General features: G+C 33.0%; 3 protein-coding genes and 1 pseudogene across 8 annotated transcripts; 2 read left to right on the plus strand and 2 right to left on the minus strand.

Moving 5' to 3' along the window:
- The first annotated feature begins 4,334 nt into the window (after positions 1 to 4,334).
- ATCRT1 (RING/U-box superfamily protein) lies at positions 4,335 to 6,846 on the plus strand. Of its 5 annotated transcripts, XM_086446425.1 has the most exons (3): positions 4,380 to 4,473; positions 4,792 to 4,817; positions 5,554 to 6,846. In XM_086446425.1, the coding sequence occupies exon 3, from the start codon at positions 5,588 to 5,590 to the stop codon at positions 6,656 to 6,658; it is 1,071 nt and encodes a 356-aa protein (XP_086302551.1). In that variant the 5' UTR covers positions 4,380 to 4,473; positions 4,792 to 4,817; positions 5,554 to 5,587; the 3' UTR covers positions 6,659 to 6,846. The 5 variants fall into 5 exon arrangements, with proteins under 5 accessions (XP_086302550.1, XP_086302554.1, XP_086302551.1 ...); XM_086446424.1 differs by lacking the exon at positions 4,792 to 4,817 and having other exon boundaries at positions 4,335 to 4,473; XM_086446428.1 differs by lacking the exon at positions 4,792 to 4,817 and having other exon boundaries at positions 4,378 to 4,473; positions 5,560 to 6,846.
- Positions 6,847 to 7,993: 1,147 nt separating this feature from the next.
- On the minus strand, positions 7,994 to 12,117 carry LOC147400651 (pyruvate kinase, cytosolic isozyme). Its single transcript, XM_086446429.1, has 3 exons — positions 11,809 to 12,117; positions 9,718 to 10,179; positions 7,994 to 9,005 (listed from the first exon to the last, which is right to left on the minus strand). Exons 1-3 carry the CDS (start codon positions 12,037 to 12,039, stop codon positions 8,193 to 8,195), a joined length of 1,506 nt encoding a protein of 501 aa, XP_086302555.1. The 5' UTR covers positions 12,040 to 12,117; the 3' UTR covers positions 7,994 to 8,192.
- A 6,017-nt stretch (positions 12,118 to 18,134) lies between these two features.
- Positions 18,135 to 31,815, minus strand: PSL4 (calmodulin-binding protein). 2 transcript variants are annotated; one of them, XM_086446421.1, is made up of 16 exons: positions 31,584 to 31,811; positions 31,333 to 31,446; positions 30,542 to 30,637; positions 29,648 to 29,887; positions 28,730 to 28,908; positions 23,865 to 23,957; positions 23,599 to 23,691; positions 21,541 to 21,889; positions 21,344 to 21,448; positions 21,158 to 21,259; positions 20,951 to 21,008; positions 20,747 to 20,815; positions 19,514 to 19,601; positions 18,753 to 18,814; positions 18,626 to 18,677; positions 18,135 to 18,524 (listed from the first exon to the last, which is right to left on the minus strand). In XM_086446421.1, the coding sequence occupies exons 1-16, from the start codon at positions 31,681 to 31,683 to the stop codon at positions 18,462 to 18,464; spliced, it is 1,863 nt and encodes a 620-aa protein (XP_086302547.1). In that variant the 5' UTR covers positions 31,684 to 31,811; the 3' UTR covers positions 18,135 to 18,461. The 2 variants fall into 2 exon arrangements, with proteins under 2 accessions (XP_086302547.1, XP_086302549.1); XM_086446423.1 differs by lacking the exon at positions 23,599 to 23,691 and having other exon boundaries at positions 31,584 to 31,815.
- Positions 31,816 to 43,381: 11,566 nt separating this feature from the next.
- On the plus strand, positions 43,382 to 44,139 carry LOC147400653 (cytochrome P450 716A75 pseudogene; annotated as a pseudogene).
- Positions 44,140 to 58,229: the final 14,090 nt, after the last annotated feature.

Here is a 58,229-nt window from a genome sequence, read left to right on the forward strand (position 1 = left end):
ATTTGTTGCAATAGCTCACTAATCCATACTTTGAAAATTCTTGTAGGGGCAAGTGCCCCAATTGTAAATCGGCCCCTGGCTATATGGATGAGACACCAGTTTGGATCCTCTCTTATGGGAAAATGTGATTTTCAAGGGAATAATTGTGCTTGTTTTCCTGAAAATTTATTTTTTTCCTTTCAAAGTGGGGAAATGTGATTTTCAAGTGTATGATTTTTTTTTCTTGGAATTTATTTATTCCGCTCAAAGCAACTTTTTGAAACTTTGCACTTGTAGTAGACAAAATTTTTTTTGGCTATGGTGTGGATTGCCCTTGGTAATAATTGGTGTGCCCCTAACACTACCCAAAATTAAATGTCAGTCTTAACATTTTATAACTTGATAATTCGGCTTGAATGAGTAAAATCAAAATATATTAAAATTTTAAAACTGGTTCTTAATATTTTAAAATGACTAAAAAGATTTTTTTAATTCTCCACAAAAATATTATATGTGGGCAACAATTGGTTGGTTTTTTCATTGACTCAATCTATTTTCAAGTCTGTTTGGCTGAGTTAATTTAATGATCGACGACGTTGTTGATAACGTTGGTGAGATAGTTCCATTGTGTTTTTTGTTGTCACCTTGAAATCCGACCGAAACAGTTTTCAAAATTATGCTAAAAACCAACTCCCTTTATGATAATTTTCCTGTCTCCAATCGATTGGTAGAATTCATTTATTCATTAATTTCAATTTTCCATTATCAGTTTTTCAAGAAATCCCTTGAAAAATGGAAAATGGATGGGAAAATAATTTTCAAGTGCATTTTCCTCAAAATTCATCGTCTTGCCTAAAGCTGATTTGTCACCCAAGGAGGGAAAATATTCCTCCACAAGGACCCTGGCAGGACTTTTTCTAAATAGTCTCTCATAATAATCTCCTAGAAAGAAAAAAAGTGAGAGTAAACCTTAAAAACTCTCTCTCTCTCTCTCTCTTAATAATCTCCTAGAAAAGAAAAAAAAAAAAAAGAGAGAAAACCTTAAAAACTCTCTCTCTCTCTCTCTCTACGTAGCCAATTTAGTATCACAATCTTACAAGTCCCCCCATCCCATCCCATCCCATCCTGCTCAACTTGGGGCACCCAACATCCCATGTTTCCCCTAAACATACCTTTTCCCAAGCCACAAGGCATGCTAAGATTGGGCAAGTCAAGTGTGGCAGATATCTTATCTAACACAAATCCGATCCAACTAATACATCAAAAGCACTAACTTCGACTTCAAACTTCAAACACAAACAGCCCACAACATTTATATGATAGGGTATCCTCACACCCTTTTGAGATGGGATTAGTCTCTATGGACCCATGCTCCAACCTAAGACTTTAAATGGGTCGAATTTGGCTTTGATGAGTATATCCATGCTCAGATCCTGATTTCTTTATCTGAATCCAAATCTATATCCAAATCCAACTTGAATCCTCTAAGATATATCATATTCGAATCATTTTGATTTCACTTAATCCAGATCCGACTGAATTACTTGATTCAGGTTGGATTTGGTCAAATAATTTAGATATTTCTACATTTTTTTATATTCTTTTTATTAATTGTTATACTATTCTATTTTACCTTTATAATTATTTTATTTTATAAGATTTTATGTAACATTAAAGTAGTAGAAAAGGGTATTTTGAAAAAACTAAAAATATAAATTTCAAATTATATATAATTTGGATCATCAGATAGATGGATGGGTTCATATCTGACCCAAATTCTACTTGGATTGCAGTACATCAAACCATATTCGACACATTTTTTAATTGGATCTACTCCAAAGACCCAAACCCACTGAACTCAGATTTTGGAGTACTTGGATTTCGGATAAAATCCAACCCATTTTATGCCCTGCCCAACTCCCTCAAATGTTTTCCAACAATGAATAGAATAAGTTAGTAGACCACCCAATTTTGAACACACGATCTAAGTGTTAACGTTTAAATCCTTATCTATTTCAAGATATAACATCCCATTGTGGTCTAGATCGATCAATTTTAACGTGATATATATATAGGGTTGGACTTGGACTCAAGCATTTAATTATTTGGCACGATCCAACGGAACCATTAGGCAGACATGGTTTGGATTAGGATGTTTTTGATCCATTGAAAACCCTACCTAGACTTAGGTGCTAGTTTTAAAGAGGACCCAAAATTTGTTCATTCAAGGTGCCCACAGTGACTCATGATTTAAATTCCAAGCAATCAATGGCCATCACATAATAATGAGGTCAAAGAAAGTTAATATGACTGAAATACCAAGTTGTTGAATGATGTAATTTCAAGCAAAAAAATGGATGAATGAGTAGATTTTAATATTTTATAGTTGTTGAAATCCAATACACTTGAGCTTTCAAATTTTAAGAAAAGGGGCTTTTTAGTCATTTCACGAGGTCAAACAATTTTAACAGAGACTTTGATTCGAAGTTTCTGGAACTATTTTTATTCCCATTTGTAACTCTCAAATCAAATTTTTATTTGAAATAGAAGGGCTGAGTTGTTGGGCCAAACTCCTATTTTTATTTTAAAACGAAGTCCAACACATTCCAACCACAGAAATTACAAATTACAGAAGGAATAAACTATTATTAAAAATATATTTTACACAATGGAAGGGCCTGTTTGGATACATATTTTATGAAAAAAAAAATTGATTTTCTCAGACTCATCGATTATTTATGGCCCAGCCAAATGAAATCTATGGAAGATATGAGAAGATATTCCTAGAGATTTCTTTAAAATATATCTATAGAAAATTACGTTGATCCCTAAGAAATCTGTAAAGTTTTTTGTTCATAGAAAATTATTTATATAAATGGGTGGTGTTTGGACACCATAAAGAGAACCAAACATTCTGCCAAACATTTTTTTCAATGTAAGAGTTAGAGGTTTTGGAATTGGCTGATTTTTTGTAAGGATGATCCTATTCCAAAACTTCTAACCCCATCAAAAGTGATTTACAAAAAAAAGTGGATGGTCCACAATTCTTTAACTTGTAAATTAGGGTTAAAAGTTTCGAAATGAGCTGATATTTGGTGAGGATGATCTCTTTACCATAGATTGGGGTGGCATTAGCAAAAGTTGGTGTGGCAATAGTAGCTCTCTATAAGAAAGCCCTTGATTTTTCTTCCCAACATGAGCCATCTCTAACTTGTAGGTAAAAGGTTCTACCTTCATCTTAAAACCTTAAGATTCTATCTACTTCGACCTTCAAACCTTAAGAACAGGATAAATTTTTTTGGAAAAATAGAAGTCAAGGGAATTTTAGGTAGAAAAATTAAGGGCTTCCTACAAGTGACTAAGACAAATGTTGAGGAAGATGAGGTTCAATAGATTAAAATTAGCTTATCATAGAGGTTTAAGAGCTTGGAGATGATGGATTTTGTGGGTGTATAATTATGTTGATGATGTGACAATAGGATAGGCCCACGTGGTCACTAATGCATGAAGAAAGTGGGTCAGATGGATACGTGTAGTATATTAAAAGTTAGTATAATTCATTCTACAGATGAGTGATTCCAACTGAGACCCCCACATGTCAATTCCCTTGCGTTCAGAATAGGACCCAACCATAGTGACACATAGCAGTGTCAAACCACTTGGTTAAAAATGGTCGAAAGATCTTCATTGTTAAGGAAAGTTATAAAAATGGCAAGACGTAATTGCGAATCTTGAGAAAAGAATTCCTAGTTTGATTAGGTTTCTAATTACAATCATATTCCCAAATTAAGATTATAATTATAAAAAAAATAAAAAATAAGAAGGAAACATAATTATTCATGTAAGTAAAAGGATGAAAGACAGAAAAACCTAATTGCCTAAAGAATAGGGATCAATTATAATATTTTCAAAAGTTACCAAAAAAGATTGAAACTCTCTTCATCTATAAATACAAGAGAAATTATATTGTAGAAGACATTTTTTACAATTTTATTCTTTGATAACTTGATCGTCAGAGGGTCTTAATCTGGAAAATTTTTTAAATTTGAGATTTTTTACAAGAACTAGAGGGAGATCATCATCAAAATTCGATTTTGGGGTGAGGTAATCTTTTCTACCCATAGATTTTAAAAGAAAAATAAAATGATTTTTTTTCAAGAGGTTAAAGATGAGGGCATTTAAGTCATTTTTAATTAGTCTATAACAGTTGACCTTTGTCAAGGAAAATGTCAGCCATTTGAAAACATTGGTGGTATCTCAAATATTCACCAAAACATAGAGTGGCATCTCTAAATCACTGTCTTTTTTAAGCTATAAAGGCATCCAAACAGTTATTTATTATTTATTAAAATAAAATAATAATAAATATATATATTTATATTTTAAAAAAAAGGACATGAAAGAGTAGAAAACGCGTTGGTGGTGGTTCTTGTCTGCATCTTCCATTCTTCTTCCACAACCACAATTCTAAGGCTTCAAATCTCCATTTCTAAGGTAAAGATTCAAACTTTTTTTTACAGCATCAATCTTTCACTTAAATTCCACGATACCCATTTCTGATTTTTGCCATTTTTTTATTAAAATTCCGTGTCAACGTGTTCTTATATTAATTGCATTAAAAAATGGTAGTTTTGATCTTCCTTCTGGATTCTTCTATTCTTCTATGATTGATCAATCATGCATTTAAACCTCTCTTTTATGGTGCCTTCATTTCCTTAAAAAAAGCCCCAATTTTGTTCTCCAATCTCTGTTGGATTTCCTGCTTAATTTCATTTTTGATTGGTAATTTCGTTGTGGGGTTATAATTTTCAGGTCTCAGCTTGATTCTCTGTTTATGGGTAGGAATTCTAACTTGGGTTTTATTTTAATTAGTGAAAATTTTCATTTTTTTTTTTTCTTTTGTTGATGATCAATCTGTTGAACTTTATGAGATTTCTTCCTGTCGAGTTAAAGTTGTTACCAAATTGAAGAAATTTCCTTTTGCCCACCCCTCCCCCTCTTAGGTGATTTGTTTGTCGACTCTCAATTTGGAAATCAGAAAAATATCCCTTAATTTTTATTTTCTCTGTTGAACTTTACCTGAACTTGTTCTAGGTTTTTGTTGTTATGTTTTTTTTTGGTCTGATGGATTGTGTGATCTTAGGATTTTGATCTTGATTCCTTGATTGGGTGTTTATTGTTCTGGACTGGATTGGAACATGTGGTTTTAATGAGGGATTTATGGATGTTGGGTTTGTGATATTTGGAAGAATTCTTACCTATTTTCTGTTTTTCTGAGGTGGGATTGTTTGTTTGGTTGTCAAAGTTATAGAGAGAGATCCCTTATTTTTATTTTTCAATAGTGATCTCTGAACTTGTTCTAGTTTTTTGTTTTTTTAATGATTTTCTGTTTGATGGATTGTGTGATCTTAGGATTTTGATATTGATTCCTTTATTGGGTGTTCCTTGTTCTAGATTCGTTTGGAAAACATGGTGTTAACGAGGGATTTATGTATGTTGGGTTTGTGAAATTTGTAAGAATTCTATCCTATTTTTTGTTTTTCTGAGATACAATTGTTGGTTTGGTTGTTAAAGTTGCAGGAGAGAGAGAAGAACAAAGAGTGTAGAGATGGGTGAAGCTTTGGTTGCTAGGTACTGGTGTCATATGTGCTCACAAATGGTGAATCCAGTGATGGAGGCAGAAATCAAATGCCCATTTTGCGAAAGTGGGTTCGTCGAAGAAATGGATAGCAGGAGAGACCCATCCGAAACCGATCTAGGATCTGATCGAGCGCTCTCTCTTTGGGCGCCAATATTACTTGGTATGATGGGTGGTGGTGGTCCTCGGAGACGGCGAAGATTAAGAAGACGATCAGAATCTGAAGAAGACGAAGAAGAAGAAACAAGAGGAGGAGAATCGGAGCAAGAGAGGGACATTGACTCGATTCTCCGAAGGAGAAGAAGAAACTCCGCTGCCATCCTACACTTGCTTCAGAGTCTTCGTGGTGCTGGGGTCTTGTCCGAACACGAGAACACTGAAAGTGAGAGAGAAGGAGATCAAGATCGAGACCGAGTTATCCTGATCAATCCTTTCAACCAGGCCGTTATCGTTCAAGGATCCTCCTTTGAATCGAACCAAACCCAAAATCAGAATCAAAACATTACTGGGTCTTTGGGTGATTACCTCATTGGACCTGGTTTGGACTTATTGCTACAACATTTGGCCGAGAATGATCCAAACAGATACGGGACCCCACCAACAAAGAAAGAAGCGGTTGAAGCAATGCCAACGGTGACGATCAAGGAGAATTTGCAGTGTTCGGTATGTTTGGATGATTTTGAGATTGGTGGAGAAGCCAGAGAGATGCCATGTAAGCATAAATTTCATAATGGGTGCATTCTTCCATGGCTTGAGCTTCATAGTTCTTGTCCAGTTTGTAGGTTTCAAATGCCATCCAATGATGGATCGAAGGGTAACGAAGATGGGTCCGGAAATAGTGGTGATAGAGTGGAGAGTAATGAAGGTAGTGGTGGTGGAGAGAGAGGTGGAGAAGGGGAAGATGGGCATGGGAGAAGGAATTGGCTTCCAATTCCATGGCCTTTCAATGGGTTGTTTTCGTTATCGGGATCTCAGAGTGGTAATTCTTCCTCATCATCACCACCATCGTCAGGAAGTACTTATCGTACAGATGAGAATTGAAGATACAAATTTACCATCCATCCATCTTCCTTGGATTTTGTTGCATTTTGTTATCCTTTGTACAGGTTTTTATTTACTGAATTGGGATCCTGGAAGAACCATGTTGCCTTTTTGTTCATTTTCAAGAAATTATGTGCTTTGTTTGAACAATCACTAGAATCTGATCTCTCTCTTGATTTGTTTTGTTATTTCTTCTATGTGGATGGGTCTTGATTTGGGTCAACAGTTGTATATTTTTTTTCAAATTTTAATGAATCATCAAATAGCAGAGAAGGGGTGGACAGATTCCTCTTCTTTGAAATTTGGGTAGATGAAGAAATGCAGTTATTTGAAGTTTGAAAAATGTATTTGACATGTTACCTCTTCAAATTTTCAAGTTCAAACTAAAGAATTTGAGTACATTAAGACATCATTAAAAATTAAAAATATTCAAAGGTCAAATATATACATTGAGATGTTTTAGACAATACGAAAGTCTAAATGGAATCTTATGACTTGTAACGTAAGAGATGTTTACAGAGTAAGCTTTGGATAAGTTTTTTGATGTTTTATAACCTTTTAATTAGTTTGGAGTTGGACATCCCCACTTCATGTGTTTTTAACAAGTTATAAAGACTGGTGGATTCTTTTGTGCTGGAAAACCTCACCTCAGCAACATAATCAAGAAATGTGAGATAATTATGTTTCTCCATCCAATTTTATATCTAATAATGTACCTCAATATGATCTATATGCCATTTTTCTTTAAATTAAGACTAATTCAATCTTTTCATTGCACATGACCAAACCATCTCAATCATCTATTGATCTTCTGCACTAAATCTTCAATCATTTTGTTTCTTGATTGTCTAACATTCAACTTCATAATGTAAGCCGATGCTGTTGGCATCATATGAGAAAATTTTCTTTTCTTTTCTTTTCTTTTGACTGGAATGCATTGATTTTAGTCCTTCAAAAGTATACCTCGACAGCATCTTTTCAATCTCTACATTCTTGATATCAAAGTTACGATAAAAAATAATTGATTGCTTTAGGTCATTTCCTAGCCATCAATTTTTTTTTATATAATTCTCAGAGAATTAGGAGACATACTGCTACCATACATAAAAAAATTTCATCTCCTCTATTGTGGTTTCGTAAGCAGTCTTGGCCAAGCCATTTCGACATTTGACTCGTTAACCATGAAGAAAGTCATTAAGGCTCAGATAGCATGCAATAGTAAAGGAGACATTTGGCTCGTTATGGGCTCAAATAAACTATTTAACCATGAAGAAAGCCATTAAGGCTCACATAGCATACAATGGTAGAGGAAACAATTTGCAAGGGAATCAGATTCCCAAACAACAAAACATTTCAAAATTGAGGTTCTACCTCAGCAAAAATTTGTTGGCCTCCTATATAGAGTTTTTCAGAGAACGTAAACAAATCAAACTTGAATTCCAATCAAAACTTCAAAATCTGCAAATTCCTGTGAACAAAACTTAACACAGCAAAATTGTAGTTAGTACCCACAAAAATGTGTCCAACTTCATCATCACTTCACAGTCAGGATTTTGATTACAGAAGCAGACCCATCTCGGTGGAGCGCTACAACCGAATCTCCAGGCTTGCAAAGTCCTTTCATCTTGGCATGTTGAAGAGAAAACTCTAGTGCCTCTTCTGTTGCTTCTGTGTGAGATGCCTTTGCAGAACCAGCGCTCAAAACAGGAATTAGTCCTCGAAAAATAAGACTATGCCTCGCTGGAGCTTCATCGCTGCATGACCAATCAAAGGAATCTGTCTTTATCTCAGGAACCACAACAGACAAGATCGGTATAGCTGGCCTGTACTTAGCCACCAACTTGGCTGTGCTTCCACCTCTAGTCAAGACCAAAATGAGAGCAGCTTTAGCCGAGTTGGCTGTCCTCACCGCTGATGAAGCCAAGCTCTCTAACGGGCTCATGGGCACTGGTGCGGACTCCATGATCCCTTTAAAGACAGCTCCGTAATCAAGGGTGGACTCTGCTTCTTTGCAAATCTTGGCCATTGTTTGAACAGCGAGTTCAGGGTAAGCACCTGCGGCTGTTTCCCCACTGAGCATCACACAGTCCGAGCCATCAAGTACCGCGTTAGCTACATCGGTGGCTTCGGCTCGGGTGGGGCGTGGAGATTTGATCATCGATTCCAACATTTGGGTTGCGGTAACAACGGGTTTTCCTTGGATATTGCACTTGTAGATCATTACCTTCTGTGCTAGAAATATCTTCTCGATTGGGATTTCCATTCCCAAGTCACCTCGTGCCACCATAAATGCATCTGAGTTTGCAAGGATATCATCAAAATTAGCCACGCCTTCTTGATTTTCAACCTGCAAAGCACCATTCAAAAAAAAAAAAAATTAGAACTCTGAAGTGTGGTTGTGTAACGCCCCCACCCTTGACCAGGAAACAATATTAGAGCCGGGGACAGCTCTAATGTTAGGTGGGAGTGTTGTCACTCCCTTGCCAGTGCGCTACTGGTTAGACCCATAGGCGATCACTCAAGTGTGGCCGGGCTCATGGTTGCAGGGTGGAATAGCATGGTGGAGGGTGAAGTTGTCCCACATAATCCAGGGAACGTTCGAGATTCTGGCCTATAAGTACTCCAACTCCCTTATCTTGTAACAATGCATTTTAAAGCCGTGAGGGGAAACCCAAAATAGACAATATTATTACTTGTTCAAGGGTGGGGGTGTTACATTTTGCTTGTTCAACAAACCTACATTTTATAATTGTAAGAAGCATTATTATAGCTCCGATGAAGGGTGGGTGAAGAGAGTAAACTGTTAGCGGCCAGAAATCAATCTGATCTGATGACTACAACTGTCTAGTTTAATGGGATCTTTCGTGTTTCTGAACCTCCTTTGCTCTATCTTCTCAATACAAAAGAATATCATTGATTGTCATGTGATTAGGTCTATTCTTGCCTAGATCTCTTAGAGAATACTTGTTGAATTGGGAATTCAAGTCTAAGCCATGAGTGGAAATATCTCCTTGAATTTATAATGCCATTCCATGGGAGCAATGTGAGTATTTACTTACCTTTGACATGAGAAGGATCGTCTTTGCATGACTCCCCAAAAGCTTGCGGACCTCCAAGAGGTCCGAACCCTTTCGAACGAAGGATAGAGCAATCATGTCAATCTTATTGGGTATTCCCCATTGTAAGATATCTTCTTTGTCTTTCTCTGTTAGAGTTGGGAGGTCTACAATAACCCCTGGAAGATTTACATTCTTTCTCTCACCAAGAAGAGAAGAGTTCTCGCAACGGCAGCGAACCAAACCTAACTCCTTGTCACAACTCAGCACGGTTAGTGTGATTGTGCCATCAGCACAGAGTATAACACTTTCCGGCTTGACATCCTCGGCTAATTTTTTGTAGCTCATGCAGATCATCTTCTCATCACCCTTTATGGAATAATCAGTGGAGATGGTAATCTCTTGACCCTTCTCGAGAAGGATGGGCTTGCCATCTTTCAAAAACCCAGTTCGAATCTCTGGACCCTGCAATATTTCAGATAACATAAGATGAGATAGGAATTGATGGAAAAAAATCAAAACATCTCCTCTGTTTTTGGATTCAATCAATTTACAAACTCAAAAACGTTTGAATTACATGTGAACTCAGACTGAAATTCACGTCAATTTATTGGGATCATTAGTACCTTATTGCATAAAAGGATAAAATTCAGTATTTTAGAACCAAAACTAGTCTAGAACTACGTAAACTTATTAAACTTAAAAAACTCAATCAATCATTCTAGGTAATTGAAGCAGAAATTAGACCTATATAGACCTCTGTATTCTGGGTATGTGAGAAGGCAATTTACCTGTCGGGCCTAAGAACCATAATCAATCTTTATGAACATCTTAACAATGAAACATGTGATATCTGGTGTACAATTCTAAAGAATGAAAAAAAAAAATCGTTAAAAAAAGAGAGTAGTAAAACCAAAAGGACTTCATACAAATGCAAACTGCTAAAGTTGTGTCATTGTTTACACCTCCAAGCGAATAACCAATCCATGATTTTCTTTCATACTCATTTATTTAGATACTTTTCAAAAATAACATTGGGCACAAAATGGCAATTGACTCATATCCCCACTTTATATGATTATTGTCCATTTGAGTTTTCATCCAAAAAACTTCTAATAATCACAAAGTATCACCAAAAAAACAAACAAACAAACAATCAAAAAGAAAGAAGCAAGATTTGTTAAGACTGAAGTGGAACTTATGTTTCATAAAAATTTGGTTGAATCGAGGATCAATAATTTGCTTATTTTAGGAGTTTTTTTTTTTTCCTCCAAAATAAAGGTTGAATAGCATATATTAACATCTACTTGGATCACACAATTTTTGCACCAAAACATCAAAAGAAATGTCTTTCCCCTTGTGTAAAATGGAGATCCAAACAGACACCAAAAAGCATTCTCCCCTAGCAGAAGAATAACAACCATTAACAACGGTTTACATATAAAGGAAACAAAATCAAGAATCGAAGAAAAAAATTAAAATGGGAAGGTCATATTTGGAGATCGTTCAATCTTCCTTTTCTTTTTTCTTTTTTCACAAATTTGCAGAGAACCCATAACATTAGAAACCAAATCAAATCAGTACACAACAAATGAAACATAGAAGCAGAAATTAAGGACCTATTAATTTTGATAATCCAGATTGGATTTTGAAAGGAATAAAAAAAAAAAGGAACAATTTTGATTGCCAGTTCTGGTGAAAAAACATAAAGAAAGAAATAAATATGGTTTTTTACAAGAAGCCAAGAACATTAAGCAAAAAAATATGCTTTTTTCTGCAATATTTCAATCCTTAAGAACAAAACCAAAAAGAACCCATAAAAATAAAACCAATACATATCAAAGCAACAAGAAGAACTATGAAAAACACTGCAACGGTAACCTATATATCAAAAATGGATCAATGAAGCAAAATATTTCAAAGGGAACGTCTGGATCACCAAAAAAACATTTGTTTTCGGCACGACGGAAGATTTTTTTTCACTTTATATATAATCTTGGAAGATCAAACAGATCCAAATCATAGAAAGACAGAATCCACAACCCAGAATGAAGAAACTCAATAAAAGTGAAAAACAAGAAGAACCCTTTGTACCTTAGTATCTAACATGACAGCACAAAGGATCCCGGTGTTCTCCATGGCTGTATGGAGATTGTCTAGGGTTTCTTGGTGGTAAGAGTGGGATCCGTGCGAGAAGTTGAAGCGTGCAACGTTCATCCCTGCTATCAAAAGCTTCTCGATCATCTCCACAGACCTTGATGCGGGTCCTAATGTGCAGACGATCTTGGTTTTGGGTCTTTTCTCTGATCCTCCTTCGACCGCCATTAGAGAGAGAGAGAGAGAGAGAGACGACAGGGTTTCTTGTATTATTTGTTTGTTTGGTTCTTCGAAGTTAATATATATAACGGAGTTGCAGAGCGTCCCAAACGTCCCAAAGACTTGTACAACAAGCCGCTATAGGTATTAGATCTCTGCACTGGCAGAGGAGAGAACACGTCTCTTTTTCGTTTTCCATTTTTAGGGTTGGGGCTGAAAATGGATCGGAATTCAATCACTTCGGATCTAGATCAATGTTTTGGATTCTATTAAGGTTTTGACCCAATATCTTATTGGATCTGATCCGGATCAATCATGTTCCGATCCGATAATATGTTAGAAATTATATACATTATATTATATATTTGTTGAGATTATGAAGTTTATATAAAATCAAATTGGGATCGATCCAGACTCGATCTGATTGTTAATGAATCGGATGTGGATATTAATATTAAGTTCCAATAAAAACCTGGTCTGATAACAATTCGATCCAATGCTTATTGGATTAGTCCCAAATTCGATGCAATCCTTATTGGATTGGTACCAAATCAACCCCGATCTGATCTGAGCCCAATCCATTGATAGTCCTATTTAGGATAAATTACACTTTGACACCATGTGGTTTGTCATAATTTCATGTTGACCCCTAACATTTTGACCCCCACTTATTATTATTTTTATTTAGAAAATAAATTTTAAAACTAAAAAAAAAATGTGGTCATCTAAGTATCCACACATTCAAATGTGTAACCTGTTTTTCACAGGGATATTTTTATTTCCAAGAAAGAATAATATCTTAAAAAGGATAGAATGATCTTTATACAAAGTTAAAAAAATGTTATTTTTTAACTATTTGATTGATGTCAAGTACACTGAATGGGGGTAAATGAGACCATGAGATAACTATAGGCATGGTAAGTGCAATTGTCAAAATGTTAGGGGATCGACATAGAATTATGCCAAATCATAAGGGGTAAAATTGTAATTAACCTTTTTTTTTTTTTGTTAGTTTTAAAAAAATGTTGAATAGGCTTCCTTCAACCCTGCGGTAACGTGGCAATTGGCAGGAACCGTAGATTTTTTTTCGAGATACAAGACAAAAAAATGTATGATTCTCTATCCATTACCACATCTATATAATGTTGAGCGCAATGTCAAAGGAAGTCAAGTTAGAACGACTAAAAAGATGGGTAAACTCAGAGATATGCTCTAGATTTTGGTGAAGATTTGAGATAGGAAAAATCCTAAAGTGATTGCACAAGACATTGCGTTATATATTGAACTGGTGTGGAGGATTGCATAGAATCATAGATAATTTCCTTGAGATACGAATGAAAATGGGTGAAAATTTGATTTTCCTGAAAAAATATTTTTTCTTAAAAATAAGAATTTTAGATGTATGATTACAAATTTTCCTTGAAATTTAATTTCCTACCAACACGATTTACCACTTTAGGAATAAAAATGTTTGTCCAACCCAACCAATTGAAAATTGATTTCTCACCTAATAGTATTCTCTCACAATTACTTCTACTTAGGAGTGTCAATGGGTACCCATTTAATTGAAATCGAACCAAAACCCAAATAGAAAACCTTGGTTTTTATTCCTTATTTTATTAGAACCGATTAAAGTCAAGTCTAAAATGGAATTGAACTCATAGGAACCAAAATCAATATGTTCTAAAACATTATTACTTGTAAAGAAAATGAATTTTAATTTAAAAATAAAAATAAAAACATTAATTCATAGCTACAGTGGAACAAATTATAATTAAATTGACTTTGTACAAAATATGTTAATTTTTTCAAGGACAAAAAAAACTTTATAATAATTTGAAAAAAAAATTCATGTTTGATTCATGAGAATTAAAACTAACGAGACCCCATGTTTCTTAATAGTTCTGATTCTTCTTGTTTTAGAATCGAAATCAAAATCAACAAAAATTGTAATAAAAAAAAATATAATGATTATGATTGTAATTAGCTTAAGAAATGAATTGAAAATGACTCATTACACATGTAATCCTACCTTCAAAGTAAAATAAAAATAAAAAATCATAATTTTGAAACCCGACTTGACTGAGATGTCCATCTCAAATCAGTTCAATGACTCATGAGTCAATCAAAATAAGTAAAACAAAAATATAATATATATATATAATCGAATAATCGAACAGACTCAATACAAATTTTAAAAGATTAATGCTAGAGTGACCTTAGTGATAAACACACGAGAAGCATCTTGACGTGGTAGCGTACGCATGCCCATTGATGCATTTTCTTCGAGATACAAGTAAAATGCAATTACGAATATGCGCGTGCCACCACATTAAGATGTCTTCCACTGAAATTATTCTACCATAACTCATTTTAAAATTAAATTAAAAATTAAATTTTTTTAATATTTATTATTATATTTAGTTGTAATCAAAATGTTCATTTCTACTATGGAAGAGATTGAAAACGCATGAGAGAGAGATCTTTTTATTTAAAAAGTCAAGCTTTGGTCAAAAGTTAAAATCATGAGCAATAGTCAAATATTCACGAAACCAGGAGCGCCATGTCTAAACTAACGGTGAAAAAGCTGATCTTAGGTTGTCTCTGTTGGCGCTACTTGATTCGCTCTCTGAGAAATGATTCCCTACTTCCTATAGTATATTTAAAAACTAGCTTCATGAGATATTATTACCACATTAATGGTCAAAGTCCATGGTGATGACGACACTTGTGAGGACACACTCTGACGTGGATTTTAGGGGAAAAAAAAAAAGTTTTTCATTTAAGAATTTAGGCTTCTCCTCTCCTCAGTCCGAGCAGAAAATTTGTTTAATTAAACAAAGAATATATTCTTCAAATAAATAATAGAAGCTTCCTCAAATTTTGTTGTATTGTGGGGTGACAACGCTACCTATGATGCTCTCACCACCATCAACAACTTTTATAGTTCAACTTTAAGACAATGGGACCCATTAGATTTGACATCCACGTGGCATAACACGATTTCCTTGTTAGACCATGGTTTTAAAATTCGGTTTCCCGTCTTGTCTTGTTCATGCTAGATATTGAGTCATTTCGGATGAATTTTCTAATACGTTTGAGATATCTCATTCAAAAATAATAAAAAATATTGTGAAATTATTAATCTCGTCCAAAATATTGATTTGTATGTTCGTTTCATCTGTGCCTGATACTGAGACAACTTGGACAATACCTCTCGAATGAATTTTGAAATCATGTGTTAGATTGGTTGTGTGTGACATGGATCCTATTAATGAATAATGATTTTCTAACTCAAAAATTTTCACTCGATCTGTACTCGATTGACGGGGTATCCGAAACCGATTTATTTTTATATTATACATGATTTTAAAAATAAAATAAAAATTAATTAATTCTTCAATTTTTCATATAAACTAAATATTGGAATTTAAAATGTGTCATCTCTTCTTAAAATTTGTAAAAAAAGATGAATTTTAATTTTTGAAAATAAAAAATCATTAAAATCATACTTTTAGTGAAATAAATTATTATTAAATTGATACTTTGTGGACAATATGTTATTATTTTAGAAGGATTTTTTTTTATATAATGATTTTGAGCCAGAATTGACCCACTGACATTCGTATCACTCACGTTTCTCTGGTTATAATAGTAAATATAATTCGGTTATGTCCAATCCAGGTTTTCCCAAATTTTTAGGAGAAATATAATAGAAATTAAACATCTCGCAAAAGAAAATTATCTATTAGTTTAGTATTTTTTGTAAAAATGGATTACTCCTAGTATTCAAAAAAAAAAAAAAATTCATTAGTTTCTATATCGTCATACTCTATCAATTTTTTAAGTCTTTTAATTTTTTTAATTATATTAAGGATCTTATTCTAAAATAAATATTGTTAATATTTTAATTGTCTTAATACGATAAGATTATTTATAAAAATCATCAATGAAGATTATGAAGTATCTTGTCTCGACAAATTAGTTCTTTCTTATAATTTGAAGTGTGTGGAGCTTAATGTATCTAAGGACAAACACTTTGGTTGTATGAGAATCTCTCAATAACATTCATTTTCTTGTCATCCACAAGTGAAAAGGTCTAAAATCATTTTTATGCATAATAAATATGCTGAGAGACCCCTATGTTTGTCCACTACTCTTTGGATCCACTAAGTATTTGTACCTCAATTGTCATTAAATACACTTTGAAAATAAGCATTTGAGGGTATTTTTTATAATAAAAATATATTTTTAGGGAATTTTTTTTATAGGAAATTAAAGGTTAGAAGTGTATTTAATCTCAAAATCTCAAATGCTCATTTAAAAACTACAAAGAGACACTTTGTCTTTGTTTATAAATGCTATATATTATATAAGAGATACACTTTTGTTTCCCCATAAATGTCAAGCTGTCCAACACTCCAAGATGGCAAAATGTACCCACTCAACTTTAAAATAACTATCTACACACATCTAATAAATGTATTTTAACTTAAATTACTTATTTCATCCTCCTAAAGGTATCGAATAAGTCCTCTTCTCTTTTTCTTCTTCTTCTCTCTCTCTCTCTCTCTTGATCTCTCGATCTCTCACTCATTTATTCTTCTTCTTTGCATTTAGAAAGATTTCAATGAGAACTTTAAGTATTGATTTTACTTATTTTTCTTACCATAATATTTTCCATCAAGTTAAAACCATTCACATGAGAAAATTTTGTTTGGTATGCACCTACTGAATCTATTTTGTAAGATTCGGTAGGTTCCTACAAAATTAATTTTGTAATATTCAGTAGAAAAAATACTTACCGAATCTATTTAGTAATATTTACTAAGTTCCTACTTAATTTTATAAAGCAAGTTCGGTCTGAATCCACCAAACAAAATTTGTCAAAAAAATATTTGAGTTCTTTGATTCAAAATCATTGTTTTGAAATATTTAAGGAAAAAGTATGGGTGAGAAATAAACACAAAAAGCCACGAGACGGGTTCCTCCAAAATTTTAAAGTGTCCTAATTACTTCAAAGTCCGACCCTCAACTCAACCCACAGTTGAGACTCTCCATAGCTTGACCATTAGTCTATTAGGATTTGAAGAAAAACACACACTACCATCTCAAAGGTAATTTTGATATCCATTGTGTGTGTGTGTGTGTTTTGTTTTGGCTTACCATAAGACTAATCCCAAAGTCACACGCACCACTCCCTCGAAAAGTCCTACATGCAACTGATTGAGTCAAAGGTCAACCAAACCTTGAAGGGTGGCCCCTAGGAATTCATTTGTTTCTTGGGATTTTGAACACTTGAGGTACCCATCGTGAGGACTTGCCACTAAGCCAAACCCTTGGAGTTACATTTTGACACCCATAGCATTTTTCCTAATTCGGGAAATGATAATAATTATTTTTAAGAAGAATTTTCTACTTTCAAACTAAAATTAGATAGAGCAACAAAAATATGACTAATATTTAAGAGTCACAATCCGGTGTCCCCGACGCTTCGGTGACAAACGGGGTCTGTGGCACTTTTTGGTTGGAGATTAAATACATTGGGCTACGTGTTATATAGAAAACAGCTTCTCCAGATGTGTTTCAAAGTCCAATTAAAACGTTTCACGGGTTATATAGCTGAAAAGAACTATAATATATAAGAAAAGAACATCACAGTCCTCTTGTGATCATAGTTTAGATCTGATTTTTTTTATAAAAAAAAAGTAATTTTCATCAGATCCACGTCTTTAAAAATGATTTTTTTTTTTTTTTTTTTTTTTTGAGCCAGTTAACCTATTTCCCATTTTATTTTTAAATTTGGGCAAACCTCAGATTTGAATTGATTTATATAACATGGAAAAACCAATAATTTACCGAATTTAAGAGATTGGATTATCTGGACTGAAGATCATTATAAATCCAAAGTAAGCAATCACGACCAGGTAGTTCAGTCCGTGCCCTCGTCCGAGCCTTTTTGAAAACCTAACTAACATTCCCATCAGATTGCAAAATATTTATCTATAAAGTCTCAGAAAAGAAAGCAAAATTCCCAAATGGTTGGTCTTCAATCAAAGTGGGAAAGTAAAGCATCTCCATAATAAGCATGTTAACACCAAGAATTTAGAGCCAAAATAAAAATGTCTAGCAAACATTAATATTAGTAGAATCAATAAAATAAAACAGGATCAACTAATGTTCACCTAAATTTTGATCTCTCATCATAACAAGTTCCATCTATCTGCCCATCTGGAAAAATTACCGCTTTAACATTAAGAGCTCATTTTTTTAAGGATTCTACTTTATATCTCGCTTTAAGACGTAAAAAAACCAACTTGTATAAGCTGTTTTGAACATCTCTACACCTTCGAGAAAACATGGATTATTGTTCTCTCAAGAATGTTGATTGGTTCTACTTTTAAGCATCTGAGATTAAAAACCCAAAAGGTTCAAAGTTCATCGTGGCCATGGGGTTGCTCCAAGTTCATTAAATCTAGTTTGTGTTGTAGTTCCTGTCAATCACATTCACCAGTAAAGTTTTACGTGCTTATTACTAATGTCTATGTAAGATAAAACAAAGAGATTACTTATTTAGTTCAGAGGGAATAAGTACCTTTAGCTTTTCTTCTACGCATAGAGCCGGTGTTGACAATAGTGCTATATATCTGTCATGATAAATAGAAAGTGAGCCGAGAGTCAAGTCAGTAGAAAAGTGGATATAGGGTTGGAGAGATTCTTACTCGCAACGACTTGGTTCATCAACATCGGCCAACTCATTTTTCAATCCACACCTAAGCTTCACCTGCAAAAGAAGAAGATTTAAACATAGAATATCTTCCAGGGGAAAGTTCATATTTATAGGGCCATCAATCTAGGCTTTGATTTTTTGAGTTCAAATTCAGTCTTTCGGGTGCCTTTGTTGACACTCCTACGTATTTCTGCACATCCAATCCTGGGGTTACATGTGTAGGGCTGTCAATGGATCAGATCAGACTCGAAATCCAATCGGGATCTGATAACTTTGGGTCTGGATCGATGATTTAGATTCCGATAAGGATCCAATCCAATAAAATGTTAAAAATTATATGAACTATATAAAATGTTAAATATATGAAGTTTATTTAGATTTACATCCCATCGGGTTTGGTTTGATCCGTTACGAGCCTGATCAGATACTTATCGGATGAGTTCTAGATCCAATCTGATCCTTATCCGTACCAAATCAATCCGAACTGATCCATTGACAGCCCTATACATGTGTATGGGATGTTATTGGGGTAGGGTGGAACGGTGCTTGGAGGATCCAAATAATGTGATCTACTGCTAGCTCGGTTCACTTGTCGGTATGTTTTTCGGGCTAAGAGCAACCCAAGAAGTTGCCCAATTATTGGAGTGCAATAATGCATTGGTCCACCAATTGGATGGCTGATATGGGAGGTCCATGGATTTCAGCCACATCATATATTTTAAAAAAAACAAACAAACTCAGCTTCAATATTACCTTTAAACTTCTATCAGGGCCATTCCAACACTTATCACCATTCGAAAATATCATAACCCTGTACAAGTCCTCGAATTTCTCCCAGTGCCTGTTTCCAATAGGAGAAAAAAAAAAAAAAGGGAAAGAAAACTTGAGAATACTACTAATAATATTTAATACTAAAAGTATTAAATTCTGATTGAATTTGGTAGAAAAAGATTCATAATGAACATGCATGATGCTATGATCCATGGATCTATGATTGCAAACTGCGAAAACTACGAAGGAAATCTAAGGTAGATCATGAGGGCAGTCAGACGACCTAACCATCTGATCCTATGTTACCTGATTTGTAGGTTCGATCAGTTCGAATCGGGGTTTGTGGTTCGCCAGTCAAGAATGAACCCGGTTCGTTGGGGTAGACAGAGATGAGGGTATTGAAAGTTGAAGTGATGAGTAGGGTTAAAAAGACATTGAAAATGGAAGATGTTGGGAAGAAAAAATCAGGTTTTTTTATTTACAATGATGAAGTTTGTTTGGCTCGCTGCATTTCACGAACCAAGAGTGAACAATACCATGAACTAGTTCGGTTTGAACTGGTTTGTGGTTCGGTGCCTTAATAGCGAATTGGGTAACCCTGATCTGATCTATCAAATTCTTTTGGAAGCTACACGGATTGTTAGAATCGTTTGAGAGGGTCATTTTTGGCATTGATCTCTTTTGTGGGAGCCATCATTGGTAGGGACCCATAGCACCACATGTAAATCACATGTGCCTATGCCATTGATATATCAAACTTCCAGTCTATCGGACAAGTATCATAGGTTTCCTCAATAAAGAAAGCACAAGAATACCATAGTCACTAAATTTTCGAAGATTTTGTAAAATTCTCCGAATAAAGGACTAGCTGATTAATTCGGTGAATAGATGAATTAATCAATGGCTTATCAATTGATCGCAAAATATGGCAAAAAATTTACCCTTCAACCTCAAAATTTTATGTTCCTTAACATTCAAATCTCAAGAACAAGATAGGATTTTTTAGGGGGTAAAAGAACATGGATTTTGGTAAGAAATCCAAAAGCATCATTTTATATTTTTCGAATCTTTTTTACCAAATTGAAGTCAAACTAAATAATTACCGAATCGAAACTTTGTTACTAGGCTCGAATGGTAGAATACTAGATCAAGTTTTCGTTGCTCATGAAATTGTGATAAACTATAGGGAACAAAATGCAAATCACGGACACCTACCCCAATTGTGTTGTACTATGTCCTTCCACCTGGGAAGCTTCTTTAAATGGGCAGACTTTGTAGACATACCTGAAAGCAAGATGGTCCATTGCCCAAGGTAAATAAAATGAGAAAGTGGCAAGTATTATCGAAGTGCAAATCCAAAATACTAGGCCGAGTACAAGAAAAACAAAATTGATAAAAAAATTTGGAACATTTGCGTACTTGTTCTGCTTCGTCTCAAAGCAACGGCCATAAAAAGAATAAAATTCCTTATCCATCCCTAGAATTAAGAAGAAAAAAGAAATAGTTATAGCTCAGAAAGTGATCGGAAGCCAAACAAACTAATAGTCACAGAAGCAACACAAAAATGACTTCACGGTATTATAGGTGACAACCACCATCTTTACCTGAATGTTTAAACATACTTACCAACATCATGTTTTAGCTTTTCAGTCAGACTAGATATTCTTGACTGTATTTTAGACAACTTTGCACTGGATTCATCATATTCCTTTCGCACATGAGCAGCCTCTGCAGAACTCGGAATAAATGAACCATTTTAATGCACTAATGTTCCATGTTAAGTGGTCAAAAATTAAATATTTTACTACTTACCTGATTTATCTACGGGAGTTTGAAACAAGTTAACTGCTTGTAAAATGTTCCGAACAGTTTGTTGTATCTTCTCCAACCAAGACGGGCTAGTTGTTGTAGTTATGTCTAAACATGTAACAACATGAGTAGTATTAGCACTCACATACTTCACGAAAAAACAAAAAAAAAAGTTTCATGGAAAATACAAGGTCACAAACCTGAAAATTCAGTTTCATCTTCAGAGTCGGGCCTATATGGGGCATTAGAATCAATATGATCCTCTTCTCCATGCTCATCATCCATCTCTTCATCATCAATCTCGTCCTCATCATATTTATGGTCATCATCATATTTATGGTGCTCTTCATCCGTTTCTGAATTGTAACCATTGTAGTCTTCATCATGTGCACTCTCTTGTGTTTCTTGACTCTCTTCGTGTTCTTCCTCTTTTGCACTTTCATCTTCCTTGGTTTGCTGATCTGCATTTTCTCCTGTCCATCTTGAAGCAACAAGACGACCCAGCTCTTCTTTTGATAATTCTTCGGTACTGTCAGATCCATCTTTCTCCTGCGAGACACCAGCACATGAAATTGAGTAATAAAATAAGAGATTCTATTGCCACACCAACTTTTGCTAACCCATCCCCAATTCATATGTAAATCACCAAAGAATTAGCACACATCTTGGGTGGCATTTGTAAAAGTTGGTGTGGCAATAGAAGCTCTCTTAAACTAGTGTTACTTCCAGACAATTTTGCAAGATATTAGACATGCTGAACCTGGAAGATGCAAAGTGCAAATATATCCAACCAGTTGCATAAAAAACAAAGCCTTATCCCAAAGAACAACTCTTGTTCTTCCATTCCACTTTATCCAGAGCCAAGTTTTTTTACTGAAAGCAAGTTCATATGTGTGTTTTTTTTTTTTTTGTAAGTCATATGTGCTTTCACTCTATACCCACGTTCTTTTGGGTCATCCTCTTGCTCTTTTAGGACGTTCAACTTGAATATTTCTTCTAATTGGGGCAATAATAGGCATTTGTCGAACATGCCCAAACCAGCTCAGTCGACTTTTTCTTAGTTTATCACCTAGTGAAGCTACTCCTACATTTTCTCTTATGCTTTCATTTCTAATTTTATCTTTCCTAGTCTTTCCACTCATTCATCTCAACATCATCGTCTTTTCCGCGTCAATTTATTCATACAATGCTTCAATATCGCCCAACATTTAGCTCATAAATAGTTGGTCATACTATTGTCTTGTATAACTTTCTTTCAGTACTACGGTAATGCAATTTAGTGCAACTCAAACTCAGTGTTTAGATTCCTCAAGGCTAACCTTCGAGTGAAGCTTCCCAAGAATGCCCCGAGTCTTATTAAAATAACATTTAAGCTTGAGCGGCGTATACCTTATCCAATAAGGATTTAAATAGAATAGCTTATTACCCATCACGTTTTTCACCTTTTCTCGTAGTATATGATGAACTGCATGGTCCTGTCAACTTAACAGGTATGTTGTGATCTGACTAGAGCATAAAATGAGCCAGATTTTGTCCGAAATCCGAGTGACCTGGAATCTAAATTTTGCGGGTTTGAACCCTTAAAGAGTAAATCCAAATAAAAATGGGTCAAATATTCTTGATCTGAGTTGAATATGGATCCATCACTATATTGGCCTAGATCCAAATGATATATTTCTTTGAAAATTATATTTTTAAGTTTTTTAAAATTTCATTTTCAACTACTTCATTTTTTTTTATGGACTTGAATTCTTATAAATAAAAGGATTATAATGGTAAAATATAATAGTATAGTAATTAGCAAAGTCATAAAGCAATAAAATATTAAATGGTCCAGAATTACCCGACCACGAATCAAACAATTTGGGTTGGGGATCCAGGTTAAAACAAAATGATTCAGATATGGTTTTATCTAGTAGGAGTTGATTCGGATTCGGATTCGGATCCAGATCCAGATAAAAACTCTGGATTTGAACATGGATATACTAAGATCCAGCCCCGATCCGAACCATTTTAAGCCCTAGATCTGACACTTTTTATATATGTATACACCAACACAGACATGAATGTCCTTCTAAGTTAAATAGGATTACATGAATTAAATTGATTGACTAAAATGCTGAAGTTAGAAAGTTGAAATACACTCGACACAAAAAAAAATGACATGTAAAAGGGAATAAGGATATGTAGGATTTATAGCATTAATTAGATTAAAAATGTTATTGAATGGAACCCTTGGAACAATAATTCTGCAGTACCTGTTTCGGTTCTTGATTGGGAGATGTCTTACTTCCAGTATCAAGATCAATTTTAGTATCAACCATGGTATCACCCTTGTCATCTGCTGCATGCTATAGAAATATATAAATATAAGAATTGATTAAAAACAGATAATTGATGCCAATTATGATAGGGGAGGGCACAAAAAGCAACTTTCAATATAATAATGTTAGTGGAACGGAAAACCTAAGTAGACAACCTTGTCACTTTATGTGTTCTACTACTTTGTTTTATTGGTTTATACCTGTTCCACTCCATGACTGGGAGATGCTTCATTTTCAGCATTATCATCATTTCCAGCTTCAACTGTAGAGTCATCGTTGACTCCCTCCACATCCTATTACAAGACTACAAAATTGAGGCCTAGAAGATAGGAAACTATTTGAAATAATAAGAAATCGAGATCATTATCAAAGTCCCTAGGACAGAACAGCAGTTATGAAAGCAGGGATTACACACATAATACAGTATTCTAAATCTAAGTTACCTGATACGTTGGTTCATAGCCTCAGTTCAAATTCGGGTTCACGGTTCGTGGTTCACCACTTGAGAATGAACCCAGTTCATGAGGGTGGACAGAGATGAGGGCATTTGAAGGTTGAAGCGATGAGTAAGGTAAAAAAGAGATTGAAGATAGCAGATGTTGGGAATTAAGCTTTTTTTATTTACAGGCTGAAGATGAGGGTATTTTATCATTATTCATCAGTTTATTAATAAAGACCAAGGTCAAAGAGGCATGCTATCAATTTGAAACTTTAGTGAATGTAAAAAAATTAAGGCAAAATAATGTAATCCGTTTGGTTTGCTAATTTTCACAAACCCAGAGTGAATTGTACCACAAATCGGTACAGTACCTCAATAACGAATTAGGTAACCTCAAAAGATTCAGACTGAATTATTCCATTTTCGGATGAACATTTATATTAGACAAATTGAAAAGCATTTATCCTAATTATTAGTAAAGTACAGGGAGGTGGTTGAAAGACCATTTAATCAATTTACTCCACCTAAGAGAACTCATAGACTAAACATCAGCCAATTATGTCCTGCCTTAATCCAAGAAATTCATTTTTTATACCCTATTTGGATCGGTTGGTTCTATCGTATTTGGGATGAGGTTTTAATAATTGATTGAAATGAAATGAGTGTTTTGATTTCCCAAATGCATTGAAGATCTACAAATTACATAGGCATCTGATACAAGCGCTTCATCTTTTTTTCTGTTCACCAATAAACATTATTAAAAAAAAAATGATAGTTAAGAGGCCAGATCACGAACTGTCACCTCTTCCAAGAAACGGATGTGTCTACGTTGTCGTACCTTAAAAATTTTCGTTTAATTCTTTTTGTACCCTAAAAATTATTTAAATTAATAATAATCATCATCTTTACAGGTAATAATAAGCTTCATTGGTTAAATAACATCAGAAAATATATCCTTTATGAAATAGATCAAATTTGTTTCCAATAGTTTTCCCTAAAATTTTCATTGATATAAGTTGATCATATTAATAATATTTTCATTACATTATACATTAGGATACAACATGCTCATGAGGCTTACACTTTACATTTTAGGCCATTGAAGTTCCACACACCATGGTTCCATATTTGAAAACATTGTATCAAAATGAATAAGAAAATGTGCAGAGATACTAAAACACATTAAAAGTATAATGTAGGCATATAAATTCTGAAAAAAACAATTTATAAAATTAAAAGATGGGTTTCTCCTAATATCTTTGTTAGCAAGCCCATGCCAAGCATGCTTCACTACAGATAATAATAATATCTTAAAGAGGCCCTTAGAAAGCCATACAGGTAATACAATGGAAGTTTCGCATGGCATTGCACACAAAAGAAAAACTTTCCCTTTCGCTATTTCCAAATAGTCAAACCATTTCAAACGGTATTATTACCCAGGGAATCTTTTCCTCTACCAGAGAATACCACATTATGCCAATTATGGGAAATTGAATTCACTGATAATGAGAGAATCCAATAACAAAATATAGAAAAGAAGTAGGACCACACCTTTCTAGCAACCACAAAATGTATTGGAAGATGATAGGCACTTTCACCATTCACATGAAACAAAAGTTCACCATAATTCTCCTACCGAGCAAAAGGTTTTTAAGCTATGAGAATATTTTATAGGGGAAGGTTTAACACACCAAGAAAAACCAGTTTGGAAGGGATTTGTGATCCCCAAATAGAGGAGGCAGGAAAATGAATCTCTCTTAAGTGGTCTAGCAAGGCATAATAGGAGCTAACATAAAAGGATCCATCTCTGTTCTTTTCCTTCATTCGTTTATAGGATATAGAGCAATTGGATAAATACTCAGACTAACAATTGATTTCATTTCCCAGTAATTCAGGTTTCGTGAGATTTTAATTACGTAAGAGATCTCCCCACCAAGCCAAGTAATGAAACTTTGAACCAGCTGATTTTTGTGAAATAGACATTGGTCCAAAAACCAGCTCAGAAAAGAAGTCTCTTCATACCATCCCAAAAGCAAACCCAATTATATTTACTTGTCTTGAATCTAATACGTTTAACAAATTACAACAAGCCATCCTGAATCCCCTTCCACACTCTAAACCATATGGCTTCCTAATTCTCCCACTTCCCCAATCAAATGTGCCGCAACCAAACTTCTCAAAAATCACATTTTCCAAAAACCGTTCTGCTCCAAACTAACACTTCCCAATAGCATCCTTTTTATCACACTTAACTTTCTACTTTTCCACAAAGCTATCTTTCCCGCAATTTTCAGCACAATCGGATCCCTTATTGCTTTGGATTCATATTTTCCTAACACTGCTTGAAAACAACATAATAATCTTCTAAAACATATAAGCTGATCATGGAACACATCTATCATCCACAAATGGGAGGTGAGAAAACTTAGACCCTCCATCCCTTACCTGAAATCCTTGAAGATTTCTACTAGAACTATTCTCAACATCATCTTCCAAGCATTAACTACAACTATAATCAAGAATGGTGAAAAAGAGGTCTCCCAATCTAAACCCTCTCATACTCCTAAAATAGCCAGACAGAAACCCATTACTAGAATAGAAAAGAAGGCAGAAGATAAACATTTAATTATCCATCTTCTGAATAAGCATTCAAATCCAAGTCCGGTAAGCATATAGTCTAAGAAATCATAGTTCACATGATCATAAGCTTTCTCCCTATCGATTTGCAAACAGTAACCAGATTGTCTAACTGAATTCTAGAAGTAAGCATTCATTTGCCATGTTGGGCACGTATCAATATATAGACATACCCTAACACAGAAGCTGGTATCAACCTTAATTTTAATGACTATCCATAAAAATTACTAGTGAAAGATGGTGTAGCCCATCACACATAAAATAATTTATTAATTTGTTAAATACAATCATGGAAAAATAGTGTTACGAGCGGTATGAGCTCAAACATTCTTTGCAATATCTCTAAACTGGTCCAAGGTGTCTCTAGTAGGCTATACACACTATTCTTCTTCCTTTTTATAAATTAAAAAAAAAAAAACTTTGTGTGATGGACAAGATGGTTTTGGCCTTACCCCACCAATGACAATAAGGAAGACAAATACATCATCAACAATGATTTATCCCAACCACTTGAGTTAGGCTATGCGAATCTAATTCACTATTCCATTTTATCTAGAGTTGCATCTTCCACTAAAGCATGTGTTTTCAAAACAAACTATTCCAACTACCACAATGGACAACCTTTTCAATCTTAACCTCACCCATGTAGAGCCTTTAAGAAAGCACTTTTTAAACTCCAAATGTCCACCTCCACTTTTTCTTTATTTTTCTTTTGGCTAAAAGAAAAAAAAAAAGCTTACAAGTAAAAAAACTAGGGAATATAAGTAATTCAAAAAGTCCATACATACACCATACTCACCAGAGAATTTGTGATTTGGGTTGAAAACATAATATTTACCAACAAATTTGTGTACAAAAAAGTCCTTTTTAGCGGTTAGTATTATTTGGATTTGAATATTTAACATTTGGCTACTTCAATATGTCACTGAGGTGAAGTGGCAACATTAAAACCCCATGATTGGAAAAATAAAATTGTATAAAGTATTGGTGGTGTGGAATAAATACACACGTTAGTGTGATGACCTGATTGAAGCGTCACCTAGCCAGTGAGTATTCTAATGTGCACAAAGACCAAAAAGTTTCCTAGAGAAATTGTTAAAGCAATGAAGAAAAATATTGGCAGCTGAAGTCTGAGATTAGAAATAAATTGTAACATGAAGTGTCAGTGGCGGAATGACCCTAGAATACTCTAACGTGCAGAAAGACCTGGAGTTTCCCAGAGAAATTGCTAAAGAATGAAGGAAAATATTGGGGGATGAAGTACAGAGTGAAATCCACTTGGTGACATCATCCATTATCCTATGAGATGTATGCATCTTCTTTTGGGTTCTGGAAAATCTAAATCGAGTAATAAGCTCTCTCTTTTTTAAGTCAGTTATGGTTATTTTACTTCACTATTAAAGTAGGGGATCAGTTTTTGAGTTTTAAGTTTTTATTTTTATTTTTTGATTTCTTGTAAATCGAGAGGTACAATGAATAAATAGACTGGCCTGAGTTTTGGTGTCAAATATAAGCAATGGTTAAACACAAACCTATTGCCAAATGCAAGCATGACCATGCAATCTGTCACAAATATATCCAACATTTTTGACAAAGGAGAACATAAGAATAAATGCCTATCAATCATAAAAGTTCCGAAAAGTGCCAGCTAACTTAGTTGTTACAGTCTATGAGTGATGATACCATAGACCTACTGAGTTACTGATGTCATTAAAAACAGGCTTACCAATCAGCAAAAAAAAAAATTTAGTCATTTCACACGATGGGAGAGAAAAAGAGAAAACCAAGTGTTTGCAACCAAATATATTCTATGTGTTTCAGAAGGTAATTAGAGCCATCAACAATGTATTAAAACTCAAAATTGGGCATAAATCAAATCTATCAATAAAACAAATTTTCAAATGTAGAATATTAGATGTGGAATGGATTAATTATCACAAAGAGGCACGTGAAAGTAAAGAATCAAGACTTGAGAACTAACACTCTAACCTGTTCGAGTAATTGTTCATCCACCAACCCAATTGAATCATGATTTTCATCAGGTTGAGTTTCTGTGACATGTTTTTCTTTCTCGTCTGCTTTTTCCTCCGATTCCCTTATCTTCTTTTCTTCCTTTTCTTTCTCTAAACGTTCTTTCTCCTCTGCCTTCTCAATTTGTTCCTTGCGCTCTACATGGGAAGTCATGTGAAAGGCACAAAAATCTCACATTACTGATTGAGTAACCAAAATAATGACATTTATAAAAATTCATGATGGTAAACATCAACAAAGACTATCGCAGTTGTGAGGAAATTGAATAGACTCCTCCCTGAACAGTTCAGACAAGCGGATTGCACAAGTTGGACTCCTCAGACATGTTTGACTCAAAATTACAATTAGACAAGCAAATACACCATTTACTTCATGTTGAACATGAGTCAACAGGTCAATGTGCAAAAGTAGATTTAGTTTAGGAATGTTTTAGAAGGGAAATGAGAGGGGGAGGGAGGAAAGCACTTCCTCACTCAATTCATGTGGGGTTAAAACTCTAAAGGGGGAACTTTCATCCTTCATTGTATCCATTGATATTGACACGGGGTTACACATGAGTGTAGCTTAGATCAAATCAAGGACATGGGTACAGCATCTAATATGCGGAAATGATTAAAAAAAGCATTACTCCTTTCTCATGTATGTTCTAAAAATGCATATTAATGATCTTACAGCATACACTATTTACCAACATGGGCATTAATTTTATTTTTGAATAAAATTTCAATTTTTTCTGCTTATTTTTGTAAACTTCGTATGATTATGCGTTATAGTACACTATTGACAACACACATTTCTATATTTCACCAAATTTATGAAAATATATATATATATATACGAATACATATAGGAAGCATCATATGAACAAGATTATACCTTTGAGCTGTTGAACAAGCCCTTTGAGTATCTTTTCCTCACTTTTCAGTTTTGATAATTCCGCTTCGTCTTTAGCTACTGCTTGTTTTGCTTTTTCTACTTCTTGCTTCCTTATGGAGACTCCCTCCTGAAATGTTGCAATCTTTTTCTTCAATTTGTCTCTGGCCACCTTGCCAACCTCCCAGCATGTATTCGAACAGTTCACTTTACCATCGTACTCATCACTCCCATCACAGCAGTCTACTCATTGTAGGTAGAAGAGAAAAAAGAAGAAAGATTAATAAAACCAATGTAAATGGAAGAAAATGACTAGTTATGAAAGATCATTTGAATAAGAAATTATGAATCCAAATAGTAGTTGTGAGCTTAGTTACAACTCATAAGGATGGAACATGGTTTTAAGTATCATACTTCCTTGTATGATAATCTAATTTCTTCGGGTATCGTAAAACACAGAAGGATATGTGCAATATGCATCAGAAAATTAAGTTAATTAAATTGATTTCTTTAAAGTAAATGTGATATGAAGAGTAGAATTATTGCATTAAAACATCATAGTTTAACCTACCTAAGAAGCAAACATGGTTTAGTGTATCTTAGCACAACATAAATAGAAGTGTGATTTTCTGTTGGGTATATATGTTTTTTAAGGGTAATGTTGTTTCTTAAAGATCATGATTTTAGGTATTTATGCATCAAACACAATACAGAAAAATGTATAGAACTACGGATTCATACCTTTGCATCTCTAAGCAATCATGTTTTATATATCTATATATACATTATTTCTTTTACTTTCATAGCGCCCGTGTCACACAAAATAGCACTACTTCTAAATACAAGAAATGAAGAAACAAGAGGAAAGAATAGCACCCCGATGAATACGATTCTTACCGCAGATACCATCATTCACTCTTGAAGAGAATAATAAAAGAGGGGTATGCCCAGCATTCTGACAATAGAACTTTCCTTTCGGGCATGCCGATGTTCCTGCATGAAGCAAGAAAATAATTTATTGACACCAACATAATCTTTATGGATAGGAACACCAAACACAAACACTAACTTCAGCATATTTCCACGAAATAAAGAGAACCCTTCACCCTTGCAATACCCTTTTGCTTTTAATTCAGATGGGTAGCTAATTTTCTAACTATATGACCGAAACAGACCCTAATGCAGCCACACACAAAAAAAAAAGACTTTGCTTTTAATGGGTAACTAATTTTATTACTATAAGATCAAAACAAACCCTAATCCAGCAACAACAACCCCCCCCCCCCCCCCCCAAAAAAAAAAAAAAGCACTTTGCTTTTAATTCAAATGGGTAGCTAATCTTCTAACTATAAGATCAAAACAGACCCTAATACAGCCAGAGAAAGAAAAAAAAAACTTGGCTTTTAATTCAAATGGGTAGCTAATTTTCTAACTGCAAGATCAAAATAGAACCTAATCCAGTAAAAAAAAAAAAATGCTTTTAATTCAAAAGGGTAGCTAATTTTCAAACTATAAGTTCAAAACAAACCAGCAAAATTAAAATACAAACTTAACCTTTAATGGGTTTATGAAATTTCAGGGGGGGGGGGGGGGGGGGGGGGGGAATATATATATATATATAAATAAATACCAAACAAACAAGTGAAAGAAAAATACAAAAGGAGCTAATATCCTTAAAGAAGGCAAACCTGGTTCATCAGTTCCATCTGGGCAATCACAGAAGTTATCATTTAGCTGAGATTTGGTGAATTTCTTGGATCCATCTTTGCATTTAATAGTTTCTGACTTAAAATAATTGGCATCTGAAAAATCAAAGAATTCATGAAAATTCTAAATGGGTTAGTAAGGTTTGAATCAAATTTTGAAAAATATGAAAAAATATATATATGAAATATATTAAAAAAATGAGGAGATCAGAAAAAGTTTTTAACTTTTATACCTTGAGGAGGGATTCCAAGTAAGTCTTTAGAGAGAGAAGTTGATCCAGTAAGTGAAATCAGACAGAACAAACCCAATATAAGAAGATGGAATCTATACATCTTCTTCTTCTTTTTGTTAAATCCCAACAGTTAAATCCAACCGAATGTATTATTGGTTACAGCTGATCGCTCTCAGAGCGATCTTTGTTTCTTGAGAGTACCTTTGTCTGCGTGTGAGGGCTTGTGTGTAAGGAAAATAGAGAGAGAGACAAGCACGTGAGAATCCTACGTGTGAAATTACATTTCTCAATAGTGTAGTTTTCCTTTATGTTACCTAATTCGTGGGTTCGCTCGTTTCGAATTCCGGTTCGCAATCGACCATTGGAGAATGAACCCGGTTCGAGGATAGATATAGATGAGGGGCATTTAATTAAAGATTGAAGGGATGAGTATGGTGAAAAGTAGGGTTTAAAATGGGACGGATTTTATCGGAATGCACTGAATCCAAATTTAATGGGTTTGAGTATATTCGAAGTAAAATATGCTTTGGATATGGGTTGATGTCCCTTGATCTAAGTCGAATACGGATTTATTTCTCTATTCGTCAAGATTTGAATGATATATTACTTTGTAAATTATATTTTTATATTTTTAAATTATCTTTTAATGATCAATAATAATTGGTGTGTATTGGTCAAGATTTTTCTTTAAAATGAAATAGATCTCGAGTTCAAGTTACATTTTGATCACATTTTTATAATTTTATTTAAAATAACCTTAAATGATTTGACATTATATGATCCGACCAATCTAAATCAATTATTTTGATCGGATCCAGATATGAATTTGATAAAAGTAAATTGATTCAAATATGATTTTAATTATAAGGATCCGAGTCGGATCTAGATCTGGATATGAATCCAAATAAAAATTTAGATATAAATATAGACATACTCATATCCAGATTGTATCCAACCCATTTTAAGCCCTAGTGAAAAGAGATAGAAGATGACAGATTTTAGGTAGGAAAAAATTAAGGGTATGTTCATTTGAGCTTTAGGAGCCTTTTTTTTTTTTTTTAACTTTTAAGCAAAAATAAAAATAAATTAATGATGTTCATTTGGATTTTTTTGGCTCCCACGGATTTTAAATGAAGTCCAAAATAGTTTTTAATGGAAGTTGTCCAAGAGAGGTTTCTTCAAATGGCTTTTGCGTGAAGCCAAAAACATAAAATGGTTCAAGTGTAGTTATCAAAATATCATTCATCTTTAATCAAATTTCCAACCAAACTTAACTTTAAAAAAAAAAAGAGATTACCAAAATACCTTTCATTTTTTAGAAAGGGATTACTACTAAAATACCTTTTATCTTTATTACTAAGATAAAAAACAATTCATTATCACTACTTTATTACCAAAAAACCTTCATTTTTATGTGGGTGTTGAATTGTATATTACGTAAGCATTTTCTTTATCAGGAAAATTTCATATGTCTATTTTTAATAGGAGATGCTATTAAAATTTTGATATAATTATAAAATTTATAAATTTATTTAAATTGAAAATAATTATTTTTATAATTATTTAATATAAATATTATTATATATATAGTGTAATTATATATTTATTAAGGTATTTTGATAAATTTTTTATATATTCTAGGTGTATTATCAACATTAAGGGTATTCTATTCATTTATTAAAATTTAGCAAGAAAAAACTGTAGAACCAACATCAATTTCTAACTTATGTGCTTTTATAACGAACAAGATTCTGCTAGATATAACTTTTTAGGCTATGACTTTTGTTTATTCTAGAAGACAGTTCTTGAAATTAGAGTTGACTTTTGTAACTAAGAGACCCTAAGTTTTTTTTTTTAACAAGTTTGAAGATGAGGGTATTTGGTCATTTTTCATTAATCTATTAAAAAAGACCAATGTCAAAGGGCACACTATCAGTTTGTAATTATAGTGGGATATCTTAAATATTATGAAACTTTTGTCTGTGTGTGTGTGTGGGGGGGGGGGGGGGGGGGGGGTTTGATTGGAAAGAAATCTATGGACTTGGGATTATCCCCTCTAAAATGCAAGATTATTTGAAAGTCAGCCTTGTTGACTGATGATGAATTAATAGTGAAATTTTGATTTTTTTTAAAGGTAATTTTGATTTAATAATTTAAATTCTGAAATAGTATTTTAAATGACTAATGGTTAAAATTAAATAGGAAGTTAAATTTAGAGAGCTGTTATTGGCACCCCAACTTTTACCTATTATACCCCAATTAAAAATAAAGAAAATAAGTGAATGACTAAAAATATTGCTTGAACAACTTAATCTAGGGAGCTCTCTCAATTTTGTTTTTGCTAGATTTCTATTTTTTGGGTTTAGGATTTTATATCATGAGCCTAATCATAATTGTAAACAGCTATTGGTATTGCTTGAACGAGTGCTATAATGTTTTCTAATATTGAGATTATAATTTGAGTCATACCTTTGTAATGTTTGAAGTGTATTTTAATATTTAATTGGGGTGTGATAAATAATTTAAGAAATTGGGGGTGTGATAAGTAAAAGTTGGGGTGTCAATAGTAGTTATCTAAATTTAACTATTATTTCATCTAATTAGGATCTAGAACGGTATCTACGTGACAAGATTTGATTGGTGTTTAAACCACATCGAGCACCTAAACAAGCCGTTCTCGCGGACCTTTGTGTTTTAAATCCAACAAAAATGTGCCACATAGGCACCATATGTTGCCAAATGAACGAGACATCGTCATGGACCACGACGTTAAAGAACCGTTTATATTTGAGAAACCGTTTATATTTGAGATACTCTCGGATTATAAATCAAAAGTTTACTCCATTTTTTTGGTAAAATCTCTACTTGATTTTGATCTGCCCCTCTACATTTTAGTTAATTTTTTTATAAACACCTGTATTCTCAAAATGATGACATGCCCACTTGACTTAGGTCTCCTCGTAAAGTTTAACATAAATGTCCTCATCTTCGTCATTTTGTCAAAAAAGATTTTTACCCTTTGTTTTAACCATAAGATTCTATTCATCTTCTTAAACATCAAAATCTCAAGAACACGCACGATTATTAGAGTACAAGGATGAATTTTATGGTAAAAAAAATCAAAGATTTCTACAAGGCATAGAAGAAGTTAAAAGTAGTTTATCCTTGAAGTTAAGGCTTGAAGATGGATAAAATTGTTATTCTCATCTTCAACCTTAAGATGCCCTCTCCTTCAAAATAACCCTATTTGGAGATGGAAAGATTGGATTTTTGTATTAAAAAATCAAAAAAAAATTTTGACAATTTCTTATGACGGGGGTGAATTAATATGTTTATGTTAAAGATGATGGATTGAAGAACAAGTTGAACATGTTAAAAATAGTTTACGTTAGAGGTTAATAGCTAGATGATAAGGACATTTAGGTCATTTTATGTTGTCTCTCGAACAAAACCTAGGATGAAGGGGACATCTCATCAGTTTGAAAGCGGATGGGGTATCTCAAATATTTACTAAAATACCCCCTTATGCACACACACACACATAGCTTTTCTAGTGATTTTGAAACCATGATTCTCAAACCGATATCTAAAAATAGTTCACATGTGGGAGAAGGTATGGATCTTCAAAATGACACAGATGAGATGTTTACTCATGTTGAATGTTTGGTAGGATGAGAGTGTGTGGTGAGTCTCTAATGGCTTGGGATGAGTTGGGCTGGGCTTATTTGGGTCTAAATAATCAGGATGGGCCTAAAATTGAAATTTGAGTATAAAGTGGGCTTCCATCTGGGCACACTTATTCTTTTTTAAATGTTAGAAAAAAAAAATCTTAATTTTATAAAATAAATTTCATTAAAAAAAAGGCTCACTCAAGTGGCTAGAAACCCACCCATACCACCTATAAATTTCTATTTGGGCTGTTTTTGGTGTCTAGTTCCCACCCATTAAGAGGTGATTCAAACACTCATGGGAGTGGGATAATCAAAAGTAATGTTATTAGGACACCAACTTTTACTAATAACACACCAATCCATGTGTAAAAAGGATGTGTTGTAAGTAAAAGTTGATGCTGCAATAGAATTTATATTTAATCATAATGTGGTTAAGACCCATCAGAGAGTGGAACCTCTCTTGCACATTTATGGTCAAAGGTAAACAAAATCCATCAAAAATTAAAAAATTGCCTAAAAATAGGGTAAACAAAAGAATCAGGCCTAAAAACGTGAACTCCATCACAAACCATGGATCTTGAAGATCTCGACGTTTCCATTAAAAAATGGATCTCCTCAGATTATTCTAACTCCTTCACCCATCTGAGTCTGTAGGCCTAGGCCTTATGCTTGGACTTCAGAATTTTCGGGCCTGATTTGGGTTGGGTCCATTCAAGCTTTAGCTGTTCAAGATTTGGGTTATATGGTATCATGGTTTTAAAACTCGGTTCGCGTCTCGTCTTATCTTGTCCATTTTAGATACCGAATCATCTCGGACGAGTTTTCCTATACATTTGAGACATCTTGTCAAAAAATTTGACTTGTCCGTCCTTCTCAACCGGGCCTAATACCGAGATGACTCGGGCGATATATCTCGGTCTCGACGAGTTTTAAAACCATGTAATACAAATAAAATAGACAAAGAATCTATCTTTCAAGAAGCTCTGTTGGAGATAAGAGATCTTTGATGGCTACATTCAAAACTGCTTTAATATCCTTTTAGAATGTAGGGAGGACATTACCCATTGTTGGGAAAAGCTGAAATTTTGAAGGTCCATCATTAAAGCTGATGATAGGCTTTTTATGTCAATATTCTCAAAGACACATAAGGGACATGGTTTGATATACACCTACTAAGAAGCAAGTTTTATTGATTAACAAAAAGAATTTATAACGAAGGAAAAGAAAAGAGAGAATTCTCACAACAGAGCACAAAAATTGATTAATTCCCAAAATGGTGCACTATTCAAATTAATTCCGAAAATGGTAATTTACTGTTTTCAGAAATAATTGTTTTTAAATGAACTCTGTTTTGATAATTTTCATATCCAAAATACCCTTCTCCCTCTCTCTCTTTGAAACACTTTCCTTACTAACATAGTAATATTTTTAGCCTTACTAAGGGTTGTTTTGTTCAAATGGATTACCACATTAGTAATCTGATACCACAACCCTCTAAATTTCATCGAAAAAACTCATATTCAAAAAAAAAAAAAGCATGATCCAAGCTTTTGAAAATGGACGGCTAGCAAACTCCCAAGTTAAAATTAAAATTCAACGGTGAAAAACAACAATTTTTGGAAAAAAGTCTTAAAGTTTATAAAATTTTGTCCTCTACAACCCTGAATCGTCAAATCATGTTTTTGGATGTCATAAGGTAAGTCGAAGGACTTTTCGTTCTTGGTCTGGTTCCTAAATGGTGGCAACGCAAGTGAAAGAAGAAGAAGAATAGCGTTTCTTCTTCGGGACCACCTTGGGGCATCCAAAAACATGATCCGATACTTTGGGGTTGTTGAGGCTAAAATTCTATGGAATTTAAAAAAAAAATTCCAAAAAAAATCTGTCCGTTCCACTTGCCTCAAAGGTGATCAATCCATTCCTCAATTCTAAGGAGGCGGGCTATCTTACCATTAAGTCTGGTGGTGGCAAACAAAGAGAGGGGAAGGAAATAGGACTAAGGAGTGGAGCTAATGGACTTGTCGTATGGTATGGGCGGAGCGGGCTCCTTGCTCATCCTCTAATCGAACAACAAGAAAATAGAAAGAAAAAGCACTTTATTTATACTATTATAATGACAGTCATTCTCCATATAGAATCATTTTTCACCATTGAATTTTAATTTTAAGTTTGAGAGTTTGTTAGTCGTCCATTTTCAAATGACCTTAAGTAAGGCTTAAATTTTCACTGTATATGATTTTATACAATATTGACAAGGCATTGTCAACGTTAGATCATAATATTATTTTAAAGAGTGCCAGCAAGACCTTGTTGACATTGTATCAGAATATGATTTTATACAGTGTCGACAATGACTTGGCAACATTAGTTCAAAATATTATTTTATATAGTGTCGGCAAGAACCTGCTGACACTATACATTTACATTAAATTAGTATAAGAAGAAGAGAGAGAAAATGGTATTTCCTGTATAAAAAAAATTATCAAAACATTGTTCATTCTTTTTTTTTTTTTTTTCGATTTGGTAAAAAACTTATTTCCGAAAACGGTGCATTACCATTTTCAGAATTAATTTCAATAGTGCACCATTTTGGGAATTAATCGATTTTCGGTTCATATTTTGGTAAATTTGCCAAAAGAAAAACTACAACACATGCAAGATTACCATGGAATCTCCTGTAATTTTTATTGTGCTAAAGCTTATAAAAATGTAGCAAAAATTAAAGACCAATGGAGGTTCTTTGGAAGAGACAAGTTGGGCTAGAGCTGGAACAGCACCACCTACAGAATTCCAAGATTGTATAAATGAAAATTCTTTGAAACATATATTCAAGCACAGTAGTAAGTTGTTAGATGGTTTAGAGCACTATAACTGATGTATATTAAAATAAATAAATAAAAAAGAATGGTTTAGGTCCATGGGTAAAATACATTGGAGCCTGTAAAAAATGTCTAATGGAAAGGAATAGTATCTCTCTCATATCTTTAAAAAAAAAAAAAAGTATTTCTGTCATTCTATACCAAGCAAAAAACCATTAGTATTGTAAGTGTTTTGTGACTTTTGTTATTGATCACATATTCATTTCATGAATAAAAATGTTGATTTCGACAATTGAAAATTTTGATCTCGATGTTCTAAACGTAATTTGGATATTTTTTTTTCTTCGACCTTGATACTATATAGATTTTCTCAAAATATCCAAAATGCATATATTATAGACGCAAAACAGACACTCAAATCAAATATTACAACTAAATCTTTTTTACAAATCTTCAAAATATATTAAAAAGCACATCTAAATGTTCAAAATTAGGAATATACCATTCTCCATTCCTCATTCACTATAAAAAAAAATCATCAAAAATAATAACAATCATTATTCTAAAAAAATATTATAAGTGGAAATGGGGTTGAGGGTTAGATATAAAATTTGCGAGAACAAGAGCAACAATGCAAGATCGTCATGATAAAAAAAATATAATAGGATAGGGTACAAAGAACTTTCGAAGCAGTATCTAATTACTATCCTTTACGTATTGCATTGTCATTGACCAGAGCTCGGTTTCATTTCTTCTCATAATTATTATGCATTATTTCTCATTAATTATTAATCTTAAAATAATTAATATGTTTTAACAATTGAAATTTCTTTCATTTTTTATATTAATTTTGTAATTGATAAGAGCAACAATGCAAGATCGTCAAGATAAAAAAATATAATAGGATAGGGTACAAAGAACTTTTGAAGCATGATCTAATTCCTATCCTTTATGTATTGTATCGTTGTTGACCAGAGCTCGGTTGCATTTCTTCTCATAATTATTATGCATTATTTCTCATTAATTATTAATCTTAAAATAATTATTATGTTTTAACAATTGAAATTTCTTTTATTTTTTTAATTAATTTTGTAATTGACCGCATTTTTTGTTGTCTCCTACTTCAATAATCTCCAACATTTCATTACAATCATTATATGTATATGTAAGAAAGAAAAAAAAATTCTTAATGTGGCGAATAGAGTGAGATTACTTCATAAAAATAGAGAGAAGGGATTGTAGAGGAACTAAATTCACAAGCACCAAAGAGGTTTGAGAGTGAGAGCATCACACTTGAAAAAAGGATATGATCCATAAGCCAACACGTTAAGGTGATAAAAGAATATTTTAAAATTAATTATTTTGGATTGAATTTTTTGCCATTGTTAATTGTGCTCCCACTCCACTTAGGCATAAGTCTTCACCATGTCGATCTTTACCATCAGAGGTTAAGAGTTTGTTTGGATAGAAAGGTGAAAGTAGAAAGTAACTTTTAGAAAGTAAAAAGTAATTTTCGTTTACTTTTAAAAAATAAGGATTTTTACTTTTTAAAAATAATTTTCTAAAATGAATCCAAACAGATTTTATAATCTTTTAACTTTCAAAAGTCAAAAAATTACTTTTTTGTGTGTATCCAAACAGGCACTAAGTTTACCTAAAAAACAGCATCTCTTCAACAAACAAAAAGTAAATTACTGATTAATTTATCTAACAAAGATGATTTATGATCTTATAAATTTGATCTAAAGGGTACTCAAATTAAATAATTATTTATTTATTTATTTTAATCTTAAGCCCTGCTTGGCATGTTGCAAAAAATTATAAATTTTGCATAGGTTTACTATGCGAAGCTCTCTAAAATTTTACAGTGATTCGTAAAAGGGCAACTGAGCATTATGCATTGTATATTTTTTTAAAAATTGTTTTAACAATTTGGGCTTGGTTCCAACTCAACTTGGAGAATAAGCTTTAGTGCTCATCCAAGAGAATTTGTTGGGGAAAAAAAATAGTAAGTAACATATTACCTAAAGAGTATGATAACCCTGAGACACCTCCAAGTCCTGTTATGGTCTTTTTTTTTTTTTTCCATTAAGGGTATGTTTGATTGCACAGAAATTGAAATTTCGTGAAAAATGACAATTTTTTGATGTTTGACTCGTCAAAAACTCTAAATTTGCACAAAAAATAATTTGTCAACACCCTAGATTTTTCTTCATTAACAACAGATTATTTTCTTAACCCCCCCTTGGAAAATGATTTACTAGCACACGGAAAATCAAATAAAATCTATATTTATTTTATAAATAAAATTAAACAAAATAAAAAAGCACACACAAAAAATATAATCAAACAAAATCATAATTTTATTTATAAAATAAATATTTAAATTATTAAAAATTAATTATTTTATCAAAAATATTTAAAATTATCTAAATCAAACTTTTTGTTGTTGTAAATTTGTAATTTCTAATTAATTTTAAATTATATCTGTATTTTTTTTATATTATAAATAAAATTAGAAAGTTACTATTGGCGCCCCAAATTTTATTGATTACACCCACAAAAAAAATAAGTAAAAGTTGGGGTACCAAAAGAAACTATCTCATTATTTGTTAGATTTGATTAATTTTTTTAGTTTATGATTATATGAGCCTAATCATAATTGTAAACAACTACTAAAATTATTTGAACGAGTAATGTAATATTGATATTATAATTTAAGACAAATCTTTGTAATGTTTGAAGAATGTATTTTAATATTTAATTAGGGTGAGATAAATAATTTAAGAAATTGGGGTGTGATAATTCAAATCTTTCCCAAAAAAAAATGATGTTATCATTATTTTTATATAATTATCAAATAATATATATATATATATATATATATATATATATAATTTTTCATGAAATTTTTCATATTGTGCCCAAACAGTAAAACAGGAATTGTCTGAGAAATCATTTGCCAATTAATATTTTTCTTGGCAATCAAACACACAGTAAAGGTTGAACCAAAGACCAACTCTTTCATGAGAGAGATGCTCATCTTGGGTGAGAGCATCTAAGGGCCTAGAGAAGGACAAATTCAATGTATGAGAGAGAGAGAGAGAGATGATTGGGATCTTTTGGAGCTGTCCATCATGGGGTGGGCATCACCTTACACATCCATTTTTTTGGAGAGTCTCTATCAAATTAGTTTATTTTTTATCTATTTATTGCCACCAAACAACTAACAACCAATAACTTGATTACAAGTAATTGAGTAAAAAATGTTTCAATCTCAAGTACTGTGAATTCACAACTCTTGTAAATTTCACTAACATCACTCAAATTATATTTAAAAGTTGGGTATTTAGGGTCTTCAAAATTTTGGTGTAAACAAACAATTATTTTTGATATTCTCTCATTATAATAGTAAAGATTTAGAAAAATAATGGGGGTAGGACTTCCAATGCAAGGTGACTAGTCATGATTTAACTTATTTTACTAGCTTCAAGCCAACTTGATCTAATGTTGAGTCATCATAAATTTTTTTATAAAAAACATGTGATTTTCAAGATTATGACTGTATTTTTTATAAAATCCATTTTCATGTTCAAATCGATTTCTCCCCGGATGTGAATAATACATTTTCCCATTCCACCCCTCAAACCTAAAATCTAACTCTTTTGATATTTTCTTAGGTGCAATTAAATAATTTATTTTTCCAAGATCATTTCCCATGGAATTTATGTTTCCTAGGAAATGAATAGAAAAATGATTTCCTTAGAAAATATGATTTTTATGTGTATGATTGCATTTTTTGACCCAACGAGACTTCTCAACTGGGTAGAAAAATGTTTTTGCACCGTACATTCTCGGAAAATGAATTTCCCATTTCCTAATGTTATTCTCACCTCCACCCCAAAACTAAAAATTCATTTTTCCAAAGAATTCATATTCCCTTAAAATGGAATTCCTTCAATCATACAGACCCAAACTATTTAAACTGTATCAAATGAAAAGAAGATTACCTCTCTTTCATACCTCTTCTTGACCACCCTCATTAGCTACCAAAAGTGCAAGAAAAACCCTGCCTTTCCAGTGAAGATGTTTAGACTGTCACTGCAGAGAAGATCCAATCAGATGTAAAAATATTCTTATATCATAATATAAATAGACAGGTAAGAAACGGAACAACTCCATAACTCTCAACATTGGATTAAAGATCATTTTTCTTCAATCCAATTCATGCCTATAAAATATCAAACAACTCCCAAAACAGAACAACTCCATAACTCTCAACGTGAACTTACTTCTACTAGTCCTTTTGGGTCTATTAGCCTGCACATTCAGACACATTTCGAGATCCTACAAATCCAAATTGAGACCCAATGGTTGCCTTCGCCCCCCAGGATCATATGGTTGGCCTATCATCAACGTGTGGGTCAATTAGCTAAACCCGAAGAATTCGTTCTATCAAGAATGCTTCCATATAGCAAAGACATCTTCAAGACATCCCTATTATTAGAACCCGTGGCAATTGTTTGCGGCCCTTCGGGGAACAAATTTTTGTTCTCTAACGAGAATAAAATCGTACACATTTGGTGGACTCATTCACTTCAAAATGTCTTCCCCTCTTCGATACTCAAATACAACATTCCCAATGCAAAATCAGTCCGAAAACTACTCGCCACATTTCTTAAACCCGTAGCTCTACAAAGGTATGTAGGGATAATTAATGGATTCAAACACACAATATCACTTTAGGACTGTATGGGAAGGTAAACATGAGCTTAAAATCTTTCCTCTAAGCAAACATTATACTTATCTTTTGACCTCACAAATATTTATGGGCATCCATGATCCCGATCAAGCAATGAAACTTGTCGATAAATTCCAAGTTATGTGCGATGGGGGATTCGAATACCTTTTAATTTTACCGGAACAAAATATTATCGGGCTAAGAAAGCATCCGAAGTGGTTCGTGAAGAGGTGTCATCGACAATTAAGCAAAGGAGAATAGCATTGTCTGAGGGAACGGTGTATTGCCAACACAAGACTTGTTGACAGGTTTACACGCCACGGCTGATGAGAACGGGCAATTTATGACAGAGAAAGTGATTACAGATAATATACTTTTGTTCCTTTTCGCTGGCCATGATAATATTAGTGGTACAATTACAATGTCGATGAAATATTTAGCTGAAGCGCCTCACATCTACGACAAGATCTTAAGAGGTAAGATTTAATTTCGTTAAATTATATTTATGTTTGATCATCGATGTCGATGGTTCTAAATTGTAGTTATGTTAGTTTATTTTATTTTTATTAGAACAAATGGAGATTGCCAGATCGAAAGGACCCGAAGAACTGCTGGATTGGAAAGATTTACAAAAGATGAAGTATTCATGGAATGTAGTTTGTGAAGCGTTGAGGATCACGCCATCCGTCGAGGGAAACTTTAGAGAGGCCATTGTTGATTTCAATTATAAAGGCTTCGATGTTCCCAAAGGGTGGAAGGTACATTAAGCTTCACACTCCTAACTAAATTGCTCTTTCGGGCTTCTTTTTTTTTTTTTTCGATCCAATTATTATAACGGATCAATTGGGTACTCGCATGTCAAATCTGGGTTATGGATCGAAAATGATGAAAACGCCCCGATCTGTCTAATCGGGCACCTATTAATACCACATAACATAAGCCCATCTTCTTTTGAAAGTGTGAAATTAGTGAAGATTGTTGTTCAATTGAGTTTAAATCTTTTGTAGTTGTTTTGGAGCACGTATTCGACACACAAGAACCTGAATTACTTCCCAGAGCCAAAGAAATTTAATCCATCAAGGTTCGAAGGACATGGACTGGCGCCTTACACGTTTGTTCCGTTTGGAGGTGGACCTCGAATGTGCCCAAGGAACGAGTATGTTCGATTGAAATTGCTTGTGTTCCTTCATAATGTGGTGAAGAGGTATAGATGGGAATTGGTGTTCCCTCATGAATTTGTAAAAGTCGACCCATTGCCAACCCCGATAAAAGGGCTACCGATTCGACTTCTACCTCATCAAAGTATTCAACAAATGGAGGGATTGTGACACTTAGGCCACCAAGCCCATCCTTAGTTATGTAATTTTACTTGAACTCATTTGATCTTCAAGGAGATTTGCATTTCTACATCGATTTAATTTCAAAATTCGAACAGTTGATTTTCCTTTTCTTCGACTACGGATTCTCCAAGTTGGGGTGCATTGGAATTTTCTTCCATATCTGGGCCGAAGCCTAGTGCCTGAAGCCACTACACCTCCGGAAAAGCCCCTTCAATTTTATAGCCTTTTGAAAGCCCAGCCCAACAAAATAATCCGGCTCCAACCTATAGAGGGGTGATTAATTTGTAAGTCTCCAAATAATAGGTTTATCCAACATAATTTTTCTAAATTTCACAAAATTTTATCGATAGTTAGGCCTCATATGGTTCAAATGGTCCGAATAAAAGATATATATCGGCCTTCGTTTACTTTAATATACCATTTCACAAGGACAAAAGATGGGAAGAAAAAAAAAATAGTAATTGTTCTAATGCTTTGAGGTTAAAATTTGGAAAAGATCTACTACTGAAATCCATCACTTTTTCTCCTAAATCACCTTTTTTTTTATTTTTTTTCTATGACTAAAGTGGTTCTCTACCACATATACAACAAGCCTATGATTCATCTTATAACCTTTTATGCTAGAGTAGCAAATATATTTATTTTTTTTTAATCTTTTTTTACAACTGTTTGATATTATGTGTGAATTAACAAGTTTTTATGTCCAATTGTTCGATATTCTCTTGAAAATCAAAGAACCTTAGAAATTAATATTTGATTCGTTTACATTACCTTTTATCAGGTTAACATACAATCGTGAAAGTCATGGCTTGAGTAAATATACATTCCTATCAGACTCCACAAAATATAAAACCTTTCGATGTTCTAAATCCGACTTTGGTTACCTCATTGACTTAACTCGATGGGTCAAGTCGAGTTTCAAAACTATGGTAATATAGTCTATTAAACTTTTAATCAATAATTTTAGAATCAAATGTTTAGAACTATTATGGATTTGAATGATTGAAGTATCCTTTTCTAATCTCTATTTAGAGTAGAAGCAAATAAAGAATTTCTCACTTTTCCTTTACTTTTGAAACTTTTGCTTTATCCTAACCCTCTTTTTCTTCTTTTCTTTTTCTCTTTTCCCTTTTATTTTATTATATTATGAAAAAGGAGAATCACATCTCAAAAGGGAAGCTCTCCCTTTTCCCTTTTGAGATAACGCTAACGATTATGTCTCGAAAATTTTCATTCACTCACTCAACTGACATGACAAGGACACAAAATCATTGATCTTTTTTTTTATTGGTGTATCACGAAGAAAAAATATATTTGGTTCTGTGCTCTTGCCACATCAGACGAGCATAGATTGAGTGAAAATTTTCGAGTCTGAAAATCACGACACTTGAGATAAAGTCAAAATGAAGGCCAAAGTTATTAGACGGCACATGGTTTGATGCCGGCATCCCCATAAATGACATGTGGTGCCCACATTTGCCTTAATTTATCCATATGAACGTCGATCCATCTTTAGTTGATGTATCAAACAAAAAAATCATTTTCATCAAAACTTTTTATTAGTTGGATTGTAAAATTTCTCATCAAGAGTTTCATGTCTTATAAATGTCTCAAAATCGACTAGGGACCAATCCCATGAGAATGGATCCGATTTGAAATCGACCCATACTTATAGAGTTTTATTGGATCATGATATATGGATTCAAATTCAATTTGATTTGAAATACATTTAATATACATCATATATAAACAATATTATCTTGTCTCAGTCAAACTGATCCATGGTTAGTTTAAAACCAATCCGTTTAGTTAATTGATTTATTTTTGGTGCAAGAATTGAAAATTTGGGAAACCGATAATTGCTTTTATTTTATTTTTTCAGTTTTTCGATTGAGAATAGTAGTTCTTAAGAGCGTATTATTGAGATACTAATAACTCTTGATCCTTAAAATTTGTGTTTATATGGTCATGATCATGTATTTTTTACATGAGTCACAGAATTTTTTCGGCCCGTAATTAAATGGATCAGATCAGATCCAAAATTCGATATGTTGGATTGAGGATTGAGTTTCGATAAGGATCCAATTTGATAGTCTATTATATCAATTCGGGGGTTCAAAATATCCCAATTTTAATAAAATATGAGAAAGTATATACATTTTATTATATATTTTATTTAAATATCTGAAATTTATTAAAAACCTTCATATGGGATTGGATTAAGTACCCATTATTGGATCTAATAAAAACCTAATCCGACGAGGATTCTAGATACGACGTAAAATAGGTCGGACTTGGGTTGGATTTAAATATATCCATATTCAGATTTAGATTATTTAAAAAATAAATAAATCAGATCTAACTCCAATCATATAAACTAAGATCATATTCGAATTTGTCAGATCTATCGATAACGTTGGTTAAGTCATTTTTGAATCTTTTTCATTCGGATCTACTCCAACGACTCAAACCCGGTAAAAGAGAGTTTGGACTTTGGGTAAAGTCCGACCCATATTATGATAACGTGTGCTTGAAGGGTGCCACGTGGTAGGTTGGGATCTGCCCTTTTTAACCGACACGTGTAGTATAGATCTTTCCAAACGAGCAAACATGTGAATTATGGATAGGAAAGTGCTTTAGGGCCTGCGTTGGACACTGGCTCCAACACGGTGTTGACTTGAAAGTGACAGTGTATAGAGAATCATTAATTTTTAGTACGTATCTCGAGAAAATAAATTTATGATTATCTGTCCATTATCAGGTCAACTCAGTGTTGGACCAGTGCCAATAATAGAGGCAGTGTAGCACGACTCTGATGGATATTGTGTACTTTTAAACATTTTTGGTAAGTATTTTGAGGGCCTTTTTTAGCCAAAATCGAGCATGGACCGTTGCGGGCCCACTGAAGTTGGAGAATGAGGAGGAGGTTTATCCTAAGCCTTGGATCCTCCAACTCTATGATGACCACACGAAATAAATTTAAATTTCCAACATTGTCCTCCACCAATCTCAACATGTGTCCACTGCCAGGTGGCGTGTTTTTGATCCCTAATACAAAGCACCTTTTATTTTTCTATAAAAAGTGACATTAAAAAATTGGTTGAGATCCATAAAATTTCAAACATTTTGAGACTATATGAAAACATTTTATTTATTTATTATAATCTCTTCACATATCTTTTTCAATGTATTTCTCATCCAACTAAGAGAGATAATATGATTGAGATTAGGAAAGAGAGAAAAAAAACTCCAACCAATAGAAACAAAAGAGAAAAGTCTTAAGTTGGTTACTTTAAAAATTAAGTGAAGCCACATGGCAATTTTCTATTTATGTGGCGGTTTAGGTTGAGCCTAGTCCTTCGGTCCATGCACCCAAGTCCACATTTGAGCCATACGGACCGTCATATTCGTCCAAATGACACTTCATCCCTCTTGATTTGTCATCTAGACTAGATTTGAAAAGAAAAATATTTTTTAGGTTAAATCTTGAATTTGAAAATGATCAGTCACTAAATTCTCAAATTTAAAATTTAAATTCATCGGTGAAAAAAATCTTTTTTTATTTCATAAAATTGTATGATCTACATACATGTGACACCTAATAGTAATTTTTGGCACCACGTTAACATGTGATCCATAAAAATATAGATAGATAGATAGGATCAAGATCAATAGACAATGTTTTGTCTTATATGACAAAATAATTTCGAATTGAATTGATTTTTTGTGAGAATGATCTCCATGATGAGTAAATCATTCTCACAAAAAATCAGTTGATTTTAAAACTTTTAACCCTATGAAAAGTGATTACAAACTAACGGTTAAAATGAACATAGAGACCATTCTATAAAAAAAATCAGTCCATAGGATCGAGTTCGTATGACAAAAATTGATATAAAGATCCACACAAATCGAAATGATCGTCAAATCATTACAAATCTAATAGAATCGTGTCGGAATGACATAAAAAAAGACACAGGAGTGACACAATGACGTGGTGTCGGTGTTGTGCATATTATCCTAAATGCTTTTTCGTGAGATATGAGTAAAAAGAACCCACCCATGGGTTGCCTAAGTGGTAAGGACGAACACGTGAAGTGTGGGTTAGGCGCACGTCACGAGTTCGATTCCCCTCTTAAATTTTTCTCATGATTTAACTAGAGGATCATGGCGGTGGATTGCTATGATAGTCCTCCTCGAGATTAGTCATGGTATGCGCAAAGTGGCCCGGACATTCAGTTAGTAAAAAAAAAAAAGATATGAGTAAAAAGCCTATCTGGTTATGTGCACGCCACGGCATCATTCCCTTATGTCTCCATTTGTGTCATACCAGCATTTTCCAATCCTCCAATGGCGTGGATCTGTTATAAAACACGTGCTTATTTGTTTCCCTTAATATATGAGAGCAAGAAGACGTGGACCTCCTTTTGATAAAGACACCCGAACTAACCCCATCAGAGATCTACCCCTGACAATTTTCACTAATGACAACTAATTTAAAAGCTCAACGCGTTTTAGAAGTTAAAACCCATTTTTAATAAACAAAAATAATAATAATTTCTACAGTACCCATTTCATGAAAAATCAATAAAAATCCTATTTTTCACATAAAACAGGTGTAAATAAACATGTTCTAACAAAACCCAGATTACAAAATGTGGAGTTTGGGTTCGAGATGCCTTCGTCTTGAATTCTTCGTCATCACAGAGATCGCCTGAGATGAGTAAGGAGAATACGAGGGGGGTTAGAAACTGAGTGTCTGCACCTCTGTTGTTCTTGGGAGTGGCTGCGATGGTGAGTGTAGAAGAGTTCTTCTATTAGGGTTAGGGTTAAGAAGAGTAAATCGATTTTTTATTTTGATTTGGTTTTGTTAGATTCTACGAATTTAAGATTGGAAGACTATAGGATGGTAATTGCAAATATGAAAAAACATTTAAGTGAAACAAATAAACAAGTGTTTTTTAACAGATCCGCACCGTTGGATTTATTTAGATTTTTAATGATCCCATGGTCATCTCAATTTGTGTGGATTTTTGTCTCAGTTTTTGTCATAGAAATCTGATCCGAGGCCAAACATTGTGTCAAATATTTTTTCAATTTATGGGTTAGAAGTTTCGAACTGGACTAATTTTTTGTGAGGATGATCTACTCATAAAAAATCAGCCTATTTTGAAACTTCTAACCCCATCAAAAGTGATTTACAAAAATAAGTCGATTCATAATTCTTCAACTTGTAAATTAGGGTTAAAAGTTTCAGAATAAGCTAATTTTTGGTGAGGATAAAAAATCAGTCCATTCCAAAACTTCTAACCCATGTTTTGAAAAATGTTTGGCACAATATTTGACTCTCTTTAGAGCCTTCAAACGCTTCTATATATATATATATAGGGTCCCGTTCGCCACCCTTAGTTTTACCACACACTTTAACAAACGCGTTTTGTCTTACATGGGTTAGAAGTTTCGGAATGAGCTGATTTTTGGTGAGGATGATCTCTATGGTGAGGAGATCATCCTCACCAAAAATCAGCTCATTCCAAAACTTCTAACCCCATCAAAATTGATTTATAAAAAATGGACGGTCCACGATTTTTCAACGTGTAAACATGGGGCTAAACATTTCGGAATGGGCTGATTTTTGGGGAGGATGATCTTCTAATCATAGAGATCATCCTCACCAAAAATCAGCTCATTCCAATACTTCTAACCCATGTAGGACAAAAAACGTTTGTTAAAGTGTGTGGTAAAACTTAGGGTGCTGAACATTTCCCATATATATATATATATATATATATATGGGAAATGTTCAGCAACAAACATTTTGGCAAACATTTTCCAAAACATGGGTTAGAGGTTTTGGAATGAGCTGATTTTTGGTGAGGATGATCTCTATGGTGAGGAGATCATCATCACCAAAAATCAGCCCATTCCAAAACTTCCCCCATCAAGAATGGTTTACAAAAAATGGACGGTCCACGATTTTTCAACTTGTAAACTGGGGATGGGCTGATTTTTGGTGAGGATGATCTCCTCATCGTAGAGATCATCCTCACTAAAAATTAGCCCATTCCAAAGCCTCTAACCCATGTTTTGAAAAATGTTTTGCCAAAATGTTATATATATATATATGGTCCCGTTCAGCACTCAACAGTTTGCCCAACATGTTTTGTCCTACATGGGTTAGAAGTTTTGTAATAGGTTGATTTTTGGTGAAGATGATCTCTATGGTGATGAGATCATCCTCACCAAAAATCAGCCCATTCCAAAACTTCTAACCCCATCACAAATGATTTACAAAAAATGGACGGTCCATGATTTTTCAACTTGAAAACATGGGGTTAGAAGTTTTGGAATGAGCTGTTTTTTGGTGAGAATTATCTCCTCACCAAAAATCAGCCTATTCCAAAACTTCTAACCCATGTTGGACAAAACATGCCAGGCAAATTGTTGGGTACTGAACATTTCCCTATATATATATATATATGGAGAGAGAGAGAGAGAGGATAACATTTGATAGATAAAATGGTAAATAACATTTTAGACAAAATTTTGTCTTATATGACTAAAAAGTTTTAGAATATATTGATTTTTTTTTTGTGTGAAGATAATCTCTATAATGAGAAGATCATCCTTACAAAAAATCAGCCTATTTTGAAACTTCTAACCCAATGAAAAGTGGTTACAAACATATGATAAGAAATTAACGGTCCACAATTCTTTAACTTATTAAATAGGGTTAGAAATTTCATAATAGACTGATATTTTTTTATGATGATTTCCTTACCATAGATATCATCATGACAAAAATCAGGCCATTTTAAAACTTTAACCCATATAAGACAATAAGTAAAAGTTGAGGTGCCAATAGAAATTCTCTCTTATTTTTTCCCTCTAAATTTTTATTTTTTAGATTTAAGATTGTATATGAACTTAATTATAATTGTAAACAATTATTGAAATTGTTATAATGTTTTGTAATGCTTAAATAATAATTTGAGCCAAACCTTTCTAATGTTTTAATCTCTACTTCATGTGATAAATAATTTAAGAAATTGGGAGTGTAATAAGTAAAAATTGATTTTTAATTGTTTTATATAAATCCAAAAATCAATTTGAGCCTGATCCGATGGGGTAGGGTTGGGATCCAGCCCAAACCCGGGCGGCCTTAATTTGTCTAGCTGATGATATCTGATGGAAGATTGAGGGAAAAGGGGACCCTCTTTATCCCCAAAAGATTTTTATATGTTGAGATGCCAAAAATATAGACACGTGGCAACTGATTAGAGGAAGATATAATCACAGCTCATGGGACATCTCAGAAGTAATCACAAGGTTTATCCCCAACATTATCATCTTGCTTCTATCGTTCTGTGAAATTGACAGATTTTAAACCCATTGTGGGGTCAGTGGGTCCCAATTCCTTGACAAATAATACCAAATCAAGTAATCAACTCCAAAACAAATGGAAAATGAGAATAATATTATCCTATAAAAGGATAACTTCATTACAATTACAATCACAATCACATTGACTATGCAGTATGGAAAACATTTGGGATCAATTAAACGAATTTTGTTCCTATATTCCACTCTGGTAAATCCAAGGATTACTTCATTTAAAACGATATATTAAATATTTTCCTAAGATCAAATGTCACGGGTTGTTTTTTTGTAAACAATGACCAATGAGATCATGGCAATATGGCATGTAGTCGCTATAGAAGAATGTTTTTTCATATATTAAAGAGTTGTTTTTTATTGAAAAAATTACTTAAAGGACCCTGAAGGAGGGATTTATTTCTAAATAATCTTTAATTTTTGTGTGGTAGCTTGATGGGATATATAGTAAATTTTTTATTTCCTAATGGTCCCTCGTTATTGGTGAACTAACTTTTTTTTATTTTTTTATTTACAGTCGAGTTCACCATTTTTATTTATTGTCGAACTCGAGGCACTTTTTAATTATTGTTGAGTTCACCATTTTTTAAATAAAAAGCGGTGAACTCGACATTGGTAAAACCCACCAATTTTCAAGTTTCGAGTTCTTTTTCAATCAACTGAAAACTTAAGATAACGACTTGTTTAAATGATTTCAACTTAAAATAATCATTCTTTATCAATTTTCATCTAAAAATTAAGAGGGGGCAGGAAAAAAAAAAGTTGAAAAACCCCCTTAAAAATGACTTCTTCTTCTTTTTAAAATCCTTTTCAACATAATGGAGTCTTTGAAACTCAACTGAGATGTCAAAAATTCAATTTTTTTTGGATGAAAATGATGATTTCGGACGATTAGGGCATTCAATCATGAAAATGGGATAGATGACGTCTAAGGACCATTAAGAAAAAAAAAGTTTACACAATGAACTATTAAGAGACCGCCCAACATTTAGGGACTATTTAAAAAAAACTCCCTCCGTCAAGGTCCTTTAAGTAATTTTTTATTTTTTATTTATTTCTAAGCAATTAGAGAGCTAACCTATACTATTTATATTATTATTTAAAGAGAACTTTTAAGGGTGAATTTAAGTTTTTCAACCTTCAAAGGAGCTTTTGGGAGTCAAGAACTTGTTTGGTACATACTTGACTTCAGATATCAAGCAAAAGTTAAAAGTCAAAAATGGATCAAAAGCTGAAATTGCTTAGATCCACTTTTGACTTTTACATTTTGACGGAGTCCAGATTAAATTTTTATAGAAAGTTGGGACGAAAATAGCCAAACTATTATACTTATTTATTAAAATATTGCTAAATATCTTTTCAATATTCACACAAATCCCAAGGGCATTATGGTTGATCAAATATTCTAGCAGGTAGAAGATGCTTTTCACCAAGATTAATGATAAACTGGCGTGCTAAAATGTAAACAGTGACGACGTGGTTGGTGTGGCAAGTGCATAGAACCGTAGATATTTTTTCTTGTGTATCCCAAAGAGAAAGATCTATGGTTATGTGCACTTGTCATGTCAACCGCGTACAATTTAGCACATTAGTTTATAATGACCCTTTCACTAAATACCAACTCAAGTTCTAAAAGTTTTTATAGGCAGCAAAACTAAAATGTACTTTCGGAACATTGTTACCAAACATTTGATGGTACTATCATAATTCTTAAAAAGAATAATTCAAAGAAAAGTGGTTTGAAAGAAGAACTTTAATAGAAAGTAGAGTTGCACCCAGACAATCCCCAAGGAAAGGTGAATTTTTAGACCAATATCGAAAAATCCCAAATTACAAAGTCTTGTTTTTCTGAAGAAAAAAAAATTTGTCGTGACTTGTAAGGTACCAAAATTATAATAATAATGCTGAAGTGACCTCAAGATTGGACCTCACATCGCACACCCTAAAGTAAAAGTGTATGAGAACCATAGATGTTTTTCCTCGAGATACAAGTGAAAAACATCTATGATTCCTATCCACTTTCACATCAAGATGAGGTCCAAGCTTGAGATCAGTCCAGTACAGATCATCATATTAAAATTTTAAGAAATAAAGAATTTATCGTTAAAAAAATATTTTTATTTATGTTCAATGTTATAACTTATAAGAGCAAAAATTTCTTTAGACCTTCAAAATCTTGTATAAAAGGAATTATAACTTTTTTTTCATTATAAAAAAAAAAAAAAAAAAAAAAGGTGTTGACCAGTTGCAAATTACCTAGCATCTATTGCACTCTCATCACTTAAAATAAAATTCTCCTTGCACTCCAAGAAATGTTTTTGCACTCCCATCATAATTATCATCAACATCATCTCTTGGTCGGCCAAAGCTTGCATCGTCTCTCCTTTCCTTTTCTTTTTCATTTTATATTGATTATTGGCCGTTGAAAGTAGGTGTTTGTGAAATTGTGATTGTGATTGTGATTAATGATATTGTCTAGAGAATAGAAACATTAAAATGGTGAAGTAGATTGAAGGAGATAACAAATATTTCTCCCATAAGGTGTAATTAATAAAATTAGACATATACATTTAAAAGGAGCTTTTTCAAGCTCAACTCACCGCTTTATGGTTAGGATAAGTGGAAAAGCACAAAATTTTCAGAGATTGATAGCATCCCCCAACTGTCAATTTAATGGAGACATGATTTTAAAACTCGTTTTAGCGTCTCGTCTCATCCATAAATGAGATTGAATCATCTCAAATGAGTTTTTCAATACGTTTAGGTCATCTTATTCAACAATGAAAAAAAAAAATGAATTATGTTTTTAAATCTCGTCCAATATATTTGACTTGTCTATCTGTCTTGTTACGAATCGGACGAGATTTAAAATCATGGATGGAGAGCCCCACTAGTGGGTTTGAGGCTATTTTTTTCCCCTTTGAAAAGGGTCTATTTTGTAGTTGGCTTAGTACCAATTGCACTAATGGGTGCAATTTGGGCAAATGTTTTTTATATTCAAATAGTTGAACCTTTAGAAGAAAAAAAAAATTTTATTATTATTTTTTAAATTGAGGTGCAATCAGTAACTTTTGATGTGTTCAACAATTAAAATAATGTCTAAGATATCCTTCAAAAGCGTCTCGACCAAGAAAAAGAAAAAACAAAGGAATTAGATGTCCGAACTTGAAAGTTTTCATAAATTAAACTTTATTATTATAACTTTAATAAAATATAATATTAAAAAGTTGAAGCAAAAGTGATTATTCTTTTTTCATTTAAGAGAATTTTTTTGGGCTTTTCACCGCCACGTGTCCGTCTAAGAAGAAGCAATTACACATTGTCGATCCATGTGAGCATCCGTACGGAACTCGGTTGACACCACACGAGAGAGAGAGAGGCTTCAATGCCACGACCACGTGGGAACCTATACCACGTGGGGCCCACTTGGAAGAAGAGGAATATCGATGGGGTTGACTTCACTTAGGATGACGGCTAGTACCGGTGGAAATGTCTAAGTGACAGGTTATAGTCGGTGATAGTAACTTTTTAGATATGTTTTCTTCACAATTAAGTAATTTACATCTTTTAGGTCCGATTGTTCATGTTTTTTTTATGACCTTGAAACCTAAGGTCGCCTTTCAAGGTTCAAAGTGGGCGAAATGACTAAAATACCATTGGCATAAAAGGTTATATTAGTAAAGAGTTGGGATTCGTAAACTCATGAAATATGAATTTATATGTTCACACACAATCTCGATTGTACATATGTGAGATCCAACGATTGAGATATAAGATGTATCTTGAGAATATATTATGAATTTATAAGATACATCTCTATCATTAGATCTCTGAGTGAGCATATAAGTTTATTTGCACGAGTCTAGGGATCCCAACCCTGTTAGTAAATATTATTTAGGTTGATGTAATATAAATTAACAGAGTTGCTATTGTCACACCAACTTTTACTAATGCCACATCAATTCTTATGTAAATCACTAAAAAATTGCACAGTTGGTGTGGCGTTTGTAAAAGTTGGTGTGACACCAGTAACTCTCTAAATTAATAAAACTTAAAAGTATTTTTTTTATATAAGATAATAGTAAATTTGAAACATAAAATTTTATAAGATAGTAATAATTTGAATATTTGAAATGTAAGTTTGATATTGACAACCATGAGACTACATGTCTAGTAAATTTTATAAAAGTCGTGTTGGAGTGACTTTAAATTTGTACCTCACATCGCACTTTCTTGACGTGGAAGTGTTTAGGAACCATATATGCTTTTTCACTCATATTCGATGAAAAACATCTATAATTTCTACATACTTCTACATCAAGAAAGTGCAATGGGAGGTACAATCTTGCAGTCACTTCAACATTATTCAATTATTAATTCAGAATACTTAAAGATGAAGAGAATGGTAAAGATCTTGCCCATACAATCAAAGCTAGATGATTACAAGTTTCTCGTTGAAAAGTTGCACTCGAGCGTAATTTGAAAAAAATGTATCATATTTTAATGAAACATTAAAAGTTATTGTAACAATATTGTGGATAATTTTATTCTTAAACATTTTTATGAAGAAAAAAAAAGTGGATATGTGTTTTTGAAATTCTATGTGACGGATACATACTAATCAACTTAAAAGAAAATTTTATAAGATAATAATAAGATCAACAATGCTTTTATAAAATTGAATGATGACAATCGATCAACATCATATTAATAAATTACATTGCATACATGCAAATGTCAAGATGAATGAGAAGAAAGACAAGAAAATATAACATTAAAAGCTAATATTCTTTAAAAAAAATAATAGAAAAGAAAAAAAGTTTGAATAGAGGAATTGTGCCAATATATGATAAACTTAAGTTAACTCGATTGATATAATTTAAGTATTTTAACAAAGATTGATTACAATCTTACATGAAATATTCAAGCTCCTAAAGAATGAGAAGTTGACTAAAAAGAAGGTGTGTGGATATAGTAAAAATATAAATTAATTAGTTTTCAATAATAAAAAAAACTTGATTTTCTACAAAGTGATATCTATATAATATGAGTCCTCATAATATGACTTGCCAGGTGACATATTGAAATGACTCCATGATGTGGACAAGTTATAGAATCGTAGATATGTGTGCCTTGAGATACATCGTTCCCTCGTGATATATTTTTTATGGGGAAGTGTAATCGTGTATCCTAAGGCATTCAGTTCTACGGCACCCGACCTTGTCATGTTATGGAGTCATTTGAGTATGCCATCTAGCGAGTCATATTATCATGACTCATATAATAAAACACAAGAGTTGTGATAAAATGAAGTGTTAAAACTTATACGATTGATGTGGTAATTGCACAAAATCATAGATCTTTTTCTTTGGGGTACACAATAAAAAATATCTATAGTTTTGTGCACTTGCCATGTCAATTGCGTACGTTTAGTATATCAACTAAAACGCAATGAAATTCCTAGGGGCAGAGCCAATATTTTCTTGTAGTGGGGGCAAACTATGGTTACTTGTATAGTTGAATATGAATGGTTTTAGGGATAAATTAAGAGGTTTTTTTATTAGAAATTGAAGAAAATGATATTTAGGTCATTTTCAATTAGTATATGAGAAGGCCCAATCAAGAGGCAATGTCATCAACAAAAAATTGAAAAGAGGGGGAGGGGAGGGGAGTGGGGACAAATGGAGCATGTAATTAATTGAAAATATAAGGGTGTTTTAAAGTTCTGTGGGGACAATTGCCCCCACCAACTCTTTACTAGCTTCGCCCTGAAAGTTCTCATTAATTATCCCCCTAAAGTAGGGTATTGATATTTAATCTTCTATGAATCTTGAAGACAATTCTTCACTTTATTTCTTTTCTCTTCTCTTTCTTCTCAAAAATACCCATCCAACTTAATTGCCTTTCCTCAACTACCGCTAACATCAAAGAGGATGTCTCTACCTAGTAAAGGAATAAAATCCACTTAGCCGCCTCTCAAAGACTTGGGAAAAGATTGTGTCTTGTTGTACTCCTAAGCCTTGGGAAGGGTGTTCAAACCAAACCCTAAACTAAATTTAGCCAAATTGACTCGATTCTATAGAATTTCAAGCTAATTCCACCTATTTAAAAATAATAAATCGCATGGAAAACTAAAAACCTAAAATATATTAATTTTACATTTTTTTTAAATATTAATATTTAAAACAAATTTATTAAGTCATCTCTAAATTGTTAAATCAAGTTGATACTTGGTATTTAAAAGGGTGAATTACACTTTGAATCCTTTTAGTTTGGCATAATTTCATATTAACCCTCTAATGTTTTGATAACTAAACCTCTAATGTTTTGATAATTACCTCCCCTTTCATTGATGGTGTTAAAATTTAGATATTATTTTACCATTTTACCCATTCATTTTATCTTTTTGAAATTAAATTTTAAAATAATATTTAAAAGTGCACCCGTCTAAGTCTTGGCCATGAACCATGTTTTCAGGATATTTTTGTTTATAAAAATGAAAATATTTTAAAAAGGGTAAAATGATCTTTATAAAAATAAAAAATTTAAAGTATAATTAAGGAAGTGCAATTGTCAAGACTATTAGGGGGTCAACATGAAATTATGCTAGATAATAAAGGGTTAAAATGTAATTTACCTTATTAAAAAAAAACCTTAATTAGGATGATTTCGTCATTTCACTT

This window comes from Akebia trifoliata, chromosome 6 (genome assembly GCF_017979445.1).
Source record: "Akebia trifoliata isolate Shusen 1 chromosome 6, ASM1797944v1, whole genome shotgun sequence".
Taxonomy (NCBI): domain Eukaryota; kingdom Viridiplantae; phylum Streptophyta; class Magnoliopsida; order Ranunculales; family Lardizabalaceae; genus Akebia; species Akebia trifoliata.

Bases quoted from the DNA above. Each gene is read 5' to 3' on its own strand.
- ATCRT1 (XM_086446424.1), top strand. From the start codon at position 5,588: ATGGGTGAAGCTTTGGTTGCTAGGTACTGGTGTCATATGTGCTCACAA.
- LOC147400651 (XM_086446429.1), bottom strand. From the start codon at position 12,039: ATGGCGGTCGAAGGAGGATCAGAGAAAAGACCCAAAACCAAGATCGTC. The intron at 10,180-11,808 runs GTACAAAGGGTT...GAAATATTGCAG, and splicing joins CTGTCATGTTAGATACTAAG to GGTCCAGAGATTCGAACTGG. The intron at 9,006-9,717 runs GTAAGTAAATAC...GGTGCTTTGCAG, and splicing joins CGATCCTTCTCATGTCAAAG to GTTGAAAATCAAGAAGGCGT.
- PSL4 (XM_086446421.1), bottom strand. From the start codon at position 31,683: ATGTATAGATTCCATCTTCTTATATTGGGTTTGTTCTGTCTGATTTCA. The intron at 29,888-30,541 runs GTAAGAATCGTA...TACAATGAGTAG, and splicing joins AGTGAATGATGGTATCTGCG to ACTGCTGTGATGGGAGTGAT. The intron at 18,678-18,752 runs GTAAGAATCTCT...TTATCATGACAG, and splicing joins GATGAACCAAGTCGTTGCGA to ATATATAGCACTATTGTCAA.